At 42.4% G+C, this 62,143-nt stretch overlaps 1 non-coding gene, 1 pseudogene and 3 gene segments (V, D, J or C); 3 read left to right on the forward strand and 2 right to left on the reverse strand.

Annotated features, from left to right (window-relative positions):
• Positions 1-901: 901 nt before the first annotated feature.
• On the forward strand, positions 902-1,090 carry LOC136695760 (U2 spliceosomal RNA). Its single transcript, XR_010802358.1, has one exon. It is a non-coding gene; the product is annotated as a U2 spliceosomal RNA (small nuclear RNA).
• An 18,451-nt stretch (positions 1,091-19,541) lies between these two features.
• On the reverse strand, positions 19,542-20,194 carry LOC136695741 (immunoglobulin kappa variable 4-1-like; annotated as a pseudogene).
• A 287-nt stretch (positions 20,195-20,481) lies between these two features.
• On the forward strand, positions 20,482-22,274 carry LOC136694187 (Ig kappa chain b5 variant C region-like). The segment is given in 3 exon segments: positions 20,482-20,490; positions 20,956-21,034; positions 21,958-22,274. Coding segments are annotated over 3 exon segments (405 nt in total).
• A 13,353-nt stretch (positions 22,275-35,627) lies between these two features.
• Positions 35,628-36,290, reverse strand: LOC136694846 (immunoglobulin kappa variable 1-12-like). The segment is given in 2 exon segments: positions 35,628-35,974; positions 36,242-36,290. Coding segments are annotated over 2 exon segments (396 nt in total).
• Positions 36,289-38,415, forward strand: LOC136694847 (Ig kappa chain b5 variant C region-like). The segment is given in 2 exon segments: positions 36,289-36,301; positions 38,099-38,415. Coding segments are annotated over 2 exon segments (330 nt in total).
• Positions 38,416-62,143: the final 23,728 nt, after the last annotated feature.

Below are 62,143 nucleotides of genomic sequence, written 5' to 3' on the forward strand. Positions count from 1 at the left end.
CTCTCTCTCTCTCTCTCTCTCTTTCCCTCTCTCTCTCTCTCTCTCTCTCTCTCTCTCTCTCTCTCTCTTTACTGGTGTATGTAAAATGCAGTGCTGAGTTCAGTTGTTTGGAGCTTGGTTTCAGTTCCTTAGTGCTGATGAGAACTGTCACAGTGTCATAGTCCTAGTGTTTCATTTGTTAATTCATTGTTCAGCAGGTGATGATCAAGTCTTTCGTGGGTGACACCGCTGTGTTACAGCAATGTTACAGAATATGAAAAGTGTTAATTATTCAAAATTAAATGTAACAGTGTTTTGGGTGAATCTTAGAGAATACACTATGGGAGATGCCAGCAGATCTAATGTCTGTCCAAGACTGGTTCAGAGCAGGTGGAAATAATCAGACCCTGAGTGGTTTCTTCTGCTATTGAAGCAGTGTGTAATTTAAGAAAGTTCAGTTGAAGAAAAACAGAAACAGAATCTTAGAAAATGGTGGTGCTGCTCTCACACATTGTGAAAGTGATTGAAACAGATGATGTTTAAGCTCCATGATGAATGTATTATTTTACACTGATGTCTTTTTGTCTCAGTGAAAAAGACTAAACAACCAGTAAAAATGCCTCCTGCTGGTCTTACACTAACACTGGACTCTGCCTAAGACTGCACCAAGAGAAACACTAGAGTAACACTAAATATACATTTCAATTTACAGGACACTCACAGTAACTGTACATTTATAATAACAATAAAATAACACTTACACCACACTTTTATTAACTCTAAGTAAAAGGACATGTCTGGGGAGGACAGAATGTAGTGGGGGAGCTGAGCAGGACAGGGGCCTGATCACAGAAGGGCTGTGTGATTATGTGTTAGATTGATATTGTCCACATTGCACCAGCTACATTTCAGTGGGAGGTTCATCACTACTCTGCCTTTCAGCTAAGATCAAGTTTAGTATCAGTTCTCTCAGTTTAATATCTGATACATCCTCTATATTATCATTATGAAATAAATTGATTTTTAGAGCAAAGGGCAGAAGAGGGGCTTGATAAATCCACTCTTTTCATCTACATGTTATTACAGAAACTCCAGGAACTCTGCACTTCTTTCTCTTGGGGGCATCCATGCTGTAATAGTTAGAGAAGTGGGCTTGGGACTGTCCCTGGTTTGATTCCCACAAACATCAGGAGAACTGGGGACAGGGGGCTTGAAGTAACATCACTGTGTCCTCCCTCTAAATCACAGCTAATTTGCCCGGTACCTGGGACAGTCTTCTCCAGTTAATGGATGCAGCATGTGACGACGTAGGTGTGGATTCATATAGAGGCTGGATTCAACAAGCCACTGGGATCCTTTGTCCATTTCTAATCAATGGAGAACACTACCTGAGATGTAGAGGTTGTCCTGTGGCTTGACCCAGCCCAGAGACATGATGCTGAGGCAGAGAGAATAACTGACACTGCACACTGTAAATACAAATAAATATAGTCCAGTGCGTGTGCTTCTTTAGCATTGTTTGTGGTTCTGGTAAATTGCCAATAGATGTTTAGCCCCAAAATAGAACCTTTACTTGTTGGATAATGAGTTTAGCTGTAGATTCAGTGCTGAGTGTTGACCTTGAGTTTGACTGAGTCAAGATGAACATATTTACACAGATGATGAAGATAATGAACCCCACAAGAATGGCTTTAAAAATGGATGGGCAGGTTTTGGAATAATAATAATAATAATAATAGTAATAATAATAAGAAGAATAAGAATAAGAAAATAATAATAAAAAAATTTCTCTAATATTCTACAGAAGTTCTGTGTAGTTTAAACTGGTCTAATTTTAGAAGAACTGACTTGATCCACAAAATAGACTTAAGCAAGACACTAGAGTTCAGGGACATAGTCTTTCCTTTTTATACTTAACTTTTAAAGTTCTACTGGAAACAAATGTAGTGATTTTACTGTGTGAATAAAGTAAAATACTATGTAAACAAATTGTGTAAAGTGTGTAATTAATGTGTGGAGACTGTATGTTGAATGTGTATAGTGTGTATAAAGTGTGTATACACTGTGTTTAGACTGGTTGTAAAGTGTGTAATGTGCTGAGTGTGTTAATCTGCTCCTGGTGAGATACTCCATCTCCTGATGTAAATCCCTGTTCCACAGTGAGGAAAACTCCCCAAAGAGAGAACACTCTTCACTACTGTAGTGTTCTGGAGCTGATGAGTCCAGTTGAGTGCAGCTTTAGCAGCTGTTCACAGATCAGTGAGTGTTTCTGACTCAGAGCAGTTCCTCTACAGCTGAAGGAGGTATTTGTACGACGCTCTAACACTGTGTGAGTGGATAGCTGTTATACTGCTGACAGTAATAATCTCCTGCATCTTCAGGCTTTACTCCAGTGATTTTTAGAGTAAAGTCTGAACCAGATCCACTCCCACTGAAACGATCTGAGACTCCAGACTGACGGGTGGATGCGCTATAGATCAGGAGTTTAGGAGCTTCTCCAGGTTTCTGTTGATACCAGTGAAGCCAGATGCTGACACTCTCACTGGATCAACAGCTGATAGTAACAGTGTCTCCTGGAGAAACAGACTGAGATCCTGGAGACTGTGTCAGGATTTTATCTCCAAATGAATCTGTAATGGAAAAATAAATATTTAGATATTAATGGACACAAACATTGTATTTCAGAGGTAAAAATAAAGGAAATATCATTAAAAGACAAAATGTTGCCTTCAAATGTACATAAAAACAATCACAATATTAACAGCTTTCCTCACCTCTGGTCCAGAGCGCCAGTGTCCAGATGAAGATGGAGACCAAAGTCATGGTTGCTGTGGGTGAAGTTTGTGGGGCATCAGCTCTCAGTCATGAAGTGTTAAACTCACAGGACTATAAACACTAGCAGAGCACTGAAGCATGGGCTCATGATGCAAAGTGGACCCTCTCTATGGAAATCATCTTTCTAACAACACTGAGGAAAGATCATCATATTTATTTGGGTTGAGGAAACAATGATAACAATAAAAATCTTTGATAACACTTTATTTTAAAGGTCTATTCTTAACGGTTGATTAACTATTAGCAAGCAGTGTATTAACAAGCAGTTAACAGTCACTTATTTAAGATTAATATTATTTGAAAAAGAGCATATAAACTTGTTGTAAATGTATTAATAAAATGTGTTGAATACTGGCAACTAAACACACATTCAGAGTAACCACTTTATTACAGTGATATTTATTAAACAGCAAATGATATTCAGTATTATTGTAGATATCAAGGAGCATATTGTGTGTTTACAGCAGTTTCTTTTATCTTCATGATGCAAATGTCACTGGCAATTAGACTAAATGTCTTTATTTAGCAATTGCAAAGCTAAGTTAGAATATACACATTCTGAATTATAAGCACTTATTAATGTTGAGGAAGTAGTTCATAACGAGCAACCTACATTAATGAAGTATTTATTAAATAAATTTAAGAAAACTTCAACTAGTTCAAAATGCTGCAGCCAGGGTCCTCACTAAAACTAGAACATTTGAACATATCAGCCCAGTTCTATCATCACTTCATTGGCTGCCTATCGGTTACTATCATATAAAGCTCTACACGGGCTCGCTCCTGAATACCTTCTAGATACTATTTCATATTATGAGCCTCCACGTTTACTCACATCACAGAATACTGTTTTTTAATTGTTCCCAGAATTCAGAAGGCCTCAGCTGGGGGAAGAGCCTTTTCTTATAAAGCCCCCCACCTCTGGAATGATCTTCCAGAAAATGTTCGGGACTCAGACACAGTCGCAATTTTCAAATCTAGGCTAAAAACTCATTAGTTTAGTTTATCTTTTGGTAGTTAATGCTCCCCCATAGATAAAGGCGGCAGATCCGGTGGGTCCATGGACACAGGGAATTATAGTAAACTGAGACGTTGGTGTCGTCCCGCCACTTCACGCGATCAGGTTTGTTGACGGTGGAGCGGAGGGATGCCAGTGTTTCAGGATGCTCCTGTCTGTGTGTCCTTCTGGTTCTCTCCTTTTAGTTAAAGCTGTCATAGTCAGATCTGCCGGAGTCATTAGCCGCATGTTCACATTTTCTGCTGTACAAACACCAAACAGTTCAAAACTAATTCCATCCCTTTACCTTTTTCCGAGTAAATGACTGCCCACCTGTCCGTCTGGACACTGATGGATGACTGTCGAGATCCTCCTCCACGCTTCAGACCAGCTGCCCACACTTCAGCAACTACCAAGTGCCTTGAAGCTGCCCCTACACTGAAGTCCTCACAGAGTCCTAACTATTATCACCAGTAGATTGACCAGAGGAGGATAGGCCACCCCTTGTGAGCCTTGGTTCCTCCCAAGGTTTCTTCCTCAGCTGAGGGAGTTTTTCCTTGCCTCTGTCGCCCCTGGCCTCGCTCACTTGGGGTTTTTTACATCCATCCATCCATCCATTATCCACCGCTTATCCGGGTCCGGGTCGCGGGGGAAGCAGTCGGAGCAAAGAAACCCAGACCTCCCTCTCCCCAGCCACCGACTCTAGCTCCTCCGGGGGTATACCGAGGCGTTCCCAGGCCAGTCGAGACATATAGTCTCTCCAGCGTGTTCTTGGTCTGCCCCGGGGCCTCCTCCCCGTTGGACATGCCCGGAACACCTCTCCAGGAAGGCGTCCAGGAGGCATCCGAACCAGATGCCCGAACCATCTCAGCTGGCTCCTTTCGACGTGGAGGAGCAGCGGCTCCACTCCGAGTCTCTCCCGGATGTCCGAGCTCCTAACCCTGTCTCTAAGGGAGAGTCCAGACATCCTGCGGAGAAAACTCATTTCAGCCGCTTGTACCCGCGATCTCGTTCTTTCGGTCACTACCCAAAGCTCGTGACCATAGGTGAGGGTTGGGACGTAGATTGAACGGTAAATCGAGAGCTTTGCTTTTCTGCTCAGCTCTCTCTTCACCACAACGGACCGGTACAGAGCCCGCATTACTGCTGACGCTGCACCGATCCGCCTGTCAATCTCACGCTCCATCTTTCCCTCACTCGTGAACAAGACCCCGAGGTATTTAAACTCCTCCACTTGAGGCAGGATCTCACTTCCAACCTGGAGAGAGCACTCCACCCTTTTCCGGCTGAGTACCATGGACTCGGACTTGGAGGTGCTGATCCTCATCCCTACCGCTTCACACTCGGCTGCAAACTGGTCCAGCAAGAGCCGGAGGTCCCGGCTCGATGAAGCCAACAAGACCACATCATCTGCAAAAAGCAGACATGGAATCCTGAGACCACCAAACCGGACACCCTCCGCCACTTGGCTACGCCGAGAAATTCTGTCCATAAAAATTATGAACAGAACCGGTGACAACGGGCAGCCCTGACGGAGTCCAACTCTGACTGGAAACCAGTCAGATTTACTGCCAGCCATACGAACCAGACTCCTGCTCTGTTTGTACAGGGACTGGATAGCTCGTAACAAAGAGCCCAGTACCCCATACTCCCTGAGCACCCCCCACAGAATACCCCGAGGGACACGGTCGAATGCCTTCTCCAGATCCACAAAACACATGTAGACTGGTTGAGCAAACTCCCATGCACCCTCCAGGATCCTAGCGAGGGTAAAGAGCTGGTCCTGTGTTCCACGACCGGGGCGGAATCCGCATTGTTCCTCCTGGATCCGAGGTTCAACTATCAGTCGGACTCTCTTCTCCAGTACCCCCGCATAGACCTTACCGGGGAGGCTGAGGAGTGTGATCCCCCTATAGTTGGAACACACCCTCCGATCCCCCTTTTTGAAAAGGGGAACCACCACCCCAGTCTGCCAGTCCAGAGGCACTGCCCCCGATGTCCACGCGATGTTGCAAAGACGTGTCAACCAGGACAGCCCCACAACATCCAGAGCCTTGAGGAACCCGGGGTGAACCTCATCCACCCCCGGGGCCCTACCGCCAAGGAGTTTCCCTACCACCTTGGCCACTTCAGCCCCAGTGATAGACGAGCCCCCCCCGGGGTCCCCAAGCTCTGCTTCCTCTGCGGAAGACGTGCTGGTGGGATTGAGAAGATCCTCGAAGTATTCCTTCCACCGTCTGATGACGTCCCCAGTCGAGGTCAACAGTTCCCCACCCCCACCATATACAGTGTTGGTGGAAAACTGCTTTCCCCTCCTGAGTCGCCTGACGGTTTGCCAGAAACTTCTTGGAGCCGACCGAAAGTCGTTTTCCATGTTCTCACCAAGCTCCTCCCACACCCGAGTTTTTGCCTCAGCGACTGCCGAGGCCGCAAGCCGCTTGGCTCCCCGGTACCTGTCGGCTGCCTCCGGAGTCCCCTGAGCCAACCAGGCTTGATAGGACTCTTTCTTCAGCTTGATAGCCCCCCTCACCCGGGGTGTCCACCACCGAGTGCGGGGATTGCCACCCCGACAGGCACCGACAACCTTGCAGCCACAGCTCCGTTCAGCCGCCTCAACAATGGAGGTCCGGAACATGGCCCACTCGGACTCAATGTCACCAGCCTCCCCCGGGATGCAGTCGAAGCTCTGCCGGATGTGGGAGTTGAAGATCTTTCTGACAGGTTCCTCTGCCAAACGTTCCCAGCAAACCCTCAGCACACGTTTGGGCCTGCCAGGTCTGTCCGGCATCCTCCCCCGCCATCTGATCCAACTCACCACAAGGTGGTGATCAGTTGACAGCTCAGCGCCTCTCTTCACCCGAGTGTCCAGAACATATGGCCGCAGGTCAGATGATACGACTATAAAGTCGATCATCGAAATGCGGCCTAGGGTGTCCTGATGCCAGGTGTACTTGTGGACACCCTTATGTTCGAACATGGTGTTCGTAATGGACAAACTGTGACGAGCACAGAAATCCAATAACTGAACACCACTCGGGTTCAGATCAGCGGGGCCGTTCCTCCCAATCACGCCCCTCCAGGTCTCACTGTCATTACCCACGTGAGCGTTGAAGTCCCCCAGCAGAACAATGGAGTCCCCAGAATGAGTGTTCTCCAGCACTCCCTCTAGGGTCCCCAAGAAGGCATGGTACTCTGAACTGCTGTTCGGTGCATAAGCACAAACAACAGTCAGAGCCCTTTCCCCAACCCGAAGGCGCAGGGAAATTACCCTCTCGTCCACTGGGGTAAACCCCAACGTACAGGCGCTAAGCTGGGGGGCTATGAGTAAGCCCACACCTGCCTTACGCCTCTCACCCTGGGCAACTCCAGAGTGAAAGAGCATCCAGCCCCTCTCAAGGAGATTGGTTCCAGAGCCCATACTGTGTGTCGAGGTGAGCCCAACTATATCTAGCCGGTACCTCTCAACCTCGCGCACCAGCTCAGGCTCTTTTCCCACCAGAGAGGTTACGTTCCATGTTCCAAAAGCCAGTTTCAGTAACCGAGGATCAGAACGCCAGGGCCCCCGACCCCGACCGCCACCCGATCCACAATGCACCAGACCCGGATTACTACCTCTCCCACAGGTGGTGGGCCCATGGGAGAGTGGACCCATGTATTTCCTTCGGGCTAAGCCCGGCCGGACCCCATAGGTGAAAGTCCGGCCACCAGGCGCTCGCCAAGGAGCCCCTCCCCCAGGCCTGGCTCCAGGGTGAGGCCCCGGTAACCCTGCTCCGGGCAAGGGAGGCTGTGTCCTCGTTGTTATCTTATTCATCCATGTCTTTATGGATCACTCTTTGTCTGGCCCATCACCTAGGACCAATTTGCCTTGGGAGACCCTACCAGGGGCTATTGCCCCCGACAACATAGCTCCTAGGCTCACGCAGGCACGCAAACCCCTCCACCACGTTAAGGTGGTGATCCAAGGAGGAGGGGTTTTTTTACATTTCATGTCAAATCTTTGTCTTACTGGAAATCTGTGAAGCTGCTTTGTGACATCATCAGTTATAAAAAGTGCTATACAAATACATTTGATTTGATTAAAGATCTTAGAAGACCATAACTACAGTTTTACTAATTCACCCTTTATAACTATACACTTCCTGACCTGCTCTTTTTTAAATGGTTTATAGTGACTTCTGATCAACAGGACGCCTGGATATACACTAATCCTACCATGTACAAGTACTGCAGATGAGTTCATTTACTAGCAATGACTACCACATTAGACCAGTCTGGATTTAAATATTTAACCTTTTTATATTGTAGGATCAGCATGCCATATCCAGACAGTTGAGGTCTGCTTGGAACTGAATATTACAGCATAAATGTGTAGGTCATTACTAGAGAAACAGTTAATAACATATTTAAACTTAAAATATATTAAATAAATACATAGCATTTTACAGATTTGTGAGTGCCTACAACTGATGAGTTACTCTTGTTGGTTATGGTTATTTCCTTATTATTAGTGAGTTAACTGCATGCTAAAAGTTAATTAACTGTTAAAAATAAACCTTAGAAATAGTGTAGCCAAATCTTGTAGCCCATAAGAACCCATGGTGACATATTTGTCACAAACATTTTGAGGTCTGGAAACTTCCTTATACAGCTTTATCCTTGACGTATATTTTATATGCATATGTTATTAAGTGTGTGCAGCACATAGAAATGTCTTAGAAGGGAATGTATAGGTTAAGTTCCTGAAAGTTAGAGAGAAGCTATAATTCTTTTAGTGTCCTCAGTCCCAGAGCAGGGAATAATGTAAACAAGACACTATACCATTACCTTATATAGACACAAGATAACCTATATAAACAAGTGGCCTAAACAAGTCAGTCTCTGACTGAGGGAGGTTTTTGTACAACTCTATTTCACTGTGTGAACACCCAGCTACCACTGATACTATGCCAACTCTCACAGTAATAATCTCTAATATAATAATACTAATATAAACAAGTGGCCTTTGGGGTGAAGTCAGAAGTGCATTGGCTAATGTGACAACCCTCATATGTTCTACCTTTTTTGTGTTTTCTCTTTCTGTCATCCTCCCAGAGCAGGTGGCGCTCTAACAATAAAAGGGGGAGAGATGACGGCAGAAGGAAGAGGCTGTTCCAATGATCGTGTTTGTGCTATCAGTCCTCCCAATGACCAGACCAGTCCTACCTACCCATCTGTGTAGAGTACTGTGTGTTAGCTTTAGAAAACTGTTAATAATTCAGGGGCGAGTGCTCATTATGTGGCTGATGATTATCATATTTTTATTCTGAGAAACCTCAAAGAAACATGACATTAAGCTTTTTTTTTTGTATCATCAGCTGATGGAGCACCGGGTTTTGCCGGGGGACCCTGAGTTGGTCGCAGGTGTTGCTGTGGGCGTGAAGGAAGCAGAGGCCGGTGCGGAGACAATGACTGTTGTTTCAGCTCCTTATATTTCTTACACACATTTTTTTTAGTTTTAAAGGAACATCTTGATAAACATTCTACAGCTTTTTATTTGGATAGTGGTGTATTGATGCACAAATGGTGCTCATCAAATTCAGGTGATTTTGATTGGAATTATGCATATCAGGTTGTAGTTCCTAAAGCTTATAGAGAACAGATTTTTAGTCTGGCTTATGAGTATTGTTTGTCCACTCATTTGGGCATAAGAAAACATATAACTACATTGTAAAGTATTTTTATTGGCCGAGTTTGAAGTCTGATGTTAGCAGTTCATGCCATATCTCTCAAATGGTAGAAAAGCCTAACCAGTGTATTCCATCTGCTCCACTTTATCCAGTACCTGTAATGAGTTTCAGCAAATAATTTTAGATTGTGTAGGGCTACTATCTAAAACACAATCTGGAAATCAGTGTTTATTGACGTTGATGTGCATTTCTACATGTTATCCAGAATATTTTCCATTGTGCTCGTACATTCAAATGGTATCATCAAGGCTTTAGTAAGGTTTTGTTCAACTTTTGGTTTATTTATTCAAACAGATCAAGGTTCTAATTGTATGTCATGTGTGTGTTGTCAAGTTTTGGAACAGTTGTCTATTAAACATAATGTATCAAGTGCTTACTATCCAGAGTCCCAGGGAGTGATTGAGTGTTTCCATCAAACTTTGAAATCTATGCTCAGAAAATATTGTCTGGAATCAGGTTGTGATTGGGATGAGGGGATTCCGTGGTCTTTAGGTTTTAGTCGTTCTGACCTTGTTTTCGTGCACTTTTTCGTGAACCTTTGAGATTATTGAAAGAACAATTTCTCGCTGATCAGTCAGACCAGGCAGGTCCTAAAAACATGCTGGATTATGTTAGTGATTTTCGATAATGCTTGCATCAAGCTTATTCCATGGCTAAGAACATATTGTTGCTCTCTCAGAAAAAAATGAAAAATAGCTATGATCAGAAATCTTGTTGTAGGCAATTTAAATCTGGGGATCAGGTTTTAGCTTTTTTGGCCGTTCCAGGTTCTGCACTACAAGCTAAGTTTATGGGTCCTTATGACATTGAAAAAAAAAAATTGAGTGAGATGGATTATGTTGTACACACTCCGGAATGAAGATGTAAATTCCGTGTTTGTCATGTTAACATACTGAAACTTTATATCCCTTGGGAAGAGACCAAATGTGTTGCTATGTCCTCTGTTGTATCAGTAACCCCTACCACACATAGCCCTGAAATAGATGGTTTAACCTTAAAATATTCTCCTTTGGTGTGTCCTCAACTACAAAACTCTGAGATTTTGGTAAATTTGGAAGAGTATTTAAAGCATTTGTCTAGTGAAGCCCAACAGGATATTATTTAACTGATTGGTGATCATGTGGCTCTTTTCTCTGATATTCCAACACAAACCACTGTACTGCAAATGATATAGATATGAATAACCATCCTCCAATCAAACAACATGCATATCATGTTAATCCATTGAAACGTGCTATAATGTGCGAGGAGACGGAGTATTCATTGAAAAACAGTTTTGTGGTCCAGAGTTTAAGTGCTTGGAGATCACCCTGTATTTTACTGCCAAAGCTGGATGGTACATTTAGATTTTGTACAGATTTTAGGAAATAAAATGCTGTTACTGTTTCAGATTCATTTCCACTTCCAGGAATAGATGATTGTGTTGATAATATAGGTTCAGCACAATTTGTAACACAATTAGACCTTCTTAAAGATTATTGGCAAGTTCCTCTCACTCCCTGTGCATCTCAGTTTTCTGTGTGTGTTAGTCCGGATGACTTTTGGATTAAAGAATGCCCCTGCCTCTTTTCAGTTATTAATAAACTATGCTTTAGCTGGTGTAAGCAATTGTGAAGCATATCTGGATGGTGATTTATTGTGCTAGTTGGGCTGAACAAGTTGCAGTGTTAAAAATGGTATTTGGTCATTTAAAAGCCACATCACTCACATTAAATCTTGCAAAATGTGGCTTTGGAAAAGCTACTATCACCTACATGGGTAAACAGGTTTAACAGGGTCAGGTGCGTCCTATTGATTAAAAAATATCTGCCATCATGGTATTTCCTATTCCAAGTTCTAAGTGGGACATCATTTTCTTGGCATGGCTGGGTATTATCATGATATTTGTAAAACATTTTCTGATGTTGCATTACCTCTGACATCTTTACTGTGAACATGCTTTTAATTCAATAAATGCACTGTTATGCCATGTTCCTGTGCTAACTGCTCCAAAATTTACTTTGCCGTTTCAGCTAGAGGTGGATGCTAGTCACACTGGGTTTGGAGCAGTATTGTTGCAGGAAACTGAGCTGGGATTACAGCAACCTGTGTGTTATTTTTCTAAGAAGATAGTGAAACATTAATTAAATTACAGCACAATTGAAAAGGAGGCTCATGCACTTTTGATGGCTCTGCAACATTTTTGAGTTAATCTGTGTTCTAGCCCCTTCACAGTTGTAGTGTATACTGATCATAATCCTCTGGTGTATTTGAATCACGTGTATAATTCAAACTAACGATTAATGCTATGGGCCTTGTTGGTACAAGATTTTGACTTGAATATTCATCATAAAAAGGGCTCAAAGAATGTAGAAATAGCTCTGCATTTTTTTGTATATTTTCTCTTTCTGTCATCCTCCCAGATCTCAGTCTGATCTATTCTGATTGGTTGCAGTAGGTGGCCCTCCAACGATAAAAGTGGGAGAGATGACTGTAGTGGAGTATGGATCGAATAAAGAAATGAAAAGTTCTGAATGAAAAGACTCTCCACTCTGAATAAGTATTTTTTGGGACAGAACCCTACATTCCACAGACTGCGTGTGTTCAAAGACTCTGCACTCCCCAACACACACACACCCCCTCACGCACACACCTAAGGTCTGCATCAAAGGACGCCTGTCTATGACCCCCTCCTCTAAAGATAACAAGCCAGTTTATGATGCTTTTAGGCAAAAAGGAGATCAAACAAAGTGGTGAAGACCAGAATTAATGAACCTAGTTTACGGCTCTCGGCATCAAGGTGGGAAACCTTATCGTATGCAAGATCACACAGATGGCCAACAGGATTGACCTCGCCCTGAACTCCTGAAAACCCATCCGCACTGGACGAACAGCATGGACCCATGGAACAGCGACCCCAAGTGGACAGTTGCGAAATCATGTTTCGCCCTGCGGCCGTCTAAATACATAAAGAACTTAATCGAATGTTTATAAATGTGTTTATGCAATATGTATGAATGTCACTCTCTGTTGTCCTCAGGTGAATGTCTACCAACTAATGAAGTGATGTGTATTACTGTTTCAATCATGAAGGAAAGTTTCTGTCTCTGATTAGGAAAACGAATTAGTATCTGACTTCTAGCACAATATTGTAGTGGGATGTAATCGTAAAATACCCAAGATATATATACGTAGATGTTTGATATTAATAATCCAGGACACTCATTGTGCTATATCACAAGTATGTATAAGTAATTTTTGTGTATACGTGAATCTTTTCTCTCTCTCTGAAACGTGAAACAAGTCACGTGAGCCTCAGACCCAGGATCCAATCAAAGAAAGGATACCTCCCAAATGGGCGTGACCGCGCCACATCTGAAAAGAGAGTGCCCGACTCACGTTGCTCTCTTCTCGCTTCCGCTCTTCGCTCTCTTGGCTTCCGCTCTTCCCAGAGCTCTTCTTCCGCTCTCCAGCGACCTTCTCACGTTGCGCTCTCTTCAAGCGAGACGCTCTTCATTCTCCCTTATGCCGACGGAACGACTCATCAGAGACTCTAAAGACCGCACTCAGCTCCAAGGGACGCCTTGTGCTAGTTAACAGTGTGATACAGAAACTACAACGTAACGTCGAGTAACTCTAAGTAATCTTTGTTTAATTGTGTTTATGTTTTATCGCCCAATCTAAGTTTAATCTCACGACTGATCAAAGCAGGTGAAACTTATTTTGGCCAGAATAAGATCCCACCCCTGAGATTAGTTGATAGCGGATATGTTAGCGTTATACCCTGACTTCTGAGGGCATCGCTTCTGGGGACTCGAGTAACCAGCGAACGACTCTGAGACGCCCCCTTCACTCCGGGGACAATCCAGCCAGGCCAGCAGTTCTCCGTGAAGGGAATCCCCCGACTGACGTCACACCATCTAAGGCCAAGAGTGTCTGACTCAACCTGGAAGGAATCCCCTTTCCAGCAAGCCTACCTTCAGTGACACGGGAAGGATAAGAAGAAAAAACCCGGAGAACGGAGATTGAAACTGCGGGACCCGACGGCTCGGTGATAAAAGGCAAAAAGAGTAAGCAAGCAAACTTTACTCACTTTTCAGAAGCTGATGCCTAATTAAGTCTCTTGATAAATTTATACATTAATTAAACCTCATTTAGTAACACATTAGTCAAGTCATATTGCCTAGCCTATCTTTAAATTCGAACCAGTTTGACCTGCGTTGATCTAGTGAGAATTCCTAAGGTCGTGCTATGTCTAGTAAATAGTCTCTTTTCTTTTAATAAAATATTTCCATTATTTGAAATAACAGTGTGTGGAGTCTGTTCATTAAAATCTGAAAATCCTGAAGAACTCACGTAGCGATGACAGTATTCACTCTCTAACTACTTGTTAATGTTTTTGTTATTTAAGTCAATCATAACAATAACAATTATTATCATTAGTCAAACGTCAGTAATCAGAACGAGTTTGAATAAGGTCAAACGCTACAAATACAATATATAAATATATATTATATATATTCATATAGAAACACTACATTGTATACACAATATACACTAAATGACGACAGAAGGAAGAGGCTGTTCCAGTGTTCACATTTGTGCCATCAGTCCTTCCACCGACCAGACCAGTCCTACCTACCCATCTGTGTCGAGTACTCATGTGTTAGCTTTAACTTTTGATACCTTTTCTCCTGGTTTTGGAGTACAGAGGATGGGTAGTTATTGTAATTTTATTTTGGGAATAAGGTGATTTAATTGATCTTGTTTATTTTTAGTTCTTTTTAGTCTCACCCCTGGAGTTGTTACTTCTTCTTTACCATCACTGAATAGCTGGTGCAAATGGTCTTCATAAAATCACTTTTATTTAATTTGAGGTCGTAACACTAAACTTCTCAACAAGCAGTCCATTGGTGCTTGTTCACTGCTGTTCTGTTCATTGTAATAAAACCTTTTTATTCACAACGAAAGAATGGTGTCAGCAAAAAAGTCTTCTTCATCATCTTCTTCACAACAGTGAAATTAAACAACACCTTCATTTTAAATCATGACGTCCCTAAGTGACATTTACTGAACGCCCTGGATGCAGTCACGTGACAGTGTGTGAATCTGTGTTTGTTTGACCTCATTTACAGAATGACTGTGTGATTGGTGAATACATAGAGACCATAGAAATGCTTATTTTAAAAGGGTATTTGTGTTAATAAAAGGTGTGTTCCAAACATTTTAACAGTGGAAATGTCACCTGTCCTGTGTTACATAGTGTACGACCCACTCTGATCACTTTTCAAGGACAAAATGTGCAAATACAAGTTTAGAAAATGGTTGCTGTGATGTTTGTTATATTGCAATTTCAAATCAAAATTAATTACAGATTACAGCAAGAAACATGAAAAAAATGTTCTATGTGATCACAGTTTGGCTTTATGGTGAACTGGCAGTTATGAGTTAAACTATAATGCATGTTTAAGAATCTATAGCTTCTTAAGAATCTATAAGAAACTGTAGCTTCTGCAGTTTGGAAGTGTTTTCCATTATTAATAGCTGCAGAATCCATTGATAATTTGTTCTACTTCAGAAATAGTGTGTGTAAAGGCTGAAGAGTGTGTTTGTATCAGTGCTAGGTGATTAGAGCAGTTCTGTCTCCATTTGGACAGTGATGCTTCCCTTCCCAATTCGCTGAACAAATTCTACACATGGTTTGAGGTGCAGAACGACACAATGCTGAGGAAGACCACCCCTCCTCCCAATGAAGAGTTAATGTGAGGAAAACTCTATGTAAAATGAACCCAGGAAAAGCTGCTGGAGCAGACTACATTCATGGCTGAGTGTTCAGAGGATGTGCAGACCAGCTAACATATCTTCACTGACCATCTTCAACACCTCCCAGAGCAGCGCCATCATCCCAATGTGCTTCATTGTCATGTCAAAGATGTCTCCTGTGTCCTGCCTCAGTGAATACTGTCCCAATGCACTCACTCCCATCATCATGAAGTGTTCCAGATGATTGTCATGAGGCAATCCTCTAGCATCTAGCGTTGTTGCACATGTTGCCCTCGTGCACTTTAGCCCTGTGTGAGATGTTCTGTGTTTGTCGGTCCTGGAGGAAAGTTGTGTCGTTTCACTGTGTACTGTAAACTGTGTCATTGGAGTGATATTAAAATACATTTGACCTGAGTTGACTCATATGGCTTATGGGTTTACTGTTACATAAGTCTGAGAACCTTCAAGTCGGACAAGTTGACTAAATGAAGCTGAACATCTGGTGAAGGTGCTGCTCTATTCTGGGAGAAAGAGGACGACTCAGGACTGTTCATGTAAATCTGAGTTTCACCTCACTGCTCTCTCTCTCTCTCGTTCTCTCTCTCTCTCTCTCTCTCTCTCTCTCTCTCTCTCTCTCTCTCTCTTTACTGGTGTGTGTAAAATGCTGTGTAGAGTTCAGTTGTTTGGAGCTTGGTTTCAGTTCCTTAGTGCTGATGAGAACTGTCACAGTGTCATAGTCCTAGTGTTTCATTTGTTAATTCATTGTTCAGCAGGTGGTGATCAAGTCTTTCATGGGTGATACCACTGTGCTACAGCAATGTTACAGAATATGAAAAGCCTTCAGTGTCCAAGATAAAGCTTAAAACAGCTCTGAGTGAATCTTAGAGAATAAACTGAGAGATGGGGTCAGATCAAATGTCTGTCCAAGACTGGCTCAGAGTGGGTAGAAATAACCAAACACAGAAGAAGTGTCCTGTTGCTGTGTCAGAGTTTAGTTTAGAGATAACAGACACTGTTTTTAATTTTAGAACATGGTACTGCTGCTGTTAGGAGTTGAGAAGTTTATAGGAACAGATCATGTGTAAGGTCCATGATGAATGTATTAGTTTGCACTGATGTATTTCAGTCTCAGAGAAACACATCATAATGTAGCCACAAGCTGTGATTTACGGGCTCCTCACAGTCTGTGTGTAAATTGTGCTTACATATGCAAGTACAAGGCTTTATTCACCTTTGCAATGTTATTGGGTATTTTCTTATATGCAGCATTTCTGAGAGTGATCTCTATGTGGGCCCCTCCTTCAGCGTTTGCTGAGAAGCAGAGAGTGGAGCAGAATAAATTGGAGAATATTGTGAGTGTGAATCATGAATGTGAAACGAGTGGATCATACAAAGCAGTGATGCTGGAGTTTTAAATCACGGTGTCCACTCACTGTCCGCTTTGTTAAACACACACCTTGTTGGTCCACATTGCCGTTGTAAAGTCAGAGACAGTAGCTCATCTGCTGCTGCACAGTGTGTGTTGGTCATGCTCTAGTCCTTCATCAGTGGACACAAGATGCTGCTGGCTGGATGTTCTTGGTTGGTGGACTATTCTTATTCCAGCACTGACACTGCGGTATTTAAAACCTCCACCACCCAAATCATACATGCCCTGTGTGGGTACTGACCATTGATCATTGGGGTGAAAGAGAGCAATCAAAGTATGTAGATCAAGAGGTGGACTCCAGTGTATAACAATAGAACTACAAACTGCTCCTGTGGTCAGTGGAGCTGAGTTAATGAACGGTGAATGAATAAACAAGGAGGTGTTCATAATGATATAATGTTATGTTGTGGTCCTTTTTATCACTCAGTGTAGAGAGTGAGAGAAAGAGAGAGTGTCAGCGACCCACAGCAGAAATGGATCCTGACCAAGTACCTGGCCAAGAGAGGAGAGAGTGTGTGGTCACCGTGAGAGTGTAGAGGTGGAGACACAGATGCACTTCCTCCTTCAGGGTCAGACATTCAGAATAACTAGAGAACACTATACACACAGGTATAAACAGCTGATCCCAAACTATCACACACACACAGACCTTCAGAAATTAGAAATAATCCTGGGAGATGGGCACACAGCCCCACTCACGCACACACACACACACACACACACACACACACACACACACACATACACACACACACACACACACACACACACACACACACACGGTGACCCGCCCAGCACTTGCTGCACAGTGGGCATGACCCTATCACTGCCTGAGTGACAAACACCCACCTCACCATACCCCACCCCTCACTACTTAGCACTAAACTTGGGTAAACATTAACATATTAAGGTGTATATAGATAAATACATATTTGTAAATGTTGCCAAAACCTCTATTTTAATTATTGCTTTTATTCACTACTTATGTCACGTATTTGGTAACTATTGGCTGCTTTATTTTTCCTTGTATTTTCTGTTACTGTTTCTCGTAATGCTCTGGCAGTATAGTTCTAATAAGCCCTTAAAGCTATTTGAATCTGAATCTGAGAGAAATCTGTTTGAAAAAGCTCCATTGTCACATACTTGACCTTTAAGAAAAGACTATGCACATTTTGAAAATAGTTGCATTTGCAATGTTGTGAGACACTAAGGAGAGTAAAAGCTGATGATATGAAGCTAATCTTCATATTTTTGGTTAAAAACATGAATTGCGGCCCCTTGTGACTATCACCATAAACCTATGTAGGCTCTTACACAGTGTGCCCATGGACATACCGTTCAAATTTCATGATGATTGGGTATTGTTAAGCCTGTCAAACACCTGATGAAATTTGATTGGCCAGTGACATTAATAATTTTGCCTGTATCTAGTTGTCCTTAATTTCCCATGTGTAGGCTTCCTCACAGAACCAGAATGCCAAATGTCAACTTGATACGCATTGTAGATGCTGAGATATTGGCACAAATACATAACTAGCTATTACAGAGGGGAAAGATCCATCGCTTCATGGTGTGGAAAATCTTTTAATGAAAGCATTTTCCTTTGGTGTAGTGTCCTCTTGAGGCCAATCAGGCTGAGTAACAGGAGGCTTTTTGCGCCTGAGTAACAGGAGGGTTTACTAGCTGTTGAACAAGTGTCAAGTCTGTAGGTCTTACGGATTGGACGTTTTGTTTTAAGGCAGAATGTTTTGCAGAGGAATAATACAAATCTGAAGAATTACAACAGGTTTCTTTGCACTGCATTGTGTGGAACCCTAATGACCAGTGAAAATGCTACAAGATTCAGTAATGTTTCTGCCCCCGCTGGACAATTACACTGGACTCTCCCTAAAAAATATTACAGCACCATATCACTGACATTACATAAAATAAACAGTACTTACACTAAGACTACACTTGAATTAGCTCTCACAGGAAAAGGACATCGATGGAGGACTGAATGTGGTGGGGGAGCTGAGCAGGATTGGTTCATGATCACAGCATGGCTTTGTGACTGATGAAAACTTTTAAAAATGATTATTTTGTTCCATGAATGATTTTGGACATATTTATAGTGATGACTCTTGGCCTCCAACGGGCATTAGCCACCTTTAAGTGGGAGTCTGAAAATGTACAAGAGTGTGTTATTGTGTGTGGAGGTGTGTGTTAGTGAGGTGTGTGTCTCTCCTCCACAGAGTGTGTTATTGTGTGTGGAGGTGTGTGTTAGTGAGGTGTGTGTGTCTCCTCCACAGAGTGTGTTATTGTGTGTGGAGGTGTGTGTTAGTGAGATGTGTGTCTCTCCTCCACAGAGTGTTATTGTGTGTGGAGGTGTGTGTTAGTGAGGTGTGTGTCTCTCCTCCACAGAGTGTGTTATTGTGTGTGGAGGTGTGTGTTAGTGAGGTGTGTGTCTCTCCTCCACAGAGTGTGTTATTGTGTGTGGAGGTGTGTGTTAGTGAGGTGTGTGTCTCTCCTCCACAGAGTGTGTTATTGTGTGTGGAGGTGTGTGTTAGTGAGGTGTGTGTCTCTCCTCCACAGAGTGTGTTATTGTGTGTGTGGAGGTGTGTGTTAGTGAGGTGTGTGTCTCTCCTCCACAGAGTGTGTTATTGTGTGTGGAGGTGTGTGTTAGTGAGGTGTGTGTCTCTCCTCCACAGAGTGTGTTATTGTGTGTGGAGGTGTGTGTTAGTAAGGTGTGTGTTTCTCATCCACAGAGTGTGTTATTGTGTGTATCATCCTCCCCCTCAGCAGCTGCAGCAGTGCAGTCTCTGACTGAGGGAGGTTTTTGTACGACTCTATTTCACTGTGTGAACAAGCTACCAGTGATGCTATGGAAACTCTGACAGTAATAATCTCCTGCATCTTCAGTCTGGACGTTACTGATGGTCAGAGTGAAGTCAGATCCAGATCCACTGCCACTGAAATGATCTGAAATACCTGACTGTCTCCTGTTAGCCCAGTAGATCAGGAGTTTAGGAGCTTCACCAGGTTTCTGCTGATACCAGGCCATAAGTTCACCATTAGAATCAGTGTAGACATTAGAGCTGGTTCTACAGTTGATGGTGACTGATTGTCCTGTAGAAACAGTTTTCACTGCTGGAGTCTGAGTAACAGTCACCTGACCACTGGATCCTAAAAGAAAATCAATTATTAGTAACATGAATAAATGATCACAATAAAGATATTTTGTATGTTTTTTTTAAGATAATTAAATTATTTAAATTATGTAGGGTTTAGGATTTCTTTTTAAGTTTAATTACTTGTATTGAAGTTGTTTCAAATGAAATCAAAAGACATATTTAAATTACAGCTATTATCCTCATATTAGATTTATAATATCTCCATAAAACATGTGTGTTACCTCTCGTCCAGAGCGCCAGTGTCCAGATGAAGATGGAGACCAAAGTCATGGTTGCTGTGGGTGAAGTTTGTGGGGCAGCAGCTCTCAGTCATGAAGTGTTAAACTCACAGGACTATAAACACTAGCAGAGCACTGAAGCATGGGCTCATGATGCAAAGTGGACCCTCTCTATGGAAATCATCTTTCTAACAACACTGAGGAAAGATCATCATATTTATTTGATATTGTTTGATCAAACATTTCTGCTCAGTGTGGAGTCTCATGTTTAAAATCCTAAACTCTAACTGTCTCTGCCTTTCATTTGAGGTTTTCTGCAGCTGCTACTGCGGCTCCATCTGTCTGGATCAGGGCTGGAGGACTTTTGGGTGGAGGAAACACAATGATAACAGTAAGAATCTTTTAAACTATTAATGAATGTTGAACAGTTTTCAACAGCAGCTCTAATTTTTACTGATTGAATTATTTATGAACACTTCTGATGAAAGTGAACATATAATCACCAACACAGAGAGTGGAGCATGTTTTTATTATTGTCATTAATTGGATCTGGTTTTAATATTAGTTGATATGATTGTATCTGTGATTGTAATTGGAATCTGAGATGAAAACATGTTTCTACATGTAGTTTTATACTTTTATATCAAGTGTTTGTCTGTTGTGGAAATACAAAAGAACAAAGTGTGTCCTGGGTTTAGATATTTTAATGTTTATAAAATAATCCTTGTTGAGAATCTGTAGCTTCTACAGTTTGGGGGTGTTTTCCATTATTAATAGCTGCAGAATCCATTAATATTGTGTTCCAGTTCAGAAATAGTGTGTGTAAAGGCTGAAGAGAGTGGTGTGTTTAGAGCAGGAGGTTTTTGTACGGCCAGTAAACGAGTTTGTATCACTGTGGGTCAATTTTGGTAGAGGAACAAAACTGGATGTTGGAAGTAAGTCCACTTTTACTCTTTATTCAAAAGGAATCTTTAATTAAAATGATTCTGGACAACAGTAGAGATGCACTTGATGATCTTCTGAATAAATGATAATCCAAATGTGAATGTATTTAATTAGAACTGCTCTGAAGTGTGGAGAGTGTGGAGCTTTAGGTTTCACCACCAGCTCCTGTTTCTGAACTGGATTTCTTTTCTTTAAAATACAAATATTTCCTAAAGGTTTCCTGTGAAGTGTTCAGTGATGACATTTCTTTTTAAAAAGATCAAATGTAAAGCTGGATTGTAGAGTCAGTGTTGGGTGATTAGAGCCGTTCTGTCTCCATCTGGACGCCACAATGTGGAGGTTATTATGAGCAGTGTTTTCTGTTCTAAAGCTTTGAAGACGTAGTACATGGAGACTGCAGCTTGATTTAGTTATTGATTATTGACTGTTTTGGAGGAAATCAAATCATGTTTTAAACTTTCACATCATGGGATGTGTGTAATGTTACAATTATAATGAATTAAATGAAAGAAATAGTTTTAAAAGTATTCTGAATGAAATGTATCTATTAATGTAATTGTAAATATTAGTTCATATTTGAAGCGGTTCAGTTTAAGGTTATAATTAGAGCGTTATTTTAATGCTTCACTGAACTCAGTTCTGCTCTGTTAGAAAAACAGTTATATGCAAATGTTTGGGGACGCCTGGTGAAATCATAATGTTCTGTAGATGTTTGTAAGTGAAAACTCTGTAATATTTAATGAAACTGAAATCCTCCTCTGAATGTAATTGTAAATATGAGTTTATATGTGAAAGTGGTTGAGTTGAAGGTTGTAATTAGAGTGTGATTTTTACTGCATCACTGAAGTCATTTTTGCTGTGTTAGAAATAAGGGAAATGAAACTGTGTGTTTGTGTGTGTGTGTGTGTCCTAGCTCCGACCCGCCCCACCCTCACAGTCTTGCCCTCCTCCAGTCTGGGGCAGAAGGAGACCACACTGGTGTGTCTGGCCAACAAGGGCTTCCCCTCAGACTGGAAGCTGAGCTGGAAGGTGGATGGAAACCCTCTGACCTCTGGGTTTAGTCAGAGTCCTGGGCTTCTGCAGAAGGACACTGGCCTCTACAGCTGGAGCAGCACCCTGACCCTCCAGGAGGACGAGTGGATGAAGAAGACAGTGACCTGTGAGGCCACCAAAGGAGGCCAGACTACTGTCAGTGAAACACTGAAGAGAGATCAGTGCACTGGACAGTGAGGGTCCACACCTGTGTTGGAGCTGATAGAGCTCCTCTTCATCTTCAGTGTGTTCAAACATGTCTCTGATTAATGCTCAGATCTTCACATCAGCTTCTGGAGCAGCTCAGTACAGAGTTACACTCTCTATATATACACTCTTACACTGTTTGTGGATGATTTGTCTGCCTTAAAGTCTAGTCATTCACTTTCCCTTGTAACACAAATGCTTTATTCTTTGGTGAAAATAAAACTTTATCAACACAATGTTTCACTGCTTTCTGACTCTTCATCAAAAATAAAATCAAATCATACGAATCATACATCTTTACAGAATTGGTATCAGAGCAGATAGTGATCATGTGCATTCAATCTGACATTACAGGAGTAAGATGGGCTATATTTAGAAAGTCAGGAATTAATGGAAATATAGAGTCCCCAGCTGTACTTTTTTATGAAAATATATATATATATATATATTTCAGCCTATTTTTTTGGAAGACTGGTGTTCCCTAATAATGTATCAGTAATAAAATGTGACACCCCCCCACACCACAACCCAGCGTTACTTTGTTGCCTCAGAGCAACAGTGTGCAACAGTTGTACTACAACACCAAGGATTTCTATATGTTTAATATGTGAAATAATATAGAGACATGCAATATATGCATTAGAATGTTTTATTACAACAAGCGTCATCCAGAATCTGTTAATCACCACAAAATAAAACATATACATCAAAACTGTAACATTGGAACTCTTTCTTTACTGTGTGTGTGTGTGTGTGAGAGAGAGAGAGAGAGAGAGAGAGAGAGAGAGAGAGAGAGAGAGAGAGTAGAATTGTGTATGGTCAAATAAAATACCCCTCTCTACTGGACTAAAGACGAGCACAGCAATCTGGAACACAGTATGAATTTTATCAGAATATTCAGTGTGGCGAAGTGACTGCAGATCAGAGCATGCTGAGCAAATCAACACAAATATTCCTTATTAAAACAAATGGCTTAGCTTACTGCTAGTTTTCCCAGAGAAAATAGCACCTTACATTAGCCTTACTCAATTATTGACAAAATAAGCTCCTAACCTCTTAACTACGAGGTACAACACTGGATTCTCTGTGAAAATGCTAATTAAGCTGTATTATATTCAAATTGAGTGATTAAGTGCTTAATTTCATGAAATTCACATAATATTCACATGAAACAAGGATGTATATTCTGTTACATGTGCACTCGTGTGTGTGTGTGTGTGTGTGTGTGTGTGTGTGTGTGTGTGTGTGTTGGAATGTGTTTTTTTTTTTTTTTTGTGGGGCATTGTTTGAGGAAATGTTTTTCTATATTTTTGAGGAAATTTTAGCTAACTGTGAATTCCTATTCTGTGTGGAACTTCAGGAAACTTTTGGTGTGCCTGTGCAGCCTGGTACTTCACATGTCCCCTTCTTGTCTGACACAATCATCCAGTGTACTATGGTGTCCAGACGCACATCTGGGACTGGAATTCTTGCCGTGGGTCCTCTTTCCTTCTGTGCCATATATTCACTGGCAATTGTTGAGCTTGAACGGCCTCTTTTGTGCTCGAGACTTTTTCCAGTCCTTCAGCAATGTAAGACTTAGATGTGTAAAGCCTCATTTGCTCCTCCTTTTTCATGCCTGTTGCATCACAATCTCTTCTGTACAGCAGCCATGCAGTCACAGATATTGTATCCAAGAAATGGAATACCAATCGGTGGTACCACTTTGTTGGTACAGTGCGATCAATGAGTCAAGCAGATCCACCCCACCCATATGCTTATTATACTCCTTCACCACAGCAGGACAGGGGACCTTGAGCTTTTGCTTGCCGTCCCACCTTTCAGCCTCAGTGACTGGGTATGGTCCAATATAATCACTAAGCAGGGTCACAGAGCGATTACCATACCACTTCACAACACTTAAGTTAGTTTCTCCAACCATGGCAGTGTTCTCTTGAAAAGACCCTTGTCCTGTTTTCTTCTGTTCTTTATCACCCATTACATTGCTGCCTGGTAATCTGTTGCTACAGACAGTATCGATACAATGAATCCCCTGTTGAGCGAGGGGGAGTTCAAGAGGGACACTGGTAAATCAGTTGTCAAAGAAAAGCCTGTGGTTCTTGTGCTTTAGTACAGGTTTAGCCAGCTGGAGGACAACGTTGCCGCTTGCTCCTACTTCTGCTAATTCAGGGGGATGTACAACTCTCCCTGTATAAATCCCAAAGTTGTGTGGGACACCATCAGCGTGGGCGGCACGGTGGCTTGGTGGTTAGCACGTTCACCTCCCAGCACTGGGATCTTGGGTTCAAGTCCCATCTGGGTGGAGTTTCCATGTTCTCCCCGTGTCTGCGTGGGTTTCCTCCGGGGTCTCCGGTTTCCTCCCACAGTCCTAAAACATGGAGGGTAGGTGAATTGGCTTCTGTAATAACTGTCCTGGTTTGTGAGTTAATGAGTGTGTATGTGTGAGTGAATGTGTGTGTGCCCAGATATGGATTGGCGCTCTGTCCTGGGTGAAATCCTAGTGCCCGATGCAGTCCTCCAGGTGGACGGTCGTTTCTGGTTGAGAGTACGCTGTGTGCGTTTGGCTGCCGCTTCTCGCCAGTGTGTGTGAATTGAGCATTCTGAGCAGTGTAGATTGTAAAGCGTCCTTGGGTATCTAGAAAGGCACTATATAAGTGTAACGATAACCATCAGAGCTGGCCAAGAGAGGTACCTTGTATTGCCATTTCCTTGGTTTTGCTGGCAGGTATTGCTTCAGTCTGTTTCTTCCCTTGAATTATCTGCTCATCTACAGACAGCTTCTCACCCATTGGAATCATGTTCAGTTTTGAGGGCAGATGAGTAACTAGTGGACGGATCTTATTCAGTGGATCAAATATTTCCTCTGTCCTATCTTGATTGTTGCAGAAGTGCAGGAATGTTTTTATGGCCTTGCACCCAATGATTCCAGGTAGGTTCTGGACCCACCTCAACCCTGAACTCAATAAGCAGTTTGTCACGCCCTCGTCTCGTTTAGTCTGTTTTCCTTTCTCAGCACATGGCTTTGTTTTGTTTATGTTCATGCCCCGCCTTTGTTCCGCCTCCTCGTCTTTTCCCTTGTTATCCGTTTCAGGTGTTTCTTGTTTGTTGTGTTATTTAAGTCCCCTTCCCTCACTTCCTGTTGTCGTTCATTGTTCCTTGTTTCGCGTTCATTGTGCTTCGTAGTGTTCCTTGTTGCGTTTGCGTTGTTCAAGCTGTGTTGTTCCTTGTTCCGTGTGCATTGCTCCCTTGTTGTTCTTTGTACTGTTCTTCGGATTATAGTGTTCTTCGTATCGTTTCTATCGATGTTGTTCTCGTGTTTGTTTCTAGTTGCCCGGTTTGTTCATGTCCCTAGGTTTGTTGTTCTTCGTATGGTTTGCCATCAAGTTCGTTTATGTTTGTTTTGTTAAGTTCTCATAAATAAAGTCTGTGTTATTAGCGTTTGCATCCGCCCTCCGTTAGTCCGCACCCCACATCCCTTACAGAATGAACGACCCACTTCAGGACACAGCTAGCACGGACTACCCATTCACGAAGTGTGCAATTCACCGGACTCCATTTCGCACAGGCCCTAAGGATCCTGTGGAGGAGGCTTTAAGAGTCGCCGGCTCCAGATCAGGCCCGGCGCGGGTACTTATCTCCGACCAAAGGACTCGATTCAGGAATCGAGTAATTGCTCCAGCGGGAATAGACGGAGCCGGAGGAGAAAGCGGGCTGGAGTCTCCCCCTCGCTGGAGGATTATCCCCTCAGGTCCGGGGAAATTTTTGGGGGGGCGTTAAGGGTAGGGGCTGTTAGCCTCCAAACTCCAAGCCTTGTTAGAGGCTAACAAGGGCGCACCTCTAGGGGATCTCATGAGTGCGCCCGTCAAACCCCCTAAACCCTCTGCAGCTCCAGCACAAGCCCGGCGAGCAGCACAAGCCCCTGCTGCCGTGGACGTCGTCGCTGCAGGGCCCCCTGCCTCCGTGGACGGCGTCGCTGCAGGGCCTCCTGCCTCCGTGGACGGCGTCGCTGCAGGGCCTCCTGCCTCCGTGGACGGTGTCGCTGCAGGGCCTCCTGCCTCCGTGGACGGCGTCGCTGCAGGGCCTCCTGCCTCCGTGGACGGCGTCGCTTCAGGGCCTTCTGTTTCCGTGGACGGCGTCGCAAGGGTTCCAGCTCCAAAGCACCTCTCTGCACTCCCTCCTGACCTCCAAGTGATGCTTGAAATCTTGGCAAGTCTGGAGGTCTCCGCGAAAGCGGCGCAGCCAGCCGCTCCTCTCCTCGTGAACGCGGCGCAGCCAGCCGCTCCTCTCCTCGTGAACGCGGCGCAGCCAGCCGCTCCTCTCCTCGTGAAAGCGGCGCAGCCAGCCGCTCCTCTCCTCGTGAAAGCGGCGCAGCCAGCCGCTCCTCTCCTCGTGAACGCGGCTCCCACGGCCGCTCCTGTCCTCGTGAACGCGGCTCCCACAGCCGCTCCAGCCCCAGAGAAGGCGGCTTCCCCGGCCGCTCCAGCCCCAGAGAAGGCGGCCTCTACGGCCGTTTCTGCTCCCGAGACTGTGGCTACGGCCGTTTCTGCCCCCAAGACTGTGGCTACGGCCCCAAGGACTTCGGGGCCGATCCCCAGAACTGTGCCCAGGCTGGTTCCTCGGACTGCCCCACAGACATTTGCCAGTCCTGGGCACCCCCATGTTTTAGTTCCGCTGTCTGTCCCTGTCCTGATTCCTGTCTCTGTGCTTGTCCCTGTACCCTTGTCTGCTTCGGTGTCGATTCCTGTCCCTGTTACTGTATTCATGTCCATTCCTGTAAACGTCTTGGTACCTGTTCCCCTGCCTAGTCCTGTCCAGCCCCCTGTTAGTCCTGTCCAGTCACCACTTAAACCCTCTGTCCGGTCTCATGTCCAGTCCCCTGTTCACTTCCAGTGTCCGTCCTCAGTCTCAGCACCTGTCCAGTCTATGTTTCAGTCCCCTGTCTCTGCTCCTGTGTTGCCTCAGTCCCCGTTTCAACCCTCTGTCCTGTCTCAAGTCTCGTCTCCTGTCCATTGCCAGCACTCAGTCCCATCATCTGTTCTGTCTCCCGTCCGGTCCTTGTTCCCCTCCAATGTCTTGTCCAATGTTAAGCATCCCGTCCAGTCACATTTGTCCACTCCTGCCCAGTCTCATGTAAACACTCTTGTTCTGTCTAGTCCTTTCCAGTCCCAGGTCCCATCCTAGGTTCTTCACTGGTTTCTCCCCTTTGTCAGTCTTCTGTTCTGTCCAAATTCTAGTCTCTTGTCTCCAGCCCCACGGTTCCTTGTCTTAGTCTCTGGTTTTCCGTGCTCCCTCCTGCGCCAGCTTCTGGGGGGTCTAGGTTATGCGCCCCGGGAGTTGCGCGTTCAGGAGGGGGCATCTGTCACGCCCTCGTCTCGTTTAGTCTGTTTTCCTTTCTCAGCACATGGCTTTGTTTTGTTTATGTTCATGCCCCGCCTTTGTTCCGCCTCCTCGTCCTTTCCCTTGTTATCCGTTTCAGGTGTTTCTTGTTTGTTGTGTTATTTAAGTCCCCTTCCCTCACTTCCTGTTGTCGTTCATTGTTCCTTGTTTCGCGTTCATTGTGCTTCGTAGTGTTCCTTGTTGCGTTTGCGTTGTTCAAGCTGTGTTGTTCCTTGTTCTGTGTGCATTGCTCCCTTGTTGTTCTTTGTACTGTTCTTCGGATTATAGTGTTCTTCGTATCGTTTCTATCGATGTTGTTCTCGTGTTTGTTTCTAGTTGCCCGGTTTGTTCATGTCCCTAGGTTTGTTGTTCTTCGTATGGTTTGCCATCAAGTTCGTTTATGTTTGTTTTGTTAAGTTCTCGTAAATAAAGTCTGTGTTATTAGCGTTTGCGTCCGCCCTCCGTTAGTCCACACCCCACATCCCTTACACAGTTACAGATAATGATTCCATGAATGAATGAACATTACAGTACCCAGAAACTGCTCCAGTTCTTTGACAGTGAGATTCAGGGGCTTGTTGAAATCACATTGCATAGCATATACATTTGACTGCTCTACAATGATTTGCAAAATGTCTTCAGAAAAAAATACCTTGATGTATGTCAGGTGGGACTGGTTATCATCTGATATTGGAAGGTTGCCCTACCATTCTGGGTAATCAATAAAGTTCACACCATGTTGGGTTCTTTGTCAGATACATAATCAACATCATTTTCTCCATCTTCAACCTCAGGCTCAGGGTCATTATCAACAGGGATAAATTAGACCTTACGTATTTCATACATATCTTATTTGTATAATTTCATTCCCATACTGGAAGCATAGTACACGTTACATTTTACTAACTGACTCCAGACTTCTTAACTTCTTCCCAAACCTGATTTTTGGGTTCATTCTTCTTCCCTGTCACTTGTCTCAAGTTCACTATCCTCACTGACTGAAGGAATGACCCTAACTGCTCGATCAGGTTCCTGTCGGTCATAAAATGTCTGTGTGTCCATTTTCTGTGAGAACTGATAGATAGGACAGCAAAAACATTGAATGAGACCATTATTTTGCACCCTAGCACTAATCCAAACTTTTTGCATTACATATAGACCTAAAACGTAGTCTAATCGCACAATGCTGCAATTATAAAAACATGCAGTTTTAGCATATAAACAAATGATGTAGTTTATTAAATATTTATTTACATATAGATATTTTTGTGTGAATTTATGTTTCTTTAAAAACATAAAAAACGAATGCTTTTTCTTACACTTTGCTAGCACTGTGTCCTATGCAGCACTGCTTGCTGAAAGGATTGCTCCACCCTCAGACAGACAATGACACACACTTCAGCACCCCATGTTAATGGTCACTGACATATCATGTGACATTGGAATTATTTAAATATTTATTTTTATTTAAAGATAAGATTTTAGGGACAAAAAGGTAGTTTGTTGCCTGAGGGCAACACTATGACATAGAGGGTTAAGAAATATTGTCAACAGCCTTTGATCCGAAAATGACACTGATATAAACTGATGTCAGGTTAAAAGTTTGCATTCCAATGTTATGAAATACATTCTAAGATCTTGTATGTCCACCCTTATTCTAAAGTTCTCCTATGAACACTTTGTTTGCTCTGAGCAGTGTTTTTATATTTCTGTGTAATTTGGGCCTTGTGTTACACATTTGCTCCAGTTCTACTGCACTGACGGACTGTCACAGGAACTGCCTTCTTCAAACCTGCAGACTGGGAAGGCCATGGCAAAATTTTCACCTTCTTTTTAAACCATACTTCAAGGGACTTCTCTTTATGGCAGGATCCATCAACACTTCAATTGTAGCTTTTTAACTGATGGCAGGAGGCTTTGGTCTAAATGCTCTTAATCAATATTCTAGTGTGTTTTCATGTTCCTTACTGGCTTACTTCTTACTGTCATGTGTTTAGAAATGAGAAATGGAATTATAAAGGCTTTTCCCTTGAAGAATCCAGATCTGTGTCACTGTGCTTCACTGTAGAGAATATGTGTATTTTCCTGCTGAAGAAATACGTTTTACTTGTTCAGAGTAATTTCAAACACAAACACATTACTGTCTCCAGTTAAAATCTCAAAGAACTGAACTGTTCTACAATCCTGAGAACTGTGTTGGTACAGTGCCATGTGAAAGTATTCGGCCCCCTTGAACTTTTCAACCTTTTGCCACATTTCAGGCTTCAAACATAAAGATATAAAATTTACATTTTTTTGTGAAGAATCAAAAACAAGTGGGACACAATCGTGAAGTGAAATGAAATTTATTGGATGTGTCAAACTTTATTTAACAAATAAAAAACTGAAAACTGGGGCGTGCATTATTATTCGGCCCCTTGCGTTAATACTTTGTAGCACCACCTTTTGCTGCAATTACAGCTGCAAGTCGCTTGGGGTATGTCTCTATCAACTTTGCACATAGAGAAACTGAAATTATTGCCCATTCTTCCTTGCAAAACAGCTCGAGCTCAGTGAGGTTGGATGGAGAGCGCTTGTGAACAGCAGTCTTCAGCTCTTTCCACAGATTCTCGATTGGATTCAGGTCTGGACTTTGACTTGGCCATTCCAACACCTGGATACGTTTATTTGTGAACCATTCCATTGTAGATTTGGCTTCATGTTTTGGATCATTGTCTTGTTGGAAGATTAATCTCCGTCCCAGTCTCAGGTCTCTTGCAGATTCCAACAGGTTTTCTTCCAGAATGGTCCCGTATTTGGCCCCATCTATCTTCCCATCAATTTTGATCATCTTCCTTGTCCCTGCTGACGAAAAGCAGGCCCAAACCATGATGCCGCCACCACCATGTTTGACAGTGGGGATGGTGTTTTCAGGGTGATGAGCTGTGTTGCTTTTTTATGCCAAACATATTGTTTTGTATTGTGGCCAAACAGTTTGATTTTGGTTTCACCAGAGCACCTTCTTCCACATGTTTGGTGTGTCTCCCAGGTGGCTTGTGGCAAACTTTAAATGAGACTTTTTATGGATATCTTTGAGAAATGGCTGTGTTCTTGCCACTCTTCCATAAAGGCCAGATTTGTGCAGTGTACAACTGATAGTTGTCCTATGGACAGACTCTCCCACCTCAGCTGTAGATCTCTGCAGTTCACCCAGAGTGATCATGGGCCTCTTGGCTGCATCTCTGATCAGTCTTCTCCTTGTTCGAGATGAAAGTTAAGAGGGACGGCCGGGTCTTGGTAGATTTGCAGTGGTCTGATACTCCTTCCATTTCAATATGATTGCTTGCACAGTGGTCCTTGGGATGTTTAAAGCTTGGGAAATCGTTTTGTATCCAAATCCGGCTTTAAACTTCTCCACAACAGTATCTCGGACCTGCCTGGTATGTTCCTTGGTCTTCATGATGCTCTTGAAGCTTTTGAACAGAACCCTGAGACAATCACAGAGCAGGTGCATTCATACGGAGACTTGATTACACACAGGTGGATTCTATTTATCATCATTTGATTTGATCATCAGTCATTTGGGACAACACTGGATCATTCAGAGATCCTCACTGAACGTCTGGAGTGAGTTTGCTGCACTGAAAGTAAAGGGGCCGAATAATATTGCACGCCCCACTTTTCAGTTTTGTATTAGTTAATGTTTGACACATCCAATGAATTTCATTTTTTTCACAAATTTTATATCTTTATGTTTGAAGCTTGAAATGTGGCAAAAGGTTGAAAAGTTCAAGGGGCCGAATACTTTCACAAGGCACTGTATATGTATGTCTGGAGTTGGCTCCAACGGCGGGATATAACTGAAATATATCTGCAAGATTTTATCCTAGAAAAAAAAAAATTCAACATACTTCGGAAACCTTGAAGGGTCTACTTTCAAACTATATATATATGTTGAAACGAAATATATTTTTATATTCTTGTGAGAGAAGCATAAACAACAAGAGGCACATTTTTGAGGCGCAAGCTTTTTTGTTCAGCACATAGATGTATTCTGCCATTCATACGTTAAAAACATTTTAATTTAGCGGCTGTCAGTGGAGGATTAGAATTTGCATGAAAATGCTAATTTGTTCATTGTAAACACAGAGCACATGTAGAAGATTGTTTTCATTCAAAGTGTTCAGCCCATGCCATTGATTGAGGAGATAAGACAAAATGCTGCTCCAAGAAAAAACATTAATTAATTAATTCATTGTCTGCAACCCTTATCCAGTTCAGGGTGGTGGTGGCTCCCGAACGGGAACACACTCTGGAGGGGGTGCTAGTCCTTCACAGGGCAACACACACACACTCACACCTATGGACACTTAGGGTCGCCAATCCACCTACCAACATGTGTTTTTGGACGTGTGGGAGGAAACCAGAGCACCTGGAGGAAACCCACATGGACACGAGGATAACACACCAAACTCCTCACAGACACTTGGCATTTGAACCCACAACGTCCAGGTCCCTGGAACTGTGTAAATGTGACACTACCTGCTGCACCACCATGCCTCCCTTAAGAAAAACCAATATATAATTTTATTATAACTTTTTGTCTTCAAGAGGCACCAAATTCATTTCAGTGTGTGATGGATTGGGTACCATTTTTTGTACACATTATAACCCCTTTCAGTAACACATTGCAGTGTCAATGTATTGTGTTGGAACAGACAAGACAATCCTAGTTGACTGGACATCAATCTGCAGAAAGTGGTCAAGTAAGAGAATGAAGGTCAGACAACAAAACTAATCTGATATCTGCTGAAAAGGAGTTAAAGGACGCACTGAAGTTTAGGAATTTGGGTAAAACTGAGAGCAGTCTCATACAGGAAGGTGTTAAGTGGACGTTCAGTCCTCCAGCCAGTGCCCATCATGGAGGCATTTGGGAGCACATTATTCAAATGGTGAAGAACATTTTATCGTCTATCACAAACAAACAATCCTTGGATGATGAGGGTCTAATCACAGAGATGTGGGAGGTTGAATCCATCTTAAACAGCCATCCTTCTCAACTGTTTCAGATGACACCAATGAGTTGGAACCAATAACACCCAATCACCTACTGCAACTTAAGGTCCAACCCAAACCACCAAAAATATTTAGAAGGGAAGATCTATATGATAGAAGCAATGGCAACAAATACGATATATTACTGATATTTTCTGGATGTGCTGGATACAGGACTATGTTCCACTCATGTAAGAATGACCTAAATGGTCCCGCATCAGGCCCAATTTCTGTGTGGGAGTCATTGCTGTGGTGGCTGATCCTACAGAACCACGAGGCTCATGGGTGATGGCAAGAGTCATTGAAGCTATAACAGATTCAAAAGGTCTCTTTCGTACTGTAAAACTTTAAACTAAATCTGGCAACGTCTACCTACTGGTAAAAGCTGAAAGCACAGATTGAACTGAGACTCATGAAAAGTGCACATGCTTCCTTTCCCATTACATTCATATATTTGTTTTGTAATATAAAGGATAAATTGGCTCCCTTTGTTAATAGACACACACAGTTGCTACAAGGGGCCGAATATGTTGAAGCCTAATATAGTTAAAATTAGCTTTTTGGTTTAGACTCTTTATTTGATTGCTGGCCTTCAGCATGAAATTTTATTTTGATATAGCCTTAGGCCACATGTTCAGGTAAAAGATGGCATCTTCCACGTGTGATCGGTTTCAGGTCATGAGTATCTCTCCTCCACAGAGTGTGTTATTGTGTGTGGAGGTGTGTGTTAGTGAGGTGTGTGTCTCTCCTCCACAGAGTGTGTTATTGTGTGTGGAGGTGTGTGTTAGTGAGGTGTGTGTCTCTCCTCCACAGAGTGTGTTATTGTGTGTGGAGGTGTGTGTCTCTCCTACACAGAGTGTGTTATTGTGTGTGTGTTAGTGAGGTGTGTGTCTCTCCCCCACAGAGTGTGTTATTGTGTGTGGAAGTGTGTATTACTGAGGTGTGTGTTTCTCCTCCACAGAGTGTGTTATTGTGTGTGTGGAGGTGTGTGTTAGTGAGGTGTGTGTCACTCCTCCACAGATTGTGTTATTGTTTGTGGAGGTGTGTGTTGGTGAGGTGTGTGTCTCTCCTCTACAGAGTGTGTTATTGTGTGTAGAGGTGTGTGTTAGTGAGGTGTGTGTCACTCCTCCACAGAGTGTGTTATTGTTTGTGGAGGTGTGTGTTAGTGAGGTGTGTGTCTCTCCTCTACAGAGTGTGTTATTGTGTGTGGAGGTGTGTATTACTGAGGTGTGTGTCTCTCCTCCACAGAGTGTGTTATTGTGTGTGGAGGTGTGTGTTAGTGAGGTGTGTATCTCTCCTCCACAGAGTGTGTAAACATGATGTTTATCAGTCTAATGAAATTGTAGAAGGATTAGAGAGTGACGGTAAACCTGATGTTAATCAGTCTAATGAAGGTGTAGAAGGATTAGAGAGTGACGGTGAACCTGATGTTGATCAGTCTAATGAAGGTGTAGAAGGATTAGAGAGTGACGGTAAACCTGATGTTAATCAGTCTAATGAAGGTGTAGAAGGATTAGAGAGTGACGGTAAACCTGATGTTAATCAGTCTAATGAAGGTGTAGAAGGATTAGAGAGTGACGGTAAACCTGATGTTAATCAGTCTAATGAAGGTGTAGAAGGATTAGAGAGTGACGGTAAACCTGATGTTAATCAGTCTAATGAAGGTGTAGAAGGATTAGAGAGTGACGGTAAACCTGATGTTAATCAGTCTAATGAAGGTGGAGAAGGATTAGAGAGTGACGGTAAACCTGATGTTAATCAGTCTAATGAAGGTGTAGAAGGATTAGAGAGTGACGGTAAACCTGATGTTAATCAGTCTAATGAAGGTGTAGAAGGATTAGAGAGTGACGGTAAACCTGATGTTAATCAGTCTAATGAAGGTGTAGAAGGATTAGAGAGTGACGGTAAACCTGATGTTAATCAGTCTAATGAAGGTGTAGAAGGATTAGAGAGTGACGGTAAACCTGATGTTAATCAGTCTAATGAAGGTGTAGAAGGATTAGAGAGTGACGGTAAACCTGATGTTAATCAGTCTAATGAAGGTGGAGAAGGATTAGAGAGTGACGGTAAACCTGATGTTAATCAGTCTAATGAAGGTGTAGAAGGATTAGAGAGTGACGGTAAACCTGATGTTAATCAGTCTAATGAAGGTGTAGAAGGATTAGAGAGTGACAGTAAACCTGATGTTAATCAGTCTAATGAAGGTGTAGAAGGATTAGAGAGTGACGGTAAACCTGATGTTGATCAGTCTAATGAAGGTGGAGAAGGATTAGAGAGTGACGGTAAACCTGATGTTAATCAGTCTAATGAAGGTGGAGAAGCAATGCTTGCAGTCACTGAGCAGGACCATGAAAGGTCAGAGATTGGAGATAAGGAAACTACTTGAGCATCAGCAGTGGGGGACTCTTACAAGGTGAGGTGAGGTGATCATCTCTTACAAGTTCAATAAACAGAGCATTAGATTTAGAAAGAGATCATTAACTTTTCAGTGGTTCAACAAACTGAAACTGAACTGTGTGTGTAATCATGTTGGAGACATTCCTCCACAGAGTGTGTTATTGTGTGTGGAGGTGTGTGTTAGTGAGGTGTGTGTCTCTCCTCCACAGAGTGTGTTATTGTGTGTGGAGGTGTGTGTTAGTGAGGTGTGTGTCTCTCCTCCACAGAGTGTGTTATTGTGTGTGGAGGTGTGTTAGTGAGGTGTGTGTCTCTTCTCCACAGAGTGTGTTATTGTGTGTGGAGGTGTGTGTTAGTGAGGTGTGTGTCTCTCCTCCACAGAGTGTGTTATTGTGTGTGGAGGTGTGTGTTAGTGAGGTGTGTGTCTCTCCTCCACAGAGTGTGTTATTGTGTGTATCATCCTCCCCCTCAGCACCTGCAGTAGGGTGCAGCTGCAGCAGTGCATTCTCTGACTGAGGGAGGTTTTTGTATGACTCTATTTCACTGTGTGAACACATATGTATAAGGATCACTACCGAGCCTGTGGTAACTCTGACAGTAATAATCTCCTGCATCTTCAGTCTGGACGTTACTGATGGTCAGAGTGAAGTCAGATCCAGATCCACTGCCACTGAAACGACCTGGAATACCCGACTGTAATTTTTTAACATAGTATATCATTAGTTTAGGAGCTTCTCCAGGTTTCTGCTGATACCAGGCCATTCCTTCATCCCCATCATCCCAGCGTCTCACTGCAGGGCTGGTTTTACAGTTGATGGTGACAGTGTCTCCTGCAGAAACAGCTCTCATTTCAGGAGCTTGATCCACTGACACCTGAACACTCGACCCTGAAAATATACATGGAGAAAAAGAGTTACTATGAATATATAATTATTCTTTTAAAAATCATGTAAAACACACTATATAAGTCACTGTAAAATACAAATTAATGTTGGTTCATTTTCTCTTATAAGATTTATTAAGCTTAACAAAATTTAAAAATTATATATTTAAGTCGTTCTTAAATTATACAAATCTGTGTGTTTAACTACAAATTGTGGATTTTAAATTAAATTATATGTGACGCAAACATAAAAGTCTATTGTGTTTTTTACCTCTCGTCCAGAGCGCCAGTGTCCAGATGAAGATGGAGACCAAAGTCATGGTTGCTGTGGGTGAAGTTTGTGGGGCAGCAGCTCTCAGTCATGAAGTGTTAAACTCACAGGACTATAAACACTAGCAGAGCACTGAAGCATGGGCTCATGATGCAAAGTGGACCCTCTCTATGGAAATCATCTTTCTAACAACACTGAGGAAAGATCATCATATTTATTTGATATTGTTTGATCAAACATTTCTGCTCAGTGTGGAGTCTCATGTTTAAAATCCTAAACTCTAACTGTCTCTGCCTTTCATTTGAGGTTTTCTGCAGCTGCTACTGCGGCTCCATCTGTCTGGATCAGGGCTGGGGGACTTTTGGGTGGAGGAAACACAATGATAACAGTAAGAATCTTTTAAACTATTAATGAATGTTGAACAGTTTTCAACAGCAGCTCTAATTTTTACTGATTGAATTATTTATGAACACTTCTGATGAAAGTGAACATATAATCACCAACACAGAGAGTGGAGCATGTTTTTATTATTGTCATTAATTGGATCTGGTTTTAATATTAGTTGATATGATTGTATCTGTGGTTGTAATTGGAATCTGAGATGAAAACATGTTTCTACATGTAGTTTTATACTTTTATATCAAGTGTTTGTCTGTTGTGGAAATACAAAAGAACAAAGTGTGTCCTGGGTTTAGATATTTTAATGTTTATAAAATAATCCTTGTTGAGAATCTGTAGCTTCTACAGTTTGGGAGTGTTTTCCATTATTAATAGCTGCAGAATCCATTAATATTGTGTTCTAGTTCAGAAATAGTGTGTGTAAAGGCTGAAGAGAGTGGTGTGTTTAGAGCAGGAGGTTTTTGTACGGCCAGTAAACGAGTTTGTATCACTGTGGTTGACTTTTGGTGGAGGAACAAAACTGGATGTTGGAAGTAAGTCCACTTTTACTCTTTATTCAAAAGGAATCTTTAATTAAAATGATTCTGGACAACAGTAGAGATGCACTTGATGATCTTCTGAATAAATGATAATCCAAATGTGAATGTATTTAATTAGAACTGCTCTGAAGTGTGGAGAGTGTGGAGCTTTAGGTTTCACCACCAGCTCCTGTTTCTGAACTGGATTTCTTTTCTTTAAAATACAAATATTTCCTAAAGGTTTCCTGTGAAGTGTTCAGTGATGACATTTCTTTTTAAAAAGATCAAATGTAAAGCTGGATTGTAGAGTCAGTGTTGGGTGATTAGAGCCGTTCTGTCTCCATCTGGACGCCACAATGTGGAGGTTATTATGAGCAGTGTTTTCTGTTCTAAAGCTTTGAAGACGTAGTACATGGAGACTGCAGCTTGATTTAGTTATTGATTATTGACTGTTTTGGAGGAAATCAAATCATGTTTTAAACTTTCACATCATGGGATGTGTGTAATGTTACAATTATAATGAATTAAATGAAAGAAATAGTTTTAAAAGTATTCTGAATGAAATGTATCTATTAATGTAATTGTAAATATTAGTTCATATTTGAAGCGGTTCAGTTTAAGGTTATAATTAGAGCGTTATTTTAATGCTTCACTGAACTCAGTTCTGCTGTGTTAGAAAAACAGTTATATGCAAATGTTTGGGGACGCCTGGTGAAATCATAATGTTCTGTAGATGTTTGTAAGTGAAAACTCTGTAATATTTAATGAAACTGAAATCCTCCTCTGAATGTAATTGTAAATATGAGTTTATATGTGAAAGTGGTTGAGTTGAAGGTTGTAATTAGAGTGTGATTTTTACTGCATCACTGAAGTCATTTGTGCTGTGTTAGAAATAAGGGAAATGAAACTGTGTGTGTGTGTGTGTGTGTGTGTGTCCTAGCTCCGACCCGCCCCACCCTCACAGTCCTGCCCTCCTCCAGTCTGGGGCAGGGGAAGACCACACTGGTGTGTTTGGCCAACAAGGGCTTCCCCTCAGACTGGAAGCTGAGCTGGAAGGTGGATGGAAACCCTCTGACCTCTGGGTTTAGTGAGAGTCCTGGGCTTCTGCAGAAGGACACTGGCCTCTACAGCTGGAGCAGCACCCTGACCCTCCAGGAGGACGAGTGGATGAAGAAGACTGTGACCTGTGAGGCCACCAAAGGAGGCCAGACTACTGTCAGTGAAACACTGAAGAGAGATCAGTGCACTGGACAGTGAGGGTCCACACCTGTGTTGGAGCTGATAGAGCTCCTCTTCATCTTCAGTGTGTTCAAACATGTCTCTGATTAATGCTCAGATCTTCACATCAGCTTCTGGAGCAGCTCAGTACAGAGTTACACTCTCTATATATACACTCTTACACTGTTTGTTGATGATTTGTCTGTCTTTACCTGCAATCATTAATTTTTCTTTTAAACAAAACAATGCTTCATACATTTGTAAAAAAAAATAAAGCATTTCAATCGAAAATGTTTGATTTTTCATTTTTAACTCCTCTTTAAACTTTTTACTGAAACAGGTGAGTGTTAACGTCCACTTTGAACTGACAGAAGGGGGAGACTGATAAAGTTATTTCAAGAATTCACTAATTAATCAAAGTTCAGAATTCCTGAATGTTCCTTAACCATCAAAAGTTAGAAATATGATCAAAAGCCTAAGACCAGAAAATAATAGTGATATAAATGAACAGATATCAGTTCAAAAGTCTGCTTCCCTCTGTTCTGAAATACATTTACTACCAGAGCCACAGGCTGTGCATTTACACAAATCTGTCTGCACACAGCTACCAGTCCTACAGCAACTACACCTTCTCACGTCAATCACAAACAGAGACTGAGTCGACTCCAAGAGTTCAGATTCTCTGAGTGATTCACCAAGATTTGATCCTGACTGAAGAGTTGACTCCAGATGTTTAAGAGCAGAATCTCCTCACACTCCTAAAATAAAACCCTGTTTCTTCCCCATTATCCTTCAACACACTGGGGCTGGGTCTTTGTGCTGTGTGTAAAATGATTTCTAGAGCTTTAACCCAAATAATTCAGATATGTTTACACCGTGCTTCACTGTGGAGATATGGACCTACATTTCATTTCCCTGTTTTCATTCACCCTGCTCTTCAGTGGTCAGGACCCCCTGATCATTGTTTGTTCATATAGTGACATCACATAGAAACACAGTATTGTTGTGTAGTTAAAAGCTCAATAATATGAACTGTGCTTTAATCTTGAGCAGTGTCTTGGTGAGGAATAAAATCTCAGTGATTCTTCATCATACAGTTCACTAAAAAGTACAATCTCTGTTGTTAAAATTGGGAGTAGCTGTAGATTCAGTGCGGTGCTGGGTGATGTGCTTGAGTGTGACTGACTGAAACAAGCTGAACATTTTTGGACAGATGCAGAATCATCATGAACCCCAGAAAGACGGCTTTAAGGATGGACAGATTAAGAATATTTAACTAGAAGTACTGACATAATGTTAATCCAGAGCAAAGGTCACTGTAGGTCAGTGGTGTAACATCATTACATTATTTGTTTGAATTAATCTTAACATTTAATTTAGAAACTTTACATGCGTTGGTAGGTGGATTAGCGAATTAAAATGTGTCCATAGGTGTGTGTATAAATGAATGTGTAAGTGTATGAGTCAGACATGTTGGAGAAGTGTTGAGTTGGACAGGTCTGAGAACCCTCAAGTTGGACAAGTTGACTAAATGAAGCTGAACATCTGGTGAAGGTGCTGCTCTATTCTGGGAGAAAGAGGATGACTCAGGACTGTTCATGTAAATCTGAGTTTCACCTCACTGCTCTCTCTCTCTCTCTCTCTCTCTCTCTCTCTCTCTTTACTGATGTGTGTAAAATGCTGTGTTCAGTTCAGTTGTTTGGAGTTGTTTGGAACTGTCATAGTGTCATACTCCTAGTGTTTCATTTGTTATTTAATTGCTAAATCAAGTCTTTCATGGGTGACACCATCTTGTAACATAAATTATCCAGAACACGTGAAGCCTTGAGAATCCAGGATTCAAATTAAAATGGGTTTGATCGAGTTTGTCCAACACAGAAATGATGTGAGTTCACAGGGTATATATAGAGCTGAGGGGAGGAGTTCAGATTTTATGTTTTCTTTAAATTATGTTATTATACAACTTCAATTATAGCAGTTATATCCCACCTTCAGGTTAAATATTAACTACAACATAGGAGTATCTCCCTGGAAATTATGTAACAAATAAGTGATCTGACCTCTCTGATTTTTATGTGGCTTCTTTCACATCACCACAGTAGTGATGCAATATTTAGTCAGAAGCAGAATATCTGTTATAGAATTAAAGGGAGCCAAACATTTGTATTAAAAAGTTATTAACACTTTTTATTTCAGAAGTAATCTTGGGAGAACACACAGTAGTGTATCTCAGCCTAAAATAAGCACATAACAAACACATTTACACAGATGAAGTATAGTCATTGTTATGAAGTTATATTTTATTAATGTTTAGGTAATGTCTTCAAACCATGAGCATAGTGTTGAAGGGAGGATTTCTTTTTTTTACTATAATTATCTGTTTAATGTTACAGTAGAATACATTTATGTAACACCTGTAGGACACACATGTATCCCCCATCCCCTGGGTTTTGCAATCAGTCTGTATACTGCATGATAAAATGACATGTTAGAATGTTCTCTATCATATTTTCTTAATCACTTGTGAGAGAAAATATGTCTGTCCAGTGGCTTTTCTCTAAAATAAAAGTTTATTTAATCATACAAAAATATTTTTTTATAGATTCAAAAATGCCAGGAAGAATCAGGCCACTTCATTATGCCATCCATCCATCATGTGACCACAAAGACCAAGAAAACTAGTCAGCTAGAGCAGAAGTACATTGATTGTAAGGGTGGGTACATAGGGTCTAAGTGCACTTTTGTTATGGTAGGTCCTAAAAAAAGAATAATGAACATAATTCTCATCTGTCATTTACATCGCTCCACTGAGATTTGCCTAAAGAATTCCACACCCTGAATGCTGTCAAAAGTAAATAAGTCAGTGTAGATGCCCTGAACAACTTGGTATCACTATAGATTATTAACATGGAATATGTAGAGAGCAAAGATATTTTTAAGTTTTAATGACCATAGTGTAAGTGTTTGTACATTTGACTTCAATTATAATAACAATAATAGCATTTCATATTGTTTTATGCCTTGCGCCTAGTTATTCTGTGCAGGCTCCTGATTCACTGAGAACCTGAATTGGATAAAGCAGTTACTGAATATGAAAAAATGAATGATACATATTGTTTAAGCATTGAAACGTGTTCAAGTAAATTATCTTCTGAAGCAACAAAAAGGGTTCACACGTGTAAGATAGACTGTGCTAACCATTTGCACTAACACATATTGTTTTATTACAATTAGTAATAAAAAATCAGAAAACAGATGCTTTACACTGTGCTATATAATGTATTAATAATTAATGTATTCAATAATTGACAGGTCACGGTGTCTTCTCCTTAAGTTCAATTTCAAAGGGTGATTTTGTGGTGGAATATAGAGGAGAAAAGTTGGAATACAGTGAATCTCAAAGGAGAATAAATAATTACCACAGTCTCTATTCATGTTTGAAATTTGAAATGTAAGAGCAAAATGTGGTGGTAAGCTGAGCAGGAGGATCTGTTCTAAATCAGGAATATAGCCATAAATAAATTACTTATTGAGCCTTTTGTCTTCACATTCCATTGTGCATTATTTTCCATATGGAACCTGTAGTCAGTGGTCAGCAGTGTTGGGTGTAATGTGTTACAGAGTAATGTCTTATATTAATGTAATTTAGTTTTTCCTACAATTATACATTTTCACACATAGATTAAATTTGACATTTCTAACAACATTGTCTACATTAGGAATATTAATTACAAATATAACATTGTTGTTTGTCTATGTACGTAATGCACATCTGTGGGAGTAACATAAAAATAACAAGTAGGGGATTATAAATCATTAATTCGGGTTTTAGAATACTAATAATTAATATTTGTGTTGTGTTTTATTTCTTCCTATTATTTTATAAAGTATCGATACTGCAAATGAAGACTGGTGTCATTAGGAAGACTAGTGAATGATGAACACAAGAGCCCCAACTGTAGAATGAAGAAGATTGAAGTCAGTGGAAGCCCTCTGCTTGTTTACAATAACATCAAAAAAACAAATAACATAACAAATAAAATACATCAAAAAAGGATATGAAATTGCATATGGTTTTGGAGGAAATTATTGGCCATGGAAATGAATGGTATGTAAATAATCACTGAGATTTCCCAGATGCCAAATAACACTAGCATAACTAACGTTAGCTGCTTCACATGTAAATATGTTTTCTCAAATAAATGCATCACACTTTAGCATCCTGAAAGTGCAAGTCAGAATGCCATAGTTGTGGAGCTAGCGAGCCGGTCGCTACACCATGCATTTCGTTCTAAATAATTAGTGTCTCAGTTAATACAGTCCTGTACTGTTTATTACTTTTTAAATTTTTTTCAGCTGTATTAATTTCACTATTAAGTGTTCATTATTTCAAATAAGTTGCCCTGTGAAGGACTGGAGCCCCCTCCAGGGTGTATTCCTGCGCCCAATGATTCCAGGTAGGCTCTGGACCCACCGCGACCCTGAACTGGATAAGCGGTTACAGATAATGAATGAATGAATGAATGAATGAATGAATGAATTTCAAATAAATTTTTGATGTGTACAAAAAAAAAAGGAATTTTATCAATAACCAGCCATTTTTGTTCATTAATTCCTTGACTGTCTTTGTCTAGACATGAAGCAAAGAATTTATTGTTATGGTAAATCTTGAAAATGAACCATAATAAACAATGATACAGAATGTAGGGTTTTTATACAGAGCCCCCTAAAGGGTCTTGAAAAAAAAAACTATTAATTTTGCATTCCCTCGCAAATCGTTTTGCGTTCCCTCACAAACACAATTGCGTTCCCTCGCAAATCGTTTTGCGTTCCCTCACAAATGATACACAATTGTCTTTGGGGCTCAGTCAACACATCAGGACAATGCAGTTTCCAAGTAAATCCAGCCACTTGAAACAGATATATGTATTTATTTATCTCTACTAACACAGTTAGTTAAGCTAAATAAATTCCCAGTGCGACTTGTTCATACATCTGTAAGGATCTGCCTAACATCAGAGGAAGTTGTGAACAACAAGTTTTTATACGTTCGGTAGCGTCCTGAAAGTGCAAGTCAGAATGCCGTAGTTGTGGAGCTAGCGAGCCGGTCGCTACACCATGCATTTCGTTTTATCTGGGAATTCTGTTTTTTTTTTTTTTTGGGGATTTGTAAAAACGGGATACAATTGTCTGCCAGAACAGACCTTTACACACATACACACGTTACTCCAATACACTACCAATAGCTAAACATTTATTTAGGTGTTCACTCTCCATTCTCTCCCATTGTTTAGAAACGGTTTATTGTCTGTATCTCTGAACTGTTCACGTAACCTTTGTCCATGCGCTTGCACTTTAAATTATCTCATCCTCATTACATAGCAATTAACAAATCCATCCAACGCTGTATTCACAGCTGTATTTGTATTGTCTAATGGTAGGGTCTAGCAAGGTATCTGTAAATGTAATCTTGTACTTGGGCTATAACATAGATGTTCTAGTCTATTAATCAGCACAAGGGCAGTGTATATAGGTGATTCAATCATTTACTTTTTGATTTGCTTTTGCATGTAGCTAAATGTCTGAATTGTATAGGCTTTGATTGAGAGCTGAGAAACAATCACTGGAATGGAATAAACCTGAAACTGATGATTCTGATTTTAATCTTATGACCTAGAAATGGAGGAGGACCTTGAAACTTTCCTGAGGTCAAGAGGAATGTCAGAGGAGGACGTGGATAAAATGAAAAGGGACAAGGTACAGTCATCACATTCCTAAGAAATTCTGTGTTGGATTTCTTCAAATGAAACCAGACATATATCGTCACTGTCCAATCAAATATAATTGCACTCCACAAGGTATGGTGCCAGCATAAGCCCACATGTGTTAAACCACAGACAGAAGCACGTTTACAACACTGTGTATTGATTATTCATTTTAATTATTTTATAGCTGATGTTTTTGGTAATGTTAGATCTGAAAGATTTTGGCATTAAACCAAACCCAACACAAAGAATAACAATGTTTAATGTAAAAATACTATAATTTAATAATGATGACAAAGCTGGTTCTCTCTGAGACTGTTCATCTGTGTGCTCTGTGAGGCCAGAGAAAGCTTATTAGTGACACTGAAGAAGCCCGTGTAGTTCAGCAGATTTCTGATAAACATTACACATTACATTACACACATTTATGTGAACAAAGGCTCTTACAAAACTGAATCTTATTATAAAAGCACCTGTGGATCCAAAGGCAGGGGCCTTAGACAGTAATCAATTTGATGTATTAGCACACAGGGCAACTGTGAGAGAGGACCAGCTCAGGGTCTAAGACCTGAATCCTGAGGTTGTTATTTGGTAAAACTTGGCTGGAAAATGATGAAAGCTGTTAATAATATAAGAAATGATTATTATTCAGCAACATAAAAAATCATATCATTTGGAAATAATAATTACGTGTTTTAGTTTATATTTGTTGATCTAATGCAATATTATTTGATGTGAAATCTACAAAAACCTTGAAAAACTATGAATCAATAATAGAAATATGTTTTTGCTGATGACTCATATTTTTCTGCCCAGAGACAGCGTGGGTTGACGTCATGTGAGTCAAAACAAAACTGAAAGTAAACAAGTCGTTCTTGTCCCTTTGCAGAGTCCTTATTTATTATTATAGTGAATATGATTAGAATCCTTCATGACAAGAACATAACACATATTGAAGGAGCACCTTGTTTTTTAGGTGGTTTTTCACACTGGATTACTCCCAGAGGCTTCAAAGCACTGTGATGAGAGTGTTATTTATAGAAATGGTAGGATCTGTGGTTTCTAATGGTATGCGGAGCACACAGACACATTCAGACATTCAAGAATAATAACACTGACAATTTAAGTTGTGCTTTTTACCCCGTAATATGAGTTGGAGTTCGTGTCCAAGTTAAAGGAGAAAGCCTTTTTGACCTGAAACAGTGTAACACAGGTCCAAAGAAAAGAGGCCACCTTTTGTTGTGTAGTATGAGTGGTCTACACTTTACACTCTAACGTCTGTAGATTTCTTATAACGAGATACCTGGTGTATCTCTGTAAAAATCATTAAATGAAATGTGAAGCTCTGTAGCAGCTGCACATGAGTTTGAGTTCAACATTGTCAATGCCAAAGGTGGAGAACAATGTAAAAAAAATAAATAAATCATAAAAAACGGTCAAATGACTGGCAGCAATGGCTGCCAAACTAAAACCATAAAATTAAAGTCAAATATCCTATTTTAAATTCTGTGGAAATCAATAAATTTACAGAAAATGTATATAGGAAAATACCGTTATACAGAGTTTTCCTGAATTATTACGATAAAAATATTTCAATATATTGATGTCACTACAAGTTCCACAAAGAAATACCATTATTTTAGAGATTTTTCCTGAATTATTATGAAAAAACACTTTCAATATAGTGATGGCACTAAAAGTTCTGCAAGAAATACCTTTATTTTACAGATTTTTCCAGAAATAATATGATTAAACACTTTCAATAAAATAATAATGCTGCAAGGTCAGCAGAGAAATACTGTTAATGTACAGCAACACTCAGAGAACATTCACATATTATTGTTACCTTCACATTCATCCTAACTCCTAACTAACAGATGAACAGAATTAAATTGAAATTAAATTGAAATTGAATTTCTAATGTGTTGATCAGAAATTAGAAATCAACTCAAATAAGCACTAAATTAAGCAGATAAAGTTAACAGTTTATGCACAAATGTTGTCAAGAACTGTTCAGGTTTTAAATATAAACAGCTGTAGACTGGCTGTTTACAATCAAAAACAACAGGTTCTCAGACATTCATGACAAGAAAATTAGGCAATATAACTATATACCTCCATCATGTAATTGGTTTTATTATCCTAATACTAATATCTCCTCCTTTCCTGACCCCAGTCAAGACTCAAAACAAGACTAAAAACACAAATTCTATTTCAAAAATCAACATGTACGCAATTATCATTTCCAAAAACAACATGAGCATAAAGACTGAACTCTGACAACATTTGTCAGACTCTGGCAAAATTTGTGTTCATTATATGCATTCAAATTATTCAGGATTTCCAGGACCAAGTCAAATGTACATTCAAATTGTCAGGAACACAGAGATCAAGGGAATAAATGAGTTCAAAAATCATTATGAATGCAAAAATTTTGAGCACCTAAATGTCCTCTATAATAATGACAAAGTCCTGTGGCTCAGCATCATTTTCATTATAATTACTTTGAATCGTGTAAATCCCCATGACTCTTCACTCAGTGTCTTTCTCCACTTCACCAATAGCAGCAGCCTGAACACAAATACAAACACACAACACTGATGTGAAACAAAACTTACGCTAAGATTATCAATGACACCTCAGAAAAGTGGATGTTTGCTGATGTTAATCATGTGCCTATAACTCTAGCAATATTACAGTGCTTATATACTGAAGTAATTACTATGATTTGATATAACTGATCATTCTCTGATTCATCATTTACTTAGATTCTGAATCTCTGAATGTAGAATATTTATTGATGTTGAAATTACATCATAAATTTCATCCTTGGAAAAAATGGATGTCTGGGGGCAGAAATGTGCAGGTTACTGAAGCTCCATTTTTAAAGGGACAAAAATTAGGTGAACATGTGGCTGTGAGAATTTCTTTAGAAAATGTATCAAGTCCTGGCAAGTTCACCTTATCTGAGACCCTTTGAAAACCTAAAGAGCTTTGTTTATGCATCTAAACATCAGATTCCTTCCAAGAATGAACACTGCAAATCCATTTCTACAAGAGCATTATGTATTCAAATTAAACAACTGAATCAATGACTGTGACATCTGTGATTTAGGCACAAAAAAGTGACTCAAGTTAAAAAAAAACTACCAAATTTGTACTGTGAGCTCTGGCTCTGGGCTGTGCTGCTGCTGCTCTGGTCTCTGGTTTGTGCTGCTACACTGGTCTCTGGGCTGTGCTGCTGTTACACTGGTCTCTGGTTTGTGCTGCTACACTGGTCTCTGGGCTGTGCTGCTGCTACACTGGTCTCTGGTTTGTGCTGCTACACTGGTCTCTGGTTTGTGCTGCTACACTGGTCTCTGGTCTGTGCTGCTGCTACACTGGTCTCTGGGCTGTGCTGCTGCTACACTGGTCTCTGGGCTGTGCTGCTACACTGGTCTCTGGTTTGTGCTGCTACACTGGTCTCTGGGCTGTGCTGCTGCATCTGCTCCTGCTCTTTCTCTGTGCTGTGCTGTTGCTACTCTGGCTGTGTTGTTAACAAACCACAGGCCAAACTTGTTATGCATTATTTTACTTTACGTTTCTAGTATATGGGAAAGACAATGGATTCCATTAGGACTAAATAAGGTGTGATGTACAAAATCCTTACATTGACCCCAATAATGATTTTTAATAAATTTACACAAACCATGCCTGTGCTTGTAAGATGCGTTGTCTCCTTCATCCATTCACTTTTTTCTGAAGATCTGCATTAGCTTAACTGAAATGTGGTCCACCTGCAACAAGACCTTTAATTGCAGAGCCTTTTCTGCATTCACCTGGAAAGGTTTTCACAAATATACAGTAGCTTATCTATATTACTACCATAAGTCTATATTATAAAAAAAAAAAAGCTCTTCAACCATGGGTTGATATTATCACTGTCCAATCAACACCATTAATCTCCCAAAATAGTAATTTTACAGGTGTCAGGGTGTGACCAAAAACAAGGCTAAGAGACACATTGAGGAGTCATGTCTAGACATTTATTGACGCTTGCAAATTTAAAGTTTATGCAACAAGCACAGCTTCTAGCCTGTGAGCTTGAGAGAACAGGGGGAAAAAAACATCCTTGACAGTATAATCAGTCCTCTTTTAACACTATGGATCAAACCATTTAACATTCAAGGTACATTCCCCAGTAACAGTGAATGTGAAGAACTCCACTTAGCTGGACATCACTACTTCACATTCAATCTCACACTTTGCATAAACTATCACAATAAATATCAATGGAAGAAATGTTGTAAAATACCCACTAGCTCTTTGTACAAACATGGTTTACCCCCTAGAAAGGTTCCAAGTAGTACAGTCCAGATTACCCAGAATTCCAGGCATTTCTATAAAGACATGCTCAGTAAGCCCACACTTCCTCTAAACCAACGCCCACTGACCCACGCTGCAGACATGGCTCCTGGGAATTAAACAAAGAAGTCTGCAGAAATGTTATGGTGAGGTCAATAAAAATGTTAAAACTGTCCCATCTTATGGTCTGACTCTTCTTTACTAGCGTGCACAACTAGTATAGAAAAGATACGTTTAAAAGATGTTTAATTATTGACCATTTACCTGAAATAAACGATTTGAATAAGATTTTAACCTTTTATGAGCTAATCACTTTAAATGATTTTTTAATGAAAAACATTAACTTTAAAATGAGTAAATATAACCAATGGATACATTCTGGGCAATCTTAAAATCAGAGCTAGGACTATTACTGCAATCTACCTAACAATAAACAATGTACTCTGAACTTGTGCTGAACAAAGTAAAATTCATACTTTTAAAAAAAGTGTTATTTTCTATAAAACTAGGATTTTTTTTTACAGTGTAGCTTTGTTCTTTGGAGCAGGGTAACTGTTCTCTGGAGTGACAGATCCCCGTCAACACTTTGTGAGGAGTTGGAGTAGTGTTTGAGTAGTAGGAGGGGTATTACTGCAGCAAAGGGGCACCATGTCTTTGGCTGAGATGGTGCTGCACTAGTGCCCAGAGTGAGACCCCAAATGATGGTTTGAAGAGGACATGTCTGGGATGTTGGGCTGGTGTAAAATGGAGAGCTAGAAGGAGGACGTATAAACCCTACCTTCCCTTGGTTGTAATGGGGAATGTGAGGTCACTGGTGAATACGATGGATAAGCTCAGAGTACTGATAAGGACTCAGTGGGAATACCGGGAATGCAGCACTGTGTTTCACTGAGACATGGCTGCAGGAACATATTGCAGACTCCAACACCACCGTTCCTGACTTTCAGACTGTGACTTCAGACAAAATGGTGAGAAGAAAGGAGGGGGACTGCAGTGTTTGTTAAAAACAGATGGTGTAATGTCAGATATGTAACAGTGAAAGAGTGTTTCTGTCATCTGGATATTGAACCCTGAGCTGTGAGTTTTCCTCCATATTATCTGCTGAGGGAGGTCACATGACCATCTTTGTTGTTGTTTACATTCTGCTATTGGCTGTTGGTGACACGTCATGTGATGTCATCAGGTCAGTCACAGACTCCAAACACAACACTCAAACTGCATTCATCATGATTTCTGTTGATTTTAACCTCACTTCACTCTCTGCCACACTTCCAACACTTCAACAGTTTGTTACAAAAACCAGAGTGTTATGGGTCTTATTTGGTCCCCGGTGTCAGTTCTGTGGATTGCCCTGTACTACTGTCTGTGGAGAGGGAGTCAGGTCTATTAACTGTGATTTATGTGTTTATGTTTGTATAGGGAAACTAGTTTTGGGGTTTGGAGTTAGACTTATTTTTGAAACTTTGGTCACGGCTTACCCCTGGAAACATGGCCTTAGTTTCTATTGTTTGTCTGTTGGCTTATTTAATTCTGTATGATTTTGTCTATTATAAATATTTTGTAAATACACATTGCTTAAGTGAATACAAACTGTGTGGTATATGTGAGTCTCTTGGTAATTCTCATTAATTTATTTTTCTGGACATTTCCTACACTGACATGTAACACATAATGTGAAGGAAATAAATCACTGGATTTATTATATGCAAATGTGAAAGACGCATACTGCTCTACCACCTTCTCCACACTTGGAAGATCAGAACCATCCATTATCTGTAACCGCTTATCCAATTTAGGGTTGCGGGGGGTCCAGAGCCTACCTGGAATCATTGGGCGCAAGGCGGGAATACACCCTGGAGGAGACGCCAGTCCTTCACAGGGCAACACAGACACACAAACATTCACTCACACACTCACATCTACGGACACTTTCGAGTCGCCAATCCACCTGCAACGTGTGTTTTATGGACTGTGGGAGGAAACCGGAGCAGATTAGAACCTAATCTGGTATTTCTCACCTCCACTTACACACCTGTTTTTCAGCAGCAACCTGTGACAAGGACTGTTAGGAGGTGGTCACAGGAAATGAATGAGGCACTTCAGGGGTGTTTTGAGGACATGGACTGGGATGTACTCTGTGAATCCCATGAAGGTGTCATCAATTCCATGACAAATTGTATAACAGTGTGGATTAACTTCTGTGTGAATAACACCATACTCATCAAGACAGTGTGATGCTTCCTCAATAACAAACCCTGGGTCACCAATGACCTAAAGGAGCTATTGAATTAGAAGAGAAGAGCCTTCAGGGATGGGCTTCTTACCCACATGCCCCCACAGCTAATTCCCTCTCACACACAACAAACTTAAATATAAAATAAAAACACAGCACAGACATTCATTAATTCATTGTCTGTAAGCGACAATGTGGGTCCAGAGCTTACCCAGAATCCAGTAAGACAGGAACACATCCTGGAGAGGGCTCTCCTCCACAGAGTGTGTTATTGTGTGTGGAGGTGTGTGTTAGTGAGGTGTGTGTCTCTCCTCCACAGAGTGTGTTATTGTGTGTGGAGGTGTGTGTTAGTGAGGTGTGTGTCTCTCCTCCACAGAGTGTTATTGTGTGTGGAGGTGTTTTAGTGAAGTGTGTGTCTCTTCTCCACAGAGTGTGTTATTGTGTGTGTGGAGGTGTGTGTTGGTGAGGTGTGTGTCTCTCCTTCACAGAGTGTGTTATTGTGTGTGGAGGTGTGTGTTAGTGAGGTGTGTGTCTCTCCTCCACAGAGTGTGTTATTGTGTGTGTGGAGGTGTGTGTTGGTGAGGTGTGTGTCTCTCCTCCACAGAGTGGTTTATGGTGTGTGGAGGTGTGTGTTAGTGAGGTGTGTGTCTCTCCTACACAGAGTGTGTTATTGTGTGTGTGGAGGTGTGTGTTGGTGAGGTGTGTGTCTCTCCTCCACAGAGTGTGTTATTGTGTGTGGAGGTGTGTGTTAGTGAGGTGTGTGTCTCTCCTCCACAGAGTGTGTTATTATGTGTGGAGGTGTGTGTTGGTGATTTGTGTGTGTCTCTCTTCCACAGAGTGTGTTATTGTGTGTGTGGAGGTGTGTGTTAGTGAGGTGTGTGTCTCTCATCCACAGAGTGTGTTATTGTGTGTGGAGGTGTGTGTTAGTGAGGTGTGTGTCTCTCCTCCACAGAGTGTGTTATTGTGTGTGGAGGTGTGTGTTAGTGAGGTGTGTGTCGCTCCTCCACAGAGTGTGTTATTGTGTGTGGAGGTGTGTGTTAGTGAGGTGTGTGTCTCTCCTCCACAGAGTGTGTTATTGTGTGTGGAGGTGTGTTAGTGAAGTGTGTGTCTCTTCTCCACAGAGTGTGTTATTGTGTGTGGAAGTGTGTTAGTGAGGTGTGTGTCTCTCCTCCACAGAGTGTGTTATTGTGTGTGGAGGTGTGTGTTAGTGAGGTGTGTGTCTTTTCTCCACAGAGTGTGTTATTGTGTGTGGAGGTGTGTGTTAGTGAGGTGTGTGTCTCTTCTCCACAGAGTGTGTTATTGTGTGTGGAGGTGTGTGTTAGTGAGGTGTGTGTCTCTCCTCCACAGAGTGTGTTATTGTGTGTAGAGGTGTGTTAGTGAAGTGTGTGTCTCTTCTCCACAGAGTGTGTTATTGTGTGTGTGGAGGTGTGTGTTGGTGAGGTGTGTGTCTCTCCTCCACAGAGTGTGTTATTGTGTGTGGAAGTGTGTGTTAGTGAGGTGTGTGTCTCCTCCACAGAGTGTGTTATTGTGTGTGGAGGTGTGTGTTGGTGAGGTGTGTGTCTCTCCTCCACAGAGTGTGTTATTGTGTGTGGAGGTGTGTGTTAGTGAGGTGTGTGTCTCCTCCACAGAGTGTGTTATTGTGTGTGGAGGTGTGTGTTGGTGAGGTGTGTGTCTCTTCTCCACAGAGTGTGTTATTGTGTGTGTGGAGGTGTGTGTTAGTGAGGTGTGTGTCTCTCCTCCACATAGTGTGTTATTGTGTGTGGAAGTGTGTGTTAGTGAGGTGTGTGTCTCCTCCACAGAGTGTGTTATTGTGTGTGGAGGTGTGTGTTGGTGAGGTGTGTGTCTCTCCTCCACAGAGTGTGTTATTGTGTGTGGAGGTGTGTGTTAGTGAGGTGTGTGTCTGTCCTCCACAGAGTGTGTAATTGTGTGTGGAGGTGTGTGTTAGTGAGGTGTGTGTCTCTCCTCCACAGAGTGTGTTAATGTGTGTGTGGAGGTGTGTGTTGGTGAGGTGTGAGTCTCTCCTCCACAGAGTGTTTTATTGTGTGTGTGGAGGTGTGTGTTAGTGAGGTGTGTGTCTGTCCTCCACAGAGTGTGTTATTGTGTGTGGAGGTGTGTGTTAGTGAGGTGTGTGTCTCTCCTCCACAGTGTGTTATTGTGTGTGGAGGTGTGTGTTAGTGAGGTGTGTGTCTCTCCTCCACAGAGTGTGTTATTGTGTGTGGAGGTGTGTGTTAGTGAGGTGTGTGTCTCTCCTCCACAGAGTGTGTTATTGCGTGTGGAGGTGTGTTAGTGAAGTGTGTGTCTCTTCTCCACAAAGTGTGTTATTGTGTGTGTGGAGGTGTGTGTTGGTGAGGTGTGTGTCTCTCCTCCACAGAGTGTGTTATTGTGTGTGTGGAGGTGTGTGTTAGTGAGGTGTGTGTCTCCTCTACAGAGTGTGTTACTGTGTGTGGATGTGTGTGTTAGTGAGGTGTGTGTCTCTCCTCCACAGAGTGTGTTATTGTGTGTGTGGAGGTGTGTGTTGGTGAGGTGTGTGTCTCTCCTCCACAGAGTGTGTTATTGTGTGTGGAGGTGTGTTAGTGAAGTGTGTGTCTCTTCTCCACAGAGTGTGTTATTGTGTGTGGAAGTGTGTTAGTGAGGTGTGTGTCGCTCCTCCACAGAGTGTGTTATTGTGTGTGGAAGTGTGTTAGTGAGGTGTGTGTCTGTCCTCCACAGAGTGTGTTATTGTGTGTGGAGGTGTGTGTGTTAGTGAGGTGTGTATCTCTCCTCCACAGAGTGTGTTATTGTGTGTGGAGGTGTGTGTTAGTGAGGTGTGTGTCTCTTCTCCACAGAGTGTGTTATTGTGTGTGGAGGTGTGTGTTAGTGAGGTGTGTGTCTCTTCTCCACAGAGTGTGTTATTGTGTGTGGAGGTGTGTGTTAGTGAGGTGTGTGTCTCTTCTCCACAGAGTGTGTTATTGTGTGTAGAGGTGTGTTAGTGAAGTGTGTGTCTCTTCTCCACAGAGTGTGTTATTGTGTGTGTGGAGGTGTGTGTTGGTGAGGTGTGTGTCTCTCCTCCACAGAGTGTGTCATTGTGTGTGTGGAGGTGTGTGTTAGTGAGGTGTGTGTCTCTCCTCCACAGAGTGTGTTATTGTGTGTGGAGGTGTGTGTTAGTGAGGTGTGTGTCTTTTCTCCACAGAGTGTGTTATTGTGTGTGGAGGTGTGTGTTAGTGAGGTGTGTGTCTCTTCTCCACAGAGTGTGTTATTGTGTGTGGAGGTGTGTGTTAGTGAGGTGTGTGTCGCTCCTCCACAGAGTGTGTTATTGTGTGTGGAAGTGTGTTAGTGAGGTGTGTGTCTGTCCTCCACAGAGTGTGTTATTGTGTGTGGAGGTGTGTGTGTTAGTGAGGTGTGTATCTCTCCTCCACAGAGTGTGTTATTGTGTGTGGAGGTGTGTGTTAGTGAGGTGTGTGTCTCTTCTCCACAGAGTGTGTTATTGTGTGTGGAGGTGTGTGTTAGTGAGGTGTGTGTCTCTTCTCCACAGAGTGTGTTATTGTGTGTGGAGGTGTGTGTTAGTGAGGTGTGTGTCTCTTCTCCACAGAGTGTGTTATTGTGTGTAGAGGTGTGTTAGTGAAGTGTGTGTCTCTTCTCCACAGAGTGTGTTATTGTGTGTGTGGAGGTGTGTGTTGGTGAGGTGTGTGTCTCTCCTCCACAGAGTGTGTTATTGTGTGTGTGGAGGTGTGTGTTAGTGAGGTGTGTGTCTCTCCTCCACAGAGTGTGTTATTGTGTGTGGAGGTGTGTGTTAGTGAGGTGTGTGTCTTTTCTCCACAGAGTGTGTTATTGTGTGTGGAGGTGTGTGTTAGTGAGGTGTGTGTCTCTTCTCCACAGAGTGTGTTATTGTGTGTGGAGGTGTGTGTTAGTGAGGTGTGTGTCTCTCCTCCACAGAGTGTGTTATTGTGTGTAGAGGTGTGTTAGTGAAGTGTGTGTCTCTTCTCCACAGAGTGTGTTATTGTGTGTGTGGAGGTGTGTGTTGGTGAGGTGTGTGTCTCTCCTCCACAGAGTGTGTTATTGTGTGTGGAAGTGTGTGTTAGTGAGGTGTGTGTCTCCTCCACAGAGTGTGTTATTGTGTGTGGAGGTGTGTGTTGGTGAGGTGTGTGTCTCTCCTCCACAGAGTGTGTTATTGTGTGTGGAGGTGTGTGTTAGTGAGGTGTGTGTCTCCTCCACAGAGTGTGTTATTGTGTGTGGAGGTGTGTGTTGGTGAGGTGTGTGTCTCTTCTCCACAGAGTGTGTTATTGTGTGTGTGGAGGTGTGTGTTAGTGAGGTGTGTGTCTCTCCTCCACATAGTGTGTTATTGTGTGTGGAAGTGTGTGTTAGTGAGGTGTGTGTCTCCTCCACAGAGTGTGTTATTGTGTGTGGAGGTGTGTGTTGGTGAGGTGTGTGTCTCTCCTCCACAGAGTGTGTTATTGTGTGTGGAGGTGTGTGTTAGTGAGGTGTGTGTCTGTCCTCCACAGAGTGTGTAATTGTGTGTGGAGGTGTGTGTTAGTGAGGTGTGTGTCTCTCCTCCACAGAGTGTGTTAATGTGTGTGTGGAGGTGTGTGTTGGTGAGGTGTGAGTCTCTCCTCCACAGAGTGTTTTATTGTGTGTGTGGAGGTGTGTGTTAGTGAGGTGTGTGTCTGTCCTCCACAGAGTGTGTTATTGTGTGTGGAGGTGTGTGTTAGTGAGGTGTGTGTCTCTCCTCCACAGTGTGTTATTGTGTGTGGAGGTGTGTGTTAGTGAGGTGTGTGTCTCTCCTCCACAGAGTGTGTTATTGTGTGTGGAGGTGTGTGTTAGTGAGGTGTGTGTCTCTCCTCCACAGAGTGTGTTATTGCGTGTGGAGGTGTGTTAGTGAAGTGTGTGTCTCTTCTCCACAAAGTGTGTTATTGTGTGTGTGGAGGTGTGTGTTGGTGAGGTGTGTGTCTCTCCTCCACAGAGTGTGTTATTGTGTGTGTGGAGGTGTGTGTTAGTGAGGTGTGTGTCTCCTCTACAGAGTGTGTTACTGTGTGTGGATGTGTGTGTTAGTGAGGTGTGTGTCTCTCCTCCACAGAGTGTGTTATTGTGTGTGTGGAGGTGTGTGTTGGTGAGGTGTGTGTCTCTCCTCCACAGAGTGTGTTATTGTGTGTGGAGGTGTGTTAGTGAAGTGTGTGTCTCTTCTCCACAGAGTGTGTTATTGTGTGTGGAAGTGTGTTAGTGAGGTGTGTGTCGCTCCTCCACAGAGTGTGTTATTGTGTGTGGAAGTGTGTTAGTGAGGTGTGTGTCTGTCCTCCACAGAGTGTGTTATTGTGTGTGGAGGTGTGTGTGTTAGTGAGGTGTGTATCTCTCCTCCACAGAGTGTGTTATTGTGTGTGGAGGTGTGTGTTAGTGAGGTGTGTGTCTCTTCTCCACAGAGTGTGTTATTGTGTGTGGAGGTGTGTGTTAGTGAGGTGTGTGTCTCTTCTCCACAGAGTGTGTTATTGTGTGTGGAGGTGTGTGTTAGTGAGGTGTGTGTCTCTTCTCCACAGAGTGTGTTATTGTGTGTAGAGGTGTGTTAGTGAAGTGTGTGTCTCTTCTCCACAGAGTGTGTTATTGTGTGTGTGGAGGTGTGTGTTGGTGAGGTGTGTGTCTCTCCTCCACAGAGTGTGTCATTGTGTGTGTGGAGGTGTGTGTTAGTGAGGTGTGTGTCTCTCCTCCACAGAGTGTGTTATTGTGTGTGGAGGTGTGTGTTAGTGAGGTGTGTGTCTTTTCTCCACAGAGTGTGTTATTGTGTGTGGAGGTGTGTGTTAGTGAGGTGTGTGTCTCTTCTCCACAGAGTGTGTTATTGTGTGTGGAGGTGTGTGTTAGTGAGGTGTGTGTCTCTCCTCCACAGAGTGTGTTATTGTGTGTAGAGGTGTGTTAGTGAAGTGTGTGTCTCTTCTCCACAGAGTGTGTTATTGTGTGTGTGGAGGTGTGTGTTGGTGAGGTGTGTGTCTCTCCTCCACAGAGTGTGTTATTGTGTGTGGAAGTGTGTGTTAGTGAGGTGTGTGTCTCCTCCACAGAGTGTGTTATTGTGTGTGGAGGTGTGTGTTGGTGAGGTGTGTGTCTCTCCTCCACAGAGTGTGTTATTGTGTGTGGAGGTGTGTGTTAGTGAGGTGTGTGTCTCTCCTCCACAGAGTGTGTTATTGTGTGTGGAGGTGTGTGTTGGTGAGGTGTGTGTCTCTTCTCCACAGAGTGTGTTATTGTGTGTGTGGAGGTGTGTGTTAGTGAGGTGTGTGTCTCTCCTCCACAGAGTGTGTTATTGTGTGTGGAAGTGTGTGTTAGTGAGGTGTGTGTCTCCTCCACAGAGTGTGTTATTGTGTGTGGAGGTGTGTGTTGGTGAGGTGTGTGTCTCTCCTCCACAGAGTGTGTTATTGTGTGTGGAGGTGTGTGTTAGTGAGGTGTGTGTCTCTCCTCCACAGAGTGTGTAATTGTGTGTGGAGGTGTGTGTTAGTGAGGTGTGTGTCTCTCCTCCACAGAGTGTGTTAATGTGTGTGTGGAGGTGTGTGTTGGTGAGGTGTGAGTCTCTCCTCCACAGAGTGTTTTATTGTGTGTGTGGAGGTGTGTGTTAGTGAGGTGTGTGTCTGTCCTCCACAGAGTGTGTTATTGTGTGTGGAGGTGTGTGTTAGTGAGGTGTGTGTCTCTCCTCCACAGTGTGTTATTGTGTGTGGAGGTGTGTGTTAGTGAGGTGTGTGTCTCTCCTCCACAGAGTGTGTTATTGTGTGTGGAGGTGTGTGTTAGTGAGGTGTGTGTCTCTCCTCCACAGAGTGTGTTATTGCGTGTGGAGGTGTGTTAGTGAAGTGTGTGTCTCTTCTCCACAGAGTGTGTTATTGTGTGTGTGGAGGTGTGTGTTGGTGAGGTGTGTGTCTCTCCTCCACAGAGTGTGTTATTGTGTGTGTGGAGGTGTGTGTTAGTGAGGTGTGTGTCTCCTCTACAGAGTGTGTTACTGTGTGTGGATGTGTGTGTTAGTGAGGTGTGTGTCTCTCCTCCACAGAGTGTGTTATTGTGTGTGTGGAGGTGTGTGTTGGTGAGGTGTGTGTCTCTCCTCCACAGAGTGTGTTATTGTGTGTGTGGAGGTGTGTGTTAGTGAGGTGTGTGTCTCTCCTCCACATAGTGTGTTATTGTGTGTGTGGAGGTGTGTGTTAGTGAGGTGTGTGTCTCTCCTCCACAGAGTGTGTTACTGTGTGTGGAGGTGTGTGTTAGTGAGGTGTGTGTCTCTTCTCCACAGAGTGTGTTATTGTGTGTGGAGGTGTGTGTTAGTGAGGTGTGTGTCTCTCCTCCACAGAGTGTGTTATTGTGTGTGTGGAGGTGTGTGTTGGTGAGGTGTGTGTCTCTCCTCCACAGAGTGTGTTATTGTGTGTGTGGAGGTGTGTGTTAGTGAGGTGTGTGTCTCTCCTCCACAGAGTGTGTTATTGTGTGTGTGGAGGTGTGTGTTAGTGAGGTGTGTGTCTCTCCTCCACAGAGTGTGTTATTGTGTGTGGAGGTGTGTGTTAGTGAGGTGTGTGTCTTTCCTCCACAGAGTGTGTTATTGTGTGTGTGGAGGTGTGTGTTAGTGAGGTGTGTGTCTCTCCTCCACAGAGTGTGTTATTGTGCGTGGAGGTGTGTGTTAGTGAGGTGTGTGTCTCTCCTCCACAGAGTGTGTTATTGTGTGTGTGGAGGTGTGTGTTAGTGAGGAGTGTGTCTCTCCTCCACAGAGTGTGTTATTGTGTGTGTGGAGGTTTGTGTTGGTGAGGTGTGTGTCTCTCCTCCACAGAGTGTGTTATTGTGTGTGTGGAGGTGTGTGTTAGTGAGGTGTGTGTCTCTCCTCTACAGAGTGTGTTACTGTGTGTGGAGGTGTGTGTTAGTGAGGTGTGTGTCTCTCCTCCACAGAGTGTGTTATTGTGTGTGTGGAGGTGTGTGTTGGTGAGGTGTGTGTCTCTCCTCCACAAAGTGTGTTATTGTGTGTGTGGAGGTGTGTGTTAGTGAGGTGTGTGTCTCCTCTACAGAGTGTGTTACTGTGTGTGGATGTGTGTGTTAGTGAGGTGTGTGTCTCTCCTCCACAGAGTGTGTTATTGTGTGTGTGGAGGTGTGTGTTGGTGAGGTGTGTGTCTCTCCTCCACAGAGTGTGTTATTGTGTGTGGAGTTGTGTTAGTGAAGTGTGTGTCTCTTCTCCACAGAGTGTGTTATTGTGTGTGGAAGTGTGTTAGTGAGGTGTGTGTCGCTCCTCCACAGAGTGTGTTATTGTGTGTGGAAGTGTGTTAGTGAGGTGTGTGTTTGTCCTCCACAGAGTGTGTTATTGTGTGTGGAGGTGTGTGTGTTAGTGAGGTGTGTATCTCTCCTCCACAGAGTGTGTTATTGTGTGTGGAGGTGTGTGTTAGTGAGGTGTGTGTCTCTTCTCCACAGAGTGTGTTATTGTGTGTGGAGGTGTGTGTTAGTGAGGTGTGTGTCTCTTCTCCACAGAGTGTGTTATTGTGTGTGGAGGTGTGTGTTAGTGAGGTGTGTGTCTCTTCTCCACAGAGTGTGTTATTGTGTGTAGAGGTGTGTTAGTGAAGTGTGTGTCTCTTCTCCACAGAGTGTGTTATTGTGTGTGTGGAGGTGTGTGTTGGTGAGGTGTGTGTCTCTCCTCCACAGAGTGTGTTATTGTGTGTGTGGAGGTGTGTGTTAGTGAGGTGTGTGTCTCTCCTCCACAGAGTGTGTTATTGTGTGTGGAGGTGTGTGTTAGTGAGGTGTGTGTCTTTTCTCCACAGAGTGTGTTATTGTGTGTGGAGGTGTGTGTTAGTGAGGTGTGTGTCTCTTCTCCACAGAGTGTGTTATTGTGTGTGGAGGTGTGTATTAGTGAGGTGTGTGTCTTTCCTCCACAGAGTGTGTTATTGTGTGTGTGGAGGTGTGTGTTAGTGAGGTGTGTGTCTCTCCTCCACAGAGTGTGTTATTGTGTGTGGAGGTGTGTGTTAGTGAGGTGTGTGTCTCTCCTCCACAGAGTGTGTTATTGTGTGTGTGGAGGTGTGTGTTAGTGAGGAGTGTGTCTCTCCTCCACAGAGTGTGTTATTGTGTGTGTGGAGGTGTGTGTTGGTGAGGTGTGTGTCTCTCCTCCACAGAGTGTGTTATTGTGTGTGTGGAGGAGTGTGTTAGTGAGGTGTGTGTCTCTCCTCTACAGAGTGTGTTACTGTGTGTGGAGGTGTGTGTTAGTGAGGTGTGTGTCTCTCCTCCACAGAGTGTGTTATTGTGTGTGTGGAGGTGTGTGTTGGTGAGGTGTATGTGTCTCCTCCACAGAGTTTGTTATTGTGTGTGGAGGTGTGTGTTAGTGAGGTGTGTGTCTCTCCTCCACAGAGTGTGTTATTGTGTGTGTGGAGGTGTGTGTTAGTGAGGTGTGTGTCTCTCCTCCACAGAGTGTGTTATTGTGTGTGGAGGTGTGTGTTAGTGAGGTGTGTGTCTCTCCTCCACAGAGTGTGTTATTGTGTGTGTGGAGGTGTGTGTTAGTGAGGAGTGTGTCTCTCCTCCACAGAGTGTGTTATTGTGTGTGTGGAGGTGTGTGTTGGTGAGGTGTGTGTCTCTCCTCCACAGAGTGTGTTATTGTGTGTGTGGAGGTGTGTGTTAGTGAGGTGTGTGTCTCTCCTCCACAGAGTGTGTTATTGTGTGTGGAGGTGTGTGTTAGTGAGGTGTGTGTCTCTCCTCCACAGAGTGTTATTGTGTGTGGAGGTGTGTTAGTGAAGTGTGTGTCTCTTCTCCACAGAGTGTGTTATTGTGTGTGTGGAGGTGTGTGTTGGTGAGGTGTGTGTCTCTCCTCCACAGAGTGTGTTATTGTGTGTGGAGGTGTGTGTTAGTGAGGTGTGTGTCTCTCCTCCACAGAGTGTGTTATTATGTGTGGAGGTGTGTGTTGGTGATTTGTGTGTGTCTCTCTTCCACAGAGTGTGTTATTGTGTGTGTGGAGGTGTGTGTTAGTGAGGTGTGTGTCTCTCATCCACAGAGTGTGTTATTGTGTGTGGAGGTGTGTGTTAGTGAGGTGTGTGTCGCTCCTCCACAGAGTGTGTTATTGTGTGTGGAGGTGTGTGTCGCTCCTCCACAGAGTGTGTTATTGTGTGTGGAGGTGTGTGTTAGTGAGGTGTGTGTCTCTCCTCCACAGAGTGTGTTATTGTGTGTGGAGGTGTGTTAGTGAAATGTGTGTCTCTTCTCCACAGAGTGTGTTATTGTGTGTGGAAGTGTGTTAGTGAGGTGTGTGTCGCTCCTCCACAGAGTGTGTTATTGTGTGTGTTAGTGAGGTGTGTGTCTGTCCTCCACAGAGTGTGTTATTGTGTGTGGAGGTGTGTGTGTTAGTGAGGTGTGTATCTCTCCTCCACAGAGTGTGTTATTGTGTGTGGAGGTGTGTGTTAGTGAGGTGTGTGTCTCTTCTCCACAGAGTGTGTTATTGTGTGTGGAGGTGTGTGTTAGTGAGGTGTGTGTCTCTTCTCCACAGAGTGTGTTATTGTGTGTGGAGGTGTGTGTTAGTGAGGTGTGTGTCTCTTCTCCACAGAGTGTGTTATTGTGTGTAGAGGTGTGTTAGTGAAGTGTGTGTCTCTTCTCCACAGAGTGTGTTATTGTGTGTGTGGAGGTGTGTGTTGGTGAGGTGTGTGTCTCTCCTCCACAGAGTGTGTTATTGTGTGTGTGGAGGTGTGTGTTAGTGAGGTGTGTGTCTCTCCTCCACAGAGTGTGTTATTGTGTGTGGAGGTGTGTGTTAGTGAGGTGTGTGTCTCTTCTCCACAGAGTGTGTTATTGTGTGTGGAGGTGTGTGTTAGTGAGGTGTGTGTCTCTTCTCCACAGAGTGTGTTATTGTGTGTGGAGGTGTGTGTTAGTGAGGTGTGTGTCTCTTCTCCACAGAGTGTGTTATTGTGTGTAGAGGTGTGTTAGTGAAGTGTGTGTCTCTTCTCCACAGAGTGTGTTATTGTGTGTGTGGAGGTGTGTGTTGGTGAGGTGTGTGTCTCTCCTCCACAGAGTGTGTTATTGTGTGTGGAAGTGTGTTTTAGTGAGGTGTGTGTCTCCTCCACAGAGTGTGTTATTGTGTGTGGAGGTGTGTGTTGGTGAGGTGTGTGTCTCTCCTCCACAGAGTGTGTTATTGTGTGTGGAGGTGTGTGTTAGTGAGGTGTGTGTCTCCTCCACAGAGTGTGTTATTGTGTGTGGAGGTGTGTGTTAGTGAGGTGTGTGTCTCCTCCACAGAGTGTGTTATTGTGTGTGTGGAGGTGTGTGTTAGTGAGGTGTGTGTCTCTCCTCCACAGAGTGTGTTATTGTGTGTGGAAGTGTGTGTTAGTGAGGTGTGTGTCTCCTCCACAGAGTGTGTTATTGTGTGTGGAGGTGTGTGTTGGTGAGGTGTGTGTCTCTCCTCCACAGAGTGTGTAATTGTGTGTGGAGGTGTGTGTTAGTGAGGTGTGTGTCTCTCCTCCACAGAGTGTGTTAATGTGTGTGTGGAGGTGTGTGTTGGTGA

Source organism: Hoplias malabaricus, chromosome 4, assembly GCF_029633855.1.
Source record: "Hoplias malabaricus isolate fHopMal1 chromosome 4, fHopMal1.hap1, whole genome shotgun sequence".
In the NCBI taxonomy this organism is placed as follows: Eukaryota; Metazoa; Chordata; class Actinopteri; order Characiformes; family Erythrinidae; genus Hoplias; species Hoplias malabaricus.